The sequence below is a fragment of the Suncus etruscus genome, chromosome 2, assembly GCF_024139225.1.
Source record: "Suncus etruscus isolate mSunEtr1 chromosome 2, mSunEtr1.pri.cur, whole genome shotgun sequence".
Taxonomy (NCBI): domain Eukaryota; kingdom Metazoa; phylum Chordata; class Mammalia; order Eulipotyphla; family Soricidae; genus Suncus; species Suncus etruscus.
Genome location: NC_064849.1, coordinates 144,254,697 through 144,326,785, shown reverse-complemented (window position 1 = coordinate 144,326,785; position 72,089 = coordinate 144,254,697). Strand labels below are relative to the sequence as shown.

The following is a 72,089-nucleotide window of genomic DNA, read 5'->3' as shown; positions in this document are numbered from 1 at the left end:
TGGCTGGGAATCTGGACAGACAGCTGGCCAAAGGCCCCCAGGATCCTGGAGACCAAGAGCCCCCCACGCCAAGCTGGCTTTCAAGGCCAGGCCTGGCATCTGAGCTCTGGGGGCCCCCATGCTTTTTCATACTGGAGAGGGAGGCTGCAGCTGAAACAAGACAATCCCACATGCCAGGACTCCTGCTCCTCTCCTACTGGTATGGCTGGGAATCTGGGCAGACAGCTGGCCAATGGCCTCCTGGGCTGACTATCTAGTCCAGGAGACCGAGATCCCCCCATGCCAAACTGGTCTTCAGGGCCAGGTTTGGCAACTGGGCTCTGGGGAAAGGGGGAAGGAGGGAAGCTCCTCCCGTATTCATTCTGGACCCCCTGCAGCGGTGTCTTTTCTTACTAATACTCATTTTTATAACCGCGTGGGTGCAAATGCGCCCGCACGACAAATATACTTTTTAAGCATTATCTAAAAATGTCTTTATTCTAGACAGTTCCTAGGAAAGATTTGGATGATAACACTCAAATAGGTCTTTAAAGTCAGTCTTTATGGATGTGACTTTCCGTACTGACTCCAAGCCGAAATCACAAACAACTCATATATATATATATATATATATATAGTATATAGCCCCTGTCATGTATTGCCTCTCCCCTACCCCTGTGTCTCCTCTATCCCATCATTTTTCAATCCTGATCCTTTATCTTCCCCTAATTTAACCCTCTTTACCCTCAGTTCCTAAGTCGGTAGGCACCAAGTTTGACCTCCTGCCCCAACAGACCACCTTCTAGCTCCTCAGTGAAAGACACCCTCTGGGTCCCCGTTCTCATGCCTTGGCAAAGAACTACAACCAGCACTCCTGCTGACTCATGCTTGATGGCTCCTCTCACCTCCACCAAGTTGTGGACTGTTGTGCGATACAGGAATTGGCCTCAGCAAAACTCCCAGCTCAAAGACACTATATGGTCTTGAATTGTAGCAAAGCATCTCTCAAACTCAATTCCAAGGCCTGTGAATCTAAAAGTACCTTGGCTTTTACTCCCCACAAGAATATATCAAAAGACTTAATTGGGAGTCTTATAATGCCTATGGAAACTCAATACCTGTATAACAATACATCTTAAGATGTGTGATCCTAAATATACAAGTATTCTCCTCCACCACTTGTTTTATTTGAATACCTTTTCTTTTTAACTCAGTTTTATTTATTTGTTCTATTTTAATATATACATTTTTTCCTCTATCCTTACCATTTTTGATGCTGCTTGGTACAAAAAGCCTTGACAGGGATAAAAGCTCAGAACAAAACCAGACGACAGAGACTGTGTGTGCAGCCTGTCATCCTTACCCAGAATAGCACCAGCAACACAGTATTGCACCATACGTTTTTGTATGGGCACAGTAAAAAAAAAGGGGGGGGGGAAACCATAGACACAGAAACAAGATCTTATCTTCTAGGGATAAGAACTCACTTTTTATAGCAGAAGAGTGCCTCCCATCCTGAACATGTGTCATGCGGATACAACCAGTCCCCAGGAGATTGGACAGTGTGAGTCCAATCCGAAACCCCAGATCCCCGACGTAGAAATGATACAACTCTGGGCAACACCACCAGGAACTAAGCTCCATTGGGAAATTTATAACACTACTCTGGCACCAACTTGTGCCAGTTTGATATGACAACAAGGAGAGGAAAACTTGACCTAAGACCAGGCTGTCCTATCACATTACCTAACACTAAATGGAAATCAGAAGAGATATTGTCCTTTGAACTGTGAAAAATAAGAGCACCAACAACAGAAAACTGACTTTGACAACCGTGACTGAACAGAGCCTACCTTGGGACTAATAAGGAAAACCCTACCCTAGGCTGTAGTCCAGGACACATAAAAAACAACAACAACGACAAGATGTCTTATTGCAGAGGTCCAACTTGGACAACAGAGACTGAGCAGAACCTTTGGATCCATAATATCCTAGGCTTCGGCTTAGGGACTGAACGAAAACAGGGAGCAAGTGTTACAGAAGACTGAACACCACAACAATGATGGATAGAACCGTAAAGACTCTATCCTAGACCCTGACCTATAACCTGTGCAAATACCAAGATCGCTAGCTACAGTAGCTTGATTTTCTCACAAACAACCGAGAGGAAACTTTCCTGGCATCACAAAAAAAGCCTTTGGGATGGGGTAATGAGTATATATGGAGCCAGGGGTTGATCCCATGATTGTATGCTTCAAGGATGGAGAAACCCTGAATCTCTTAGGCCACGAGAATTCCCTTTCTTCCCCAATGCTTACTGTGCCTATGCAAAAAAAAAAAAAAAAAAAAAGTAGGGGGAACGCCAAACCCTACCACTCCAGCACCCATACTTTTTCTTGTTTTGTTTTGATTTGTTAGTTTTTTACTTTATTTTCCTTCTCTTTGTTCTTTCACTTTTCTCTTTCTTTTTCACACGTGTGATTATTATTTACAGATTTATTTTTATTTTTATTTGCCGGGTCCATTTTCTTTATTTTTTCTTCCATTTTTCTTTCTTTTCTTTTTTCTGTCTCTTCTTTCTTTTTTTGGTAGTTGTCACCAAATTTTTTCTCCCCTTTTTCTTATCCTTTTTATCTCCAATGACGGTGGAATGGATGCTCAATCTACAACAAGCCGTAAAGTGGAGACCAGTTGCACTAGCATACTGGGGGGTAGAGGAGGGAGATATGGGATGCATACTGGGAAAAGGGGCGGAGGGAGGATAGCACTGGTGGTGGGAATGCCCCTCATTCATTGTCACTATGTAGCATAAATGACGCAGTGAAAGATTTGTAATGCACTTTGGTCACAATAAAAATAAAAAAAATATATTGGACAAATAAATATATTATCTTCATCTGAAATCTTCTTTTGAAGTATCTTGTATTCTTAATGCTTTTCTTTTTCATAAAGACGTCAGTAATTGACTATCACATTTCTGGAACAACTTATTTAAAATATTTAAGGCAATTGCTATCATTTCTGGGAATAAAGAAATTATTCAATGGGCTAAAATAAATGGTTACTAGAGGTTCTAAATTTAAGCCCTACCACTGCTTGGCCTCCGAGCATTGTCTGGTATACCTCAGTAGTTCCAGCACCAGTGGCTCCACACAGCACATTGTAGGGCCTATCATTGTTTGCATAGGCACATAAGCATCTCTATGAGTGGTCCCTAAGTCTCTGAACAATGCTGTGGATGCCTCCCCAACACTAAATTAAGTTCCAACAGCTAATTTATTTTGTAAAAAAAAATGTATTTTACTTTCCTAATTTGATACTATAGCTAGGATTCTTGCAGCACTTTTATTATCCATAGAATGTTATTACATTTCCAATCTTAGGGGTCTCTAATAATAAACAAACTACTTTTAAACATTTATCTTGGGTCAGAGTGGGTACAAAGTACAGTGGGTACAAAGCTTTCCTAGTACATAATCCAGGTTCAATCTCCAACACTTCTTGTCCCCTAGGCACCACCAAGTTTAACTACTAAGTACAGAGTTAGGAATAAGACAGGTGTGGCCAAAATACAAAATACCTTAATCCTTAAATATGCTTATTTCTGGTTTTACTCACTTAAGTTAGTCTGCACAATATTTTTATGGCAAAAGTCTTTATGTACAGATTAATTTTTTCCAAAGTTATTCCTCCCAATCTATTCAGATAGTTAGGCTTTTTTCTCTTAGATCTTTAAACAAATCACCTATTTCATTATCTTTTACATGCAACTGCTTTTCCTACTTCTAAACATCTTTAGTTTAGTCTTCATATCATACATATAATTGGACTAACTTACTGTTCTTATCAAGTTTTAGTGTCAGTTATAGTAGTCCAGCACAAGGAAAAAAATGTTTCCTTTTTTCTGTACTTTGGAGTGGTTAGTGTAAGACCATTTGCTCTTTGAATGTTTGGCAAAATCTCTGGAAAATGTATTCCTTCTTTGGGAGAAATTCTTAGTGTCTTACATAATAAACTACTTTCATTTTTTTTCTTGACATAAAATTACATTTTTTTGAAATGACTACTTTCCTTTTATTATCCCATTCATTAAAATAAAGGTGTTCATGGTACTCTTAAAATCTTTATGGTATCATAATGCCACCCCAAATTCCTAGTATTACATTTACATTTGAGGAATCTTGCCAAAGGTTTGTCAATACTATTTAAAAAACTTTTCTACTTTGTTGTCTTCTGGACTTGGTATTTGTTGTTTTATTTTATTTTCATTATTCTCTCTCTAATCCTTTTGGCTAGTTTAATAAAACCCCCTTAATAAGTTTTTTATTTCCCTACAAGTATTATCCTAGTTGCATTTTCTAGGTGCTTATATGTAGCATTTTTGTGGTTGTTTAGTTTTGAATACATATTTCTATTTTTTTATTGAGAACCTTCATTTGAACCCATATTACAGTGAAATGTGTTATTTTCCAAGTAGATGGTTTTTTAAGTTTAGAAAATATGATCCAACTGGTCATGACTTTCAAAGCTATTAATTGATGAGACTTAGGCATAAAATATTCCAACACCAAACCCACCTCCTGTTCCCAATACATTCCTTCCCCCACCCCAACTTGACAGGCACATTTCAAAGTTCAGTGGTTGTAGTTTCATTTAAAGATGATTTTTTAGTTGTTGTTGTTGTTGTTGTTGTTGTTGTTGTTGTTTTTGGTTTGTAGACTACACCCATTTGATGTTCAGGGGTTACTCCTGGCTATGTGCTCAGAAATCGCCCCTGGCTTGGGGGACCATATGGGACACCGGGGGATCGAACCGCTGTCAGTCCTACGCTAGTGCTTGCAAGGCAGCACCTTACCTCTAGCGCTACCTTCCCGGCCCCAATTTTTTAGTTCTAATCATACAATGTTCCTACACAGTTTCCACAACCAGTGTTCCCAAATTCCTTCCTGCAACTTCCTACCCTTACCCCTACTACTATTGAAGACAATCTGCCCTCCTCTCCACACGTTTTCCTTTTAGGCACTGTGGTTTGCAATACTGTTTCTTAAAGGGTATCATGCATATTACTTTACCTCCTTTTTGTATCCTATTCTTGACCAGAGTGGCCACTTCTATTACTGTCACAATGGTCCCTCCTCTGTCCTAGTTGCACACCACCCCTCTTTGCCTCAAGCTTCCTGCTATGGATCAGTCTGTTAACCCTATTGTAATTTACATCTCGTTTTCAGTGTTGTTGAGTCTGTGCTTTGGTTATACAGCTATATTGTTCTCCGATGTTACTGATGTAACCAAAGCCCCTGACCTCTGTTCTCCCAGTACTTCTATTTTTCATCTTATTTTTTTGCTCTGTTTATTTTCTTTTGTTTTACTCCTCCCTATCGATACTCTGGAGTTATACTAAGTTTTTACTTGAGGCAATACTTGGAGAAAACATGGTTTCCTCAAACCCAGGGCTTTATACTAGTCTAAGGTCTTAGACATTTTAAAAAGTTTGTAGATATACACTATATTTAAATACTGATTCTTTTATTTCTAATGAATGATTTAGAGATTATTCCTTTTAAAATCTAGAGAGACAGACAGACATGAGGCATCTGGGGTCATCAAGTAAAGGCACCAGGAAAGTAGGAGGGATTAAAAAAAAAACCTGTTGAACACAGCAGTCATAATAGCTTTTACTCTTACATATCTGCTAATTTCTTAGAAAATGTCTTAAAAGATCTGCTTAAAAGACCGGCTTAAAAGACCTTCTACCTCACAAAGTAAAGAAATTAAAACTTGGAGTTGGGAGCCTCCTTTGGTGATCATCACTGGCTTCAAGTTAAGACCTCAAAGGGTTTTGGGCAAAGTAACAACTAAAAAACCTACTTAGATTCTAATGAACTCAATTACTGACTAGATTAAGATGATTTTAAATTTACTAGTGCTACAAACCCCTACCAGGAAACCTCAAATGGACAATTTTTTAAGACCTCAAAGTACAATTTTTCCTATACTAGTTCTGGCATTCAAATTAGTATTAAAAACATAATATAAAAATCCAAATAAAATTATAATATGGCATTAAAATGAGTATTTCAAACATAATATAAAAACCCAAATTAAAATATTCTTCAGCAAAAATTAAAAATTATGTCAATTCTTATATATAAAAAGAAAATAAAGTAAGCAAAAAAATCCAGAAAAGTTAAGGAACAAAACAAAGTAAGAATGATGGAGAATCAACTTAAGAAAATGAAGGGAAACATAAGAGGTAAAATGAAAGTTTATCCAGCATTACAGTGGAGTATTAGAAAAAAGAGTGAGAAGAGGGAGGAGATAAAGAACCATATCTCAAAATAAAAAAATATAGTATGGCTCATTGGAAAACTGTACATGGTACAAACATAAGGCCTGGGTTCAACCATAACCCAATGTCCTAAGAGGTCAGAAGATAAAGAACCGTATCTCAAAATAAAAAAAATATAGTATGGCTCATTGGAAAACTGTACATGGTACAAACATGAGGCCTGGGTTCAACCACAACCCAATGTCATAAGAGTTCAGAATTTTTCAAAGGAGAAAATAAAAGGCACACAAAGAAAACTTCAATAATCACAAAAATTATTTAAAATTTAAACTAGAGGAAAAAGAAAACATCTAAAAGAGCAAAAATTAAACTGACATTTCTCATAATACAATGTACCTATCAAATTATAAATTCGCTTCCCTTCTTTTGCTTGTTTTGGGCCAGGCTTGCTGTGCTGGAGACTTTCTTTTGGCTATGTGCTCAGGAAGCCAAGGTACCAAGGATTGAACCCAAGTCAACTACCAGCAAGATAAGTACTTTATTTGTTGCACTATCTCTCCAGAATAGCTGGAAATTTAATAAAAAAATTCGCTTGGAAGCAGGAGAGAATGCAAATATTGCAAAGTGATCTAGGCACTTGCCTTACAAACCTGGCCTACCTGAGCTCTAACCCTGGCATTTCATAGAGTACCCCAAGCATTGCTGTGTGATGCTTGAATCTAGAACCAGGAGTAGAACCAGGAGAAAGCCCTGAGCAGTGCTGTATGAGGTCCCTAAACCAAAATAAACCCCAAAAATTAGCTCTGAAAATGAAGGTAAAACAATTGGGGGGGAGTCACACCCAGTAGCACTCAGCGGTCACTCCTGGCTCTATGCTCAGAAATCGCTCCTGGCAGGCACGGGGGACCATATGGGATGCTGGGATTCGAACCACCGTCCTTCTGCATGAAAGGCTTACCTCCATGCTATCTCTTTGGCCCCCAGACAAATTGTCTTAAGAGAGAACCTGGTCATCTCCAGAGTGGCGAAAAGCAGAGAATTGCTTTTGGGAAGTTATATACAATTTCTCCAAATTGTCTTGGACTGGAGTTTTCTGCACACATAAAGTTAATCTGGGTGTTATCACAGGAAAATAAATAGCTTGGAATTTTGATGGTCCTGCAGTTTTTTTGTTTTGGCTACATCCTGAAAGGACTCTTGGAGAGCTTGGAGGACCATAAGGAGTGCTGGGGTTCAAACCAGGACAGCTGCATGGAAAGCAAATGTCCTATTGGTAGTACAATTGCTCAGGACCCAGCCTTTCATACTGTTAGCATGACCTTTAGATTCACCATTAGTTTCTCTATTACCTAGAGGTCCACCCTTCTCTGAGTTGGCTTTCAATCATTCTCTCTCCCAGTTCAGGATTTGCATCTCAAAGGGATGTGTTCTTCAGGCTTTTGGGCTACTTCAAAGCTAGGCAATTTCTTAATTTCTTCTAAGTTTTATTTCTCAAAAACTCATTACCAGGGCCTCTCAGCATCTATCAGTCTGCAACATTCTTCTTTTACTTTACTATGTGTAAGAGACTTTTTTCAGGTCAAAGCAATTATGCTGGTCACAACTTTGCATCTTGCTTTTTAAAAACATTTTGTATTAAAAATATGCACCAAATAGATATTCAGTTAAGTATATATGATAGAATTTGACCCATTTCTGATTTGGTAAGAGTTGCTTTTAATTTTGATAATTTTTATACCAAGTAATTCTTTTGTTCATGAACATCTTTTTTTGTTTGTTTGTTTTTTGGGTCACACCGGGCAGCACTCAGGGGTTACTCCTGACTCTCCGATCCAACCACCGTCCTTCTGCATGCAAGGCAAACACCTTGCCTCCATTGCTATCTTTCTATCCCCTGTTCATGAACATCTTTTTTTTTCCCTTTAAAAAATTTTATTGAAACATTATGGTTTACAAAACTGTTCATAATAAAGTTGTTTGGGCCATTCAATGTTCTAATACCAATCCCACCATCATTGTGGTCTTCCCTCCATCATTGTCCCCAGTGCCTCGCCTACCTCTTAGACACAAAAAAACAAAGATTTATTTTATATTGCTTGTTATAACAAGGTGGCAAGTGAAATTATCAAAAAATAGTTCTATAAAAGAAAATTTATAAAAATTGTTATATCTCACAATGAAATTATTAAAGTCATTGTTTACTGCACTGCTTGCTGCTAGTTGAGTTTTCATGAACATCGTAAGGGCAATTTAAGTAAAATAATTTTATCCATAACATTTAGATGTTATTATTAAGAAAATGGGTGGGTTGGGCAAATAACACACAAAGAAGGTTTTAGCTGTCTTGGTATGGGGGGTTGGGAGAATCTAAAAGTTGGTATATTTATTAAAAGCAAAAAAAAGTAGCAAACATTTATTAGAGGGAATGGCTAATCATTAAAACAAACAAAAAAGCAAAAAGCCAATATGGAACTTGATCTGAAATCAAAGTATGGAAGTTACAGATGTTACAGGTAGATATGACTGGCTAAAAGAGACTTTTTGATGGTGTTAAGGTCTCATTTTGGACATTTTAAACAAAATAAAGTTCTCAGGTAAGTAAACAAAGACTTTCCTCAAAGACTGGATTCACCTACTTCATATAAATCATATAGGTAAATCCCTAAATTTTAAGGAGTACAAACATTGCATTTATACTATGGCATGATTAAAGAGAAGGCTTTAAAGCATATATTGATTACTCGTTTGAGATTGGAGAGATAGTACAACAGCAGACCCTAGTTTAATAACTGTAACACATAGGTCTCCTGAACATCAAGCCAGGAGTAAGCCGAGTCCTACCCAGGTGTGACCCACAAATCAAAGAAACAAACAGCCCCCACCCCAGTCCAACAAACTTAAAACAACCCATATTGGTTGTATTTTAACCTTTAAAAAAATTACAGTAACACATTTTTTCACTTTGTTCTAGAACTACGAATAATGGAGGATTATTTTACACCAAATAAAAGCACAAAATCAAATGCATTAAAAAAAAAAAAAAAAAACCAAAGTGATAGTATAGTGGGTAGGGTGCTGGTCTTGCAAGCAGAGGCCCAGCCAGCTAGTTTCGTCTACTGCATCCCATATGATCCCGTGAAGCAGTCAGGAATAATTCCTTACTGCAGAGCCAGGTGTAACCCCTAAACACTGCTGGGTGTGACCCCCCCCAGAATACCCCAAAACATAACAAAGTATGTAAATAATAAATGTCTGAGGTTTCCTTTACTGCCACCAACTCTCCTTAGAAAAAGCTCCATACCCTGATGTTAATTCCAGTCCTACTGTTGGTGAACCTCAATAGTTTACCCTGGAAATAAACAGCAGTGTCAGACAGAAAATAAACAGCACAGGATGTTCGGGTACTGACAAAATCAAAGGTATTTAAACACTTAAAAATTCTACAGAGCTATTCTTATCTTTATTGTAATAACAATAATCAACAGGCAAGGCTATTTAGCTTCATTGCACTTTATTTTGCTTTATTACACAGGATGTGTGAGTACTGACAGACTCAAAGCTACTTTCCTTCAACCACCTTGTCTCCCTCAAGGGCAGTAGCTGCTCCTGATATCCCAGATCAGTATCCCAATTCCTCTCCATTCCAGGTCCCATCTATACAGCTGCCTAAAGACGTGTCCATTTATGTCCATTTGGCATCTTGAACGAAATTCTTGATTCAACCTCAGCTGGGCTCTGTTGGATATTCAAAAATAATTGTCCACTCCTTCCTACCTCCAGCAGATTCCAAAATCAGTCCAAGATTTCCATAATCCCTCACTGGCATGCCATCCCCACACCTTTAACAATCTAAACTAAATGTGAAGAAGTCCCAAGCTAAGGTATACGTCCAGCTCTTAAGCCTCTTTCTCACATCACACAGCTGTTTTACAGTGTGAAGATTTTTCCATGACTTAGAACCGAAACGATTCCCAGTTTTTAACACTCACATCTGGAAAAGCCTGCCCCCCATAAGAATTTGGATGGCTTTTGAGTCATCCCTCTCTGCTTAACCTTCTAGCTAGCTTTCTGATTTCCTAGTATTCCTCACTGTCTGAACGTTAGAACTAGACACTAGAGCAAAGAAGAGAGAGAGAGAGAGAGAGAGAGAGAGAGAGAGAGAGAGAGAGAGAGAGAGAGAGAGAGAGAGAGAGAGAGAGAGATCTCAGATGCAACTGCAACTTAAGACATGAATCACCAATAATAATAATTCGGAAACGGTGGCAATACACCAGGAAGGGAAAAAATGCCCTGGGTAATCCTTTGGGATTAATCCAACTCTGGGCACGGTCCAATGAAATGGCAGAAAGAGTTGACAAGGGTGGGAGAGAGAGGGAAGGGAAGAAACATCATCTTAAAATAGGGTCTTTGGAAGGTGAAATAAGGTAAAAAACTATATTATTTCATCTGAAATTTTTTTGGGAAAACGATCCGTTAAAAATAATAAAAATAAAATAAAATAAATCCGTTAATATATGTCCGTTAAATATATAATATATTAATATATAACACATATTAATAATATATTAATATATATCATTATGTAATATAATAATAATAAAAATAAATCCGTTAAAATAATAAAAGAAAGGCAGTCTTCTCTGCATCTTCTTGGAAGATGTCTTTCTGATTTCGGTCCTCATCTAATGCAGTAAAAAAAAAAAAAAAAAAAAAACCAAAATTTGACAGCTTCAAAAATCCCACGTAAGCCCCATAGGGAGACGCAGACGACAGAGGAACACGTGTGCTGTGCTGCGCGGCGCTCGGGGAGGGGCCGGAGCGGTGGCACCAGCGGGTGGGCGTCTGCCATGCCCGCGCTAGCCAAGGACGGACTGCGGTTCAATCCACCGGCATCCATAGGGTCCCCCCAAGACAGGAGCGATTTCTTGAACGCATAGCCGGGAGGAACCTCTGAGCATCCCGGATGTGGCCCAAAACCAAAAAAAAAAAAAGAGAGTACAAAGGGGGCGTGGCTGGTCCCCCTCTCTAAGTCCTCTGAAGGTCTGGAGCTGCTTCCACCTCAGTGACCAATCTCCGCTTCCGGAAGCGACCCATCTCGGGATGCTGCTGCAGGCGCAGCCAAAAGCGCGCTGTCGCCTCCCACTCCCCCCTCCCCGCCCGTTGCGCTTGCGCTTTGGCCTCCCTCGCGCACGCTCAAGGTCAGCACCACCCCTAACGCTTCCCCGAGCGAGACTTCGCGGAAGTGGCTGGCGAGGACAGACGTTCGGCGTCGCCTCACCTCGGCGTGATGACGTAATAGGTCGCGGCGCTTTCTCGGGGAGAGGGCGGGACTTCCTGTCCCGCGCGGAGAGAACTTCCGGCCGGACCGGAAGACCTTTTTTTTTTTTTTTTTAATTTTTTAACCTCAGTGTGTGTGGAGGTTCCTGACTGCTCAATTAAGGCCGGGCGAAAGCGGACGACCCGGGGAGTTCCAGGCTGTCGGGTGCGCGGCCTGTGTTCTTGGCGCCATGGTAAGTCCTTTGAGGGCTGGGGTGATAGTTGGGGAGGAAGGCGCCGGTGTGAATGGAGTCGGTCCTATAGACCATCAAGGGGTGAAGAGGATTGGAGCCGTGGAAGGAGCCGCAGGTAAGGACGCCGCTCCCCGAGCACCACCTCCACCCTCCCGGGAATCCCTCGAAGAAGCAACCTCCATGCTATGCTGCCCGGTTGCAGAATTTGCCCCCCTGGGGTACGGCCTAGCTGCCCGGCCTGTTCGTGCCCCCTTGAAGCTTCACGTCGGGTCTGAGGCACCAGGTGGTCGCGTTGACCTTGACCTTGACCATGACCATCTCCCCTTCATTCCCACTGTTGGACATCCCAACGTCAGCGTTGAGGAAAGCCCCCCCCCCCAGGCCTTTTCCTCCCTGCGGGTGAGTGCTGGTCGGGGACCAGCGACTGTCACTTCAGTGCATCCTTCCACCTCCGTCTTGGTGGCTTGAGGTGAGGAGAAAGCCCTGTGTCCAAAATGGGCACTGAGGAGAGACTGTTGCAAAGGAATATTGCCAAGGTGCAAGGTAACCAGGACTGTCTGGCCAATGCCCCGAGCTGGGATTGATGCAAGGGTTTCTTTCTTTTCCAGGATGGGCAGAAAAGGGATCTCCCTTGGAGAGAAGTGGTTATCAGTTTAAGGGCTAGAACACCCAGATTGCCCTGGGTAAGGTCAAAATGGACAGTGGTGTAGGAGAGCAGGACTGTTCTGATGAGGAGCTGTGTGCTGACAGAGTTAGGCAAGGTTTAAAGTTCTGGGATCATGGGGAAGGGGTCTTCATCAGACTTTGGGGAACAGCTTGTTTGGGGATCCGTGGAGAGCAGCCTTCTGGTTACTTCGTCATCAGCAGATTTGGGGAATTTGCAAATTCTGGGTCTAGGCTTGTCTGTCTTATTGGGGGGGGGGTCAGGGAAAGCATCCCTGAATCATTGCCCAGTCTTGTTAGGGACAGGTGCAATGCTGCTTGGCAGTAAGTGCGTGGTTTCCATAACACAAGAAGTTTGGAGGTGTCTAGTGGGGGCAGGGGGACAGGTTATTTCACCTTGAACTTTTCATGCTCTATTCCAGGGTCACAGGGTATTGACCTTGACATGTGATTCTATGAAGTTCACCATTGTCTGTTTCACTTCCTCACTGAGTTGAGAGCTCCACTGGAAGAAATTCTGTCTTGGAATTTAGCATCAGATCCTGCCTTTTCAGAGTCAAGTGTTGCAGTATTTGGTGATTTGTCTAGGATTTTTTTTTTTTTTATAATTTAGGAACTTAATTGAAAGTGAAACAGAAGTATATTTTAATATTGTGGTTCCTTTTCCACCCTACCTGTGACCTGTGTTTCATACTATCAGTCTGTATATGTTTAAACCTAAGTGAATTTTATAGTTTGTACTTAAGAGTCCTTCCACATAACCTCTCCCCCATCTTCACCCCTTTTTTCCTCATGATGTTTATAAAGATGAGTAAATCACAAGTGGAAATAATTGAAGTTAATAATTTGCTTATCAGTCTCCTCATCATCCCCCATTGAACAAAGGAACACTGTGGATGAGGTTTTATAAACAATAATTTGACATGTCTGGAATCACAACTCATACCTCCAATTCTTTTTTGGGGGGAGGGGGCTGGCATACCCAGAGGCGCTCAGGGTTAATTCTTGGTTCTGCATTCAGAAATCACTCCTGTCAGGTTCGGGGGACCATATAGGAGGACGGGAATTGAACTGGGTTCATCCAGGGTCGGTAGCATGCAAGGCAAAGGACCTACCACAGTGCTATCTTTTCAACCCCTTACCTCCAGTTCTTATATGTAAACTGAATCTCTGACCCCTTGGTCAGAAAAGTTGGAGGGAGAGGATAATTAAAATTCTTAATTTCTTGGAGCAGGAGAAATAGCACATGCTTCGCATGTGCTGTATCCTGGTAGTAATTGGCTCCCTGACCCTCACCCGCATTGACCCTGATGAATCTGCCTATCATCAGATGTAGACATAAAATATTGCTTACCAAATTATAGTTCGCGAGAAACTGAATATGAACTCGCATCCAGAGTTTTTTTTTTATTAGAAAATCTCTGCTGCTTTCAAGTGACAAAGTTGAGGCGAGGTCAGTGACTCAGCAGTAGGAGATATACCTTGTTGAGGTCTTAAATACCCTGGCACCAAAAAAAAAAAGAAAGAATAAAACTAAAACCAAACCAAAACAAAACAGTTAAGTGTCAAAAGTACTTTTGTATTAAACTAATGTAAGCTCAAACTGTTGCTTAGAATTTCAAGTAAGAAAATTAATCATTGTTTAGAGTTGTACTTTCTTTGTTCTGTTACTTATAGTCCTAAAGGCTTTGCTTAATATAATTTTTTTTGTGATCATAATTACTTTACAGGCCTAAAAGTTTCCCACCTTCTCAACTATGGTCCTCTGGGAACCTTTTCATGTGTCTCTCTTGGCAATCACAATTTTGAAGGCAATGGGTTTCTTTCTCTGAATCTCATTTATTTCTTACCTGAGTGAGGCTTTTTGGTATTTATTTTCCTCCACTGACTTATTTTTGCCCCCCTCCAGTTCTATGCTGTATCTAAAGATAAAGTTTCATCTTTTCTAATAGTAACTAGGTTTTTTTTGTGAATTCCATCGTGTGTATCTATCATGTCTTTAATTTACTCCTTTGTCTTTGGGTAGATTGGTTTTAGCTATTGAAACTGAGGATATAGCTCAAGGTGCTGAGCTCATATTTTGAGGGCAGGAGGCCTGTGTTTAATCTCAGACACCATTTGGTCTCCCCATTACCAGCAGTAACCCAGAGAATGGAGGCAGGAGTGAGCACCTATTAGTTACTGTGCTTATTGAAGGTTAGGCCCCTTTTTGTGGTGATTTTATGCATCGGGTTATGATGTGCCCAGAAATAACTTGTAATGCTAAGGAACAGACAGCCAGGATAGCCAGGATCTTATTTGTCACATGTAAGGACTCTGGGATTTGAACTAATAACCAAACACTTAGGGGCTTTGTAGGCCTCTGTTTTTGCTTTGATAACTATACCTTGTTAATACCTAATGTTTGATTCTAAAATCACCATTCATGGCTTTAGTATTTCTAACTCAGATTGCAAACAATCTGATGCTCTTGTATCTTAATATATGCCCTTTGCTTAACTTATTTTAGTTAAGACAGTCTTCTATATCAAGGCATATTGTTCTAGAGCTGAGGATGGGAGTCTAATACCAGTGATAAAGTGAAGAAGCAGTGATAAAGAGAACCTGGGATAGAGAACTGGAATTTCTTGTTTTCACTTGGGTTTGTTTTGGGCCCACATCTGGAAGTAATTAGATCTTACTCCTGGCTCCATGCTCAACAATCATTCTTAGTGGGATTTGGAGGACCATGCATAGTGCTGGAGAGCAAATCTAGATCAGCTATGTGCAAGGGAGTGCTGAATTATTTCTCCAACACTATTTCTGTCTGGAATTTCTTGTTCCATTAAGCACTTACTATGTAACCCGTATTCCAAGCTTGTTCAAACCCCATTTCTTTTCCTCCAGGATCTTAAGGATTAATTTGCCCCTTTTCCTTTCACTTAGACTATTTATTGCGTGCATTCATGACTTTGTTTCCTCCCAGAGTTTCAAACTGATAGTCTCATAGAACCTATCTGCTTCAACCGAGGGTTATGACCCTATATGGATTTGTGTAACTGAATGTGGGGGTCACTGAAAATTTGGTAACAGTGAAAAATTTCTGAACACAACTACCAAAAATTTATTCAGAATCAACCCTTAATGATTAGAAGATGTTTCTGTAAGCAGCTGTCCATGTTGTATTTCTTAGGTAAAAAGATGGCAAGAGGGAAAAGTTTAAGAAGCACTATTATTGACTATCTTGCTTTTCCTTCTCATAGGATCAGCACACATAATCCCTTTAAAGGTTTTTACTGTAGGAGAATAAGAAAATAATAGTCATCTCCACATATTACTTACAGCTCAGAATGATCTGTCTAGCTATCCAAATCTATCCTAAGGATATTTAGGAAAGCAATAGACAATATTGATGTTCTTGCTAGTAGAAAGGTTTAAATTATGAAGAAGAAATGAAGGGAGGGCCAGAGAGATAGTAGAGCAGTTAAGGCTGACCCTGGTTCAATCCCAGGCATTCCATATATTTCCCTGATCACTGCTATTGTGTACAAAGAAATAAATAGATCTTTAAAAGTTAAAAGAAAATGAGAGGGAAACTCTATGGGGCATTGTGGAGATGGGGCAACTATATTAATAAAAAGTACTTATAATGAAGGAATTTCAGCAAGCTTTTCTATTATGTGAATATAATTATATCGTACCATCAGCTTATGTAAAATCATGGCTAATTTTTTCTTAAAATAAGCTTTATGCTGTTTTCTTTTGTGATAATCAAGCCCTTTAAACATTTATTTGCATTGCTTTTTTTGTTTGTTTGTTTGTTTTTGTTTTTTGTTTTTGAGTCACATCCAGCAGCACTCAGAGGCCACTCCTGGCTCTATGCTCAGAAATTGCCCCTGGCAGGCTCGGGGGACATATGGGGATGCCGGGATTTGAACCACTGTCCTTCTTCATGCAAGGCAAATGCACTACTGCTGTGCTATCTCTCCGGATCCTGCATTGCTTATTTTTCATGGTAAAATTTCTGACCTTTACATAGACCTTGCTGATTTTTTTTTTTTTTTTTATCTTTTACCTGTTGATAGCTACTGTTTACCCCTGTGCAAAGGTTTACCTAAAAAATCAATGTCAGGAGCCTGAGAGATAGCATGGATGTAAGGCGTTTGTGCACTAGCCTAGGACAGACCACAGTTTGACACACCTCTCCGCCCCCCCCCCACCCCCATATGGTCCTCCCAAGCCAGGAGCGATTTCTGAGCTCATAGCCTGAGGGTCACCAGGTGGGGCCCAAAAACCAAAAAAAAAAAAAAGGATAAGTAGCCTGCTTTCTTTTTCTAAAAGAAAGGACATAATAAAGAATTAACTTGGCAACACCAAGGATATGGCCCTGTGTTAAAGTGCATGCCTTGTATTCATGAAACCTGGCATCAATTGCTGGCACTGCAAAAAGAAAAAATTTAAAAACATATTAAGTATTTTATTATTTCAGAAAATTTTGGGCATTTATATGAGTATGAATGATTGGAAAATAATTCCTTATGCGATATGGGATAATTTATTTAAGCGTTCATGACAAGTATCATTTGTTTATGGGTATACTGCTATTCAAAGAGAAGCCATGATTTTTGTCTATCAAGAATTTTGCTGATTCTTTTAGTTTGCAAATACATTAGAGGTTGTTCAAGTTTATGCTTGTACAGGATTGATCCTAAAATCAATTGACTTTTCTCAATTGATCATTTATACTGAAGAATTTAGAGTTATCAAAATTCTTTTGGAGGGACCACAGAAGCAGTGCTCAGGGATCACTTCTGTAGTGGTGATTGCAAGACCAAACTTGGGGTCAGCTGCATACAAAGCAAATACCTTTCCCATCTGGTTCCTTTTTTTGTGTGTGTGTGTGTGGTTTTTGGGTCACACCCGGCAGTGCTTAGGGGTTACTCCTGGCTCCATGCTCATAAATTGCTCCTGGCAGGCACGGGGGACCATATGGGACGCCGGGATTCGAACTGATGACCTTCTGCATGAAAGGCAAACGCCTTACCTCCATGCTATCTCTCCGGCCCTGGTTCCAGTTTTTAACCACTAAAAAATTTTTAGATATTAAGAGAGGATTGACTAAATATCTGAGACGTAAAAAAACGAATATGAAAAAGGTTGAACTATGAGTTTTCACAAGTCTCCAGAGAATTCCTGCAGACCACTGATTGAAATCAGAATGCTGTTCGGTGAGCTAAGCAGGGTATTCTGATTTCTTATTTCTTTTCCTATAAAGGTTATCTCAATGTATAGTTCTTGTGAGGAAGGAATATTTCCTTTAATAACATAAAACATTTCTTTAATAACATTAAACATACATCATATGTTTATATCCCACCCTCTCTTTTCTGATGTCCTGGGATTAACACACTTGTTTGCATTGTTGTATTTGTGTGCATTGCTTTTTTCAGTGTTCACTGAAGTTCACACACTAGTATCAGGGGTCCTCAAACTTTTTAAACAGGGGTTCAGTTCACTGTCCCTCAGACCATTGGAGGGTCTGACTATAGTAAAAACAAAACTTATGAACGAATTCTTATGCACACTGCATATATCTTATTTTGCAATGAAGAAACAAAACAGATACAAGTACAATATGTGGCCCGCAGGCCATAGTTTGAGGACCACTGCGACTAGTTGTTCATTTGTAGTGTTCATGCAATTGTCACAGTACATACAAAGGTTTCAGATGCTAGGTTTTTAGGCTTGCCGGACATTCAATAAATATTCAACACTTTATTGAAGCTCTGGGGATGACAAATACTGGACATATGGGATCAGAGTTGGCATGTGGGTTGGTGTAGCACTATATACTTCTGGGTATTTATTATTCCTGGTCCTCAACATCACAGGCTTTGATGGTGGTTTAGAAATGTTTCTGTGAATGCTGAGGAAATATGTAATTAAAATATTGCAGTCATTGAAAAATCTTTTGGGATTTCAGAACTTTTTCCTACACTAGTTTTTTTTTTATGTAAAATTAAACTAGTGACAGAACTCTTTCAGACCTAGTGTTTAATTATTCAATTAACTAAATAATTACAATGAATGCCTCTTCCAAACAGTTAATATTAGGAGTGTCCATTAAATTTTCTAGGCTCTTGTATATGGCTTAAGGTTTATAGTGAAGCTTAAATTTTTATTAGGTTAATAGAATTTTATTTGTACTGCTAGCAAAGTTGTAATTTTTATTCAAAGGAACATTTGTAACATATGCCTATTGTCTACTTTCTCTGCTATAGGTAAAAAGCAAAGTTTTGGGTAGTAATTATTTATACTAAAGATCAGTGCTTGGCACATAGCAGGACACTGAATTGGGTGGAAAACAGTGGACAGTGTTATGTTTTATCTTTTAATTTTATTGAAAAAGTAAATGCTCAATCTGTAGTGAGAAAACAGAACGCTGGACACCTGTCCCAGGACTCTGGTTGGGAAATAAGAAATGAGATAAATACTGTCTTTTGTTTGTTGGTTTTTGGGTCACACCAGCAGTGCTCAGGGGTTGCTCCTGGCTCTGTGCTCAGAAATCGCTCCTGGCAGGCTGGGGGGACCATATGGGATGCCAGGGATTCGAACCACCAACTTTCTGCATGCAAGGCGAATGCCTTACCTCTATGCTATCTCTTCGGCCCCAAATACTGTCCTAATTTAGAGAGACTTTTAAATTGGCAGTTACAGATGAGTCTGATAAATGCTGCTTTGGAGTTAATAGCACATGTGTTTTTCAGTAATGCTTTGAAAAATTAAAGATTTTATAGAGGGAATGAACATAGAGGGAAGGAAGAATTTCCTGGACTGGGTGATTAATAAATGTCAATTGTTTAATTGATTAAGTTTGAGTAATAGCTGTTTGAATATGAGTCTGTAGGAATATTTTCTACAATGTCAGAAAATGCTCTTACATTTAAAGAACAGTGGCTGGGGGGGGGGTGCCTGTGGTGTGATAGCACAGCAGTAGGGCACTTGCCCTGCATGCAGGTGATCTGAGACAGACCCAGGTTTGATCCCAGGCATCCCATATGGTCTCCTGAGCCTGAAAGGAATGATTTCTGAGCACAGAGCCAGAAGTAACTCCTGAGCACCATTGGGTGTGGCCCCCAAACCCAAAAACCAAAAACAAACAAACAAGCAAACAAAAAACAGAGGCTGAATTTATGATTGTTTCTTCCATTGATGCTTTGTTTCCTGTCAGTCCTATGATGAGACATTTATGCATGTCTTGGTTAGAGATGAAGTAGATTGTTAAGGTCTTTAAAAAATACTTTTAAATTTATCAACATTTTAGTAGCTGGTGTTGTTCAGGGAATCAAACCATGGTGAATCCTATTAAAAGGAACAAGCCCCATTTTCTGATTCTTAGTGATTGAATGCCCACAGTTAACTCCTTTCTAGAATATACAGCCACACATACTGTATATTGGTTCCATGCTTTTTGTTGTGAATATGTAGATTTTTTCTTTATAAATATAGGTTTATGTTTGTTATTATCAGCTTAGGTTTTCATTTTTTCATTTCATTGTTTCTCCAAGAACTATTATGCCTATTACTTCTATCGATTTTTGTTTTTTGTTTTAATTTTGTTTTGTTTTTGGGTCACAATTGGCAGCGCTCAGGGGTTACTACTGGCTCTGTGCTCAGAAATCGCCCCTGGCAGGCTCAGTGGACCATATGGGATGCAGGGATTTGAACCACCATCCGTCTGCATGCAAGGCAAATGCAGTACCCCTGTTCTGTCTATCTCTCCAGCCCTATTACTTCCATCTTATCTCCATATAATCACCTGTTTTTTCCATAACCTGATACTTCATAGAAATAATGACTAATTTTACATCTTTTTTGTTTGCTTCTCTAAATGCTCTAGTTTAAATGTTGCTGCTCTTGTTTTTGAAACTTAAGTTCAGGCTTTTAGGGTATTAATTGAAGTATTTTAGTAGATTTCTAATTTAGTTCTTTGCTTTCACTTACTTTTAAACATCTATTTTCCACTATTGTGGCAGATTGAAAGCTTTCAATATATATTTGATGTTGCTACTTCTAGGCTTAAGATTCTTAACTTGCTTCCAGGTACCTGCAGAAAAAAATATGTGCATCCCTACCAAAAACTATAGCAATGAGCTGCTTATGATTTCAGTTCTTATCATTTACTATTATGTTGGATTTCTAGTCCTATCCTAATCAGTATTCATACTCCACCCTACGGTGATCTGGAGATGGAATTGCTGGATTCCCCCTTCTTGGTATTCCTCCATCCTAGGGTGTGGCCTTGTTCTTGCTAATAAAAAGTCTGGGTTTCTGAAAGGAAGTTTCTCATTCTTTGGTCTTCTTCCACTTAAGCTGCTTTCCTTCTTGGGAGCAGAAGGCTGTGTGTTGGCATTCCTGGTCTGAGTGTTGGAATTTCTGAACCCGTACTTGCACCTTTCACTGTGTGGATTATTTCCTGTGTTGACGTTTCTTTCCATACTCACATCTTACCAGATCCTAGTTTTGGGAGCCTAGGGTTTTAACTTTTCTTCCTTATTTTTTTTTTTAATGTTAGCGGTTGTCTTGTTTATTTTATTTGGAACACCGTGGTTCAAAAACTTATTAGTAAGGTTTAATACATTAAGAATTCTCATAACACATTCACCACCCAGGTGACCTTACTCTTCTCCATTGTCCTAGTGTTCTCATATAGTAAGCTTTCTACTTCTTTACTTTAACCTTGTAAAACTAGTTTAGATGTCACCTTTGTGAGCCAGTCTTTCTCAGTTTTCTTGTGCAGATTTAATCATGATCCTTTCTTGGCCTGCTCCCATAACATTGGACTTGACCCCTACTGTACTACTTATCATACATTATTTGTAGTAGCAGTGAGAGATGATTAAAACTTTGAGTTTGGAAAAATCAATACATGATGAAAGAAAGAAGTTTCTTTCTCTCCTTGAATTTAGGTATGGACTAGTTTCAAAATTAAAAGAGAAGTCTGGAGTATAATTTAGTCAATGGTATTTACATATGAAAATATAGAATAATTTTTAGATAGGCTTAGTCTAAAGGGGGTATTTATCAGTAGGGAAGTATGTTTGTCAGATGAAAATCAGAAGCTTTTAAATAACAGAATTGAACTGATATCCAGAATTATTTAGAATTTTTTTTTCATTATAGAGCGGTGGCCCTCAAACTATGTCTCACGGGCCACATATTGTATTTGTTCCCATTATGTTTCCTCACTTCAAAATAAGATACATGCTGTTTGCATAGGAATTTGTTTATAATTTTTGTTTTTACTATAGCCCGGCCCTCCAACAGTCTGAGGGACAGTGAACTGGCCCCTTGTTTAAAAAGTTTGAGGACCACTGTTCTAGAGTTTAAAATTTTGTCAACCCTTTTATAATTCAACTTTCATTGTATATCATATGTATAATTAAAACAGTAATCTAATGGAACACTTAACTGAATATCTCATCTGCTTGGAAGTTTATATTTTTCTATAAAATGAGTTGACCAACTACATTACTATTTACTATTTAGCTTTGCGCTTCAATAGTGTAATTTATTTGTTACCTAGTTTTATAGTTTTGGATTTTAAGTTCTATTAAGATTCTTTTGTGGTAGTAATACAATCCATTTATTCGATAAGTGTGAAAGTGCCCTACATTGTTTCTTGAATTTTTCTTAATGTCATTAGTTTAAGTCTTTGGTATAACTGAAGACAAAAATCTTGTATCATTGATACAGCCAGGTGAAAATTGGAAGCACATATTAAGCAGACAGCCTCATTAATAAATTTTTATTTATATAGCTATTATAGTAAATATAAATATTTGTAATTAAAATTAACTTTAATATTTAATTTAAAAACTATCTAATTTAACTTCCCTCAGCATAGTTACTAACTCTTGTATACCTTAGCAGTTATTTTAGAACTACTAGCTTTCCATTATTTTTACATGATTCCAGGGTGATTTTCTAGAAACAGATCTGATATTAATACTTTAATGGTATTCTATTTCTTCATGTTAAATTCCAAACCCCTTAGTATTACCCTTCACTATCTATTTTTTGTTTTGTTTTTTTTTTTTTGTTTTTAATCATTGGTCTTAGGTTTTATGAACCAAAATGCCCTTTCACAGTCTCGTGCTTAATTTCTCTATTTTTTTCTTAAACTCTTTGGCCTTTTCTCATCATCTGTATCATAAGGGTTTGTTTAATGCCCTACTGGAATAGCTGCTCATTGATGACAGAGATTATATTTATTTTTCTAGTGTGAAGAAGATGGCGCATGTAATTTATTACTCAAATCGTTTTCTTAATGCAACAGAAGAAAAACTTAGGTCAGAAATTAGTAGGTTCTGAATAAGTTTGTAACTTTATAGTCTGTGATATTGGTTGTTGTCTCTATATGTGAAATTAAAAACATAGAGAAATCAATCATTGAAGTCAATCCCTCTTTCTTTTTTTCTTTATTGGGGAAAGAATAATTGATACTATTGGGGTAGCCTGAGTTCCAAGTATATTTGCAGTATATATCCAATTTTATTTTCTAACTATAAACAGTATATGCTTTATTTTAGTCTGTTTCTCAGCAGGAGAGATTATTTTATTAATAAAACAGCAGTATATGTCAGTTGAAGTTGATACAATATTTAAAGTTTGAATTTTCATTTTATAACATCTTCTAAGTTTTGAGACCTTTATTTTCCAGTTGTAATATATGCAATAAAGAAAGATTTTCAGAGTTTTTTTTTTTTTTCTTGTTAAGCTCAAGATAAGTTTTGAGAGTTTTATATTTCTTATTTCAAGATATAGGCAAGATAAAAAGCTTGTTTGACATTTTATTTCTTGGAGAATTGTTTAATTTTCCTTTGTAAGAATTTTTCTAACCTACCTAGAAACGATTACTGACAAAAATTGAAATGATCATTCTTCTAGAGACTAAAGGCAAATAACTTTTTCTTGCTCTTGATGGCCTCAGGTTAATAGATGTGGAAAGGTTGAAACCTAAGTTGCCCCAATGTTTCACCCCTCTTGGATGCTTATGAGCTATTTCATAAATGACTTTTCCTACTTCCAGTTATCGAGAGAATCAGGGCCCAGGGGCAATGAATCCAGACAGAAACCATCTCTTTGGTCAAGTTATTGTTCTGTAGCCTTAATAAAACCATTAAGGCTACTTGAGTCAATGACCCATATGGTTGTGTGTTTGAGACTTCAACCATGATGAACTTTTTAGTTTCACTGCATCTTTGCCCAGTTTAGCAGTGCTCTATTGTGAAATTGATTTTTGTAGATAAATTATTTAAGAATTCATTCCCTTAAAGATAATAAAAAACATAATTTTTAAATATTAAACAAGTGTTTTGTATGACATTAAATTGACTTTTAAATTAGACTGCGAAGCAGATTATTATAATGACTCTTAATTAATTCAGTTATTTAGGTTTTGTTAACTTGTGGGCTGGAGAAATAGCTCAACATACTTTGTATCTAGGAGGCCTATATTCAGTCTCTGTCACCAGTTGGTCCCCTGTGTATTGTGTACTGCCTGGTCCCTTGAGTACTGCCAGGAGCTACCCTTGAGCACTTCTTAGGAATGATTTTAAGAATCATGCTACTTTTATATATGTATATTTTATTTTTGTTACTTCGGCTTCGGGTTCATATTTGGTTGTGCTCAGGACTTACTCCTAGCTTTGTATGCAGGCATTATTCCTGGCTAGGCATGGAGGACTATTTGCAGTGTCAAAAATTGAACCTGTGCTATCTCTTGGGCCCCCAAAAGAAAATCCTTGACATTTAGTGTTGACTAAGCATTTAAGACCAAAGTATTTAACTGCTGAGGATCAACTTGGGCTGGCTGTGTGTTAGCACTTCATCTGCTGTGCTGTTTAGACTTTCAGCCCCTGTCTGTTAATCAAAAATTTTTTTCATGGATATAACTCTTTAGAGTAATAATTTAAGTTTAAACATATATTTTTGAATCTCTAACTGCTGAAATAATATATATTATTTAATCACTGTGAAATATAAAATGATTTATGATTTTGTTTCAAAAATACCAGTGCCTTCACTAGTGTCTACTTGCTTTTATAAACTTCTCCAGTTTTCTTCCCACAAGCCTGCCTGTTTGCCTTCTCTGCCTGTAGCCCCCCACCCCCCACCACCAAGTGGCAAGCTTCCTATTGAAGCCCCAGTTCTCATGCACTTAGTCTCTGTATGTAATTTAAATAGTAAATTAATTTTTCTTAAACTATAATTTAAAATGATAATAGAAAAGTTTCAAGCCATCCTTAATTCTAAGTTTATTCATTAAAAACATCTTTTTTTTAATGCAGGGCGTGATAGGTATTCAGCTGGTTGTTACCATGGTTATGGCCAGCCTCATGCAGAAGATTATACCTCACTATTCCCTTGCGCGATGGCTACTGTGTAATGGCAGGTAAGGCCAAGACAGGATGGATGTGACCATTGCTTTTCAAATCTCTTACTTAGTTTACCATGGTGGTAAGCTTCTAGAAATTCAGTACCGTTTCCTGTTTTCCAAAAATATGGCAAAAGAAAATGAAGTGAAAGAATTAAATTTTCTTATTTTATCTCTCTTGAGATAGTAGTTTTTCTGTTGAGCACACAAGTTTTGGTTCTTACTCATGAATTCAGTCCCCCTATGCCTCAGCCCATTCTGTTTATACCAGGGGTCTCAAACTCAATTTTGCTGGGGGCCGCAGGAGGCAAAGTCGGGGTGATCCTTGAGTGCAAAGTCAGTAGTAAGCCTTGAACATTGGGGGGTGTGACCCAAACAACTAAAACAAAACAAAAAAAGAATCCTCTAGGGCAGTGGTCGGCAACCATTTTTATCAACTGAGCCAAAGCCAAAACCACGATTGAAATTTGAGAGCCACACAGGGCGCGCACTGACAGGGGCTAGGAGTAGAGTCCTGATTCTGGAGCGGCCGCCCGGCACACAGAAGAGCCAAAATAAAAGTGTGAAGCCGCAGCTTGCCGACCACTGCTCTACGGCAGGGCCACAAAATGTTGTACGTGGGGCCGGGAGTTTGAGACCCCTGGTCTATCTATACCTTCAGGACAATGGTTTCAGTTATTTGTTTTATTTGTCTTTTGGTTTTCACCCGCCAGCACTCGGGGGTTACTCCTGGCTCTATGCTCAGAAATCGCTCCTGGCAGGCTCAGGGGACCATATGGATGCCAGGATTCAAACCACTGACTTTCTGCATGCAAGGCAAACGCCTTACCTCCATGCTATCTCTCCAGCCCCTTTTCAGTTAATTTAAAAAAAATTAATATGTGGTGGTGTATAAATTGAAGTACTTCAGTATTACTACAAATACTTTTAAATTGTAATTTAAAACAAAAACCAAAACAAAAGCCAAAGAAGGAAAAGTATGAAAACTCATGCTAAAATCATAGATATTTATGAAAAGAAAGTTGTTGAAAATTCAATTTCATGGCTTTCATAATTATCTCCAATAAGAAAACATTCTTTGGGGCTAGAAGAGTACACCAGTTAAGGTACTTACCTTGCACACAGCGAAACCTGGGTTTGGTCCTAGACGCCCCATATGATGAGATTATCACTCGAGAAATACCTGAGTGCATGACCGCCTTGAGCACAGCTGAATATGACCTCAAACAAAAAATAAAAATATTGATTTATGTTCATTATCTTTTGTTTCTACATTTCCTACATTATTACAAAATAATAGATTATATCTCCTAAATACTTCATATACTGCTAGACAAAAAAGAAACTTTTACTTCTAGATCACTTTATTTTTAAAGTTTATTTCATAGAATTTTTCTACTTATTAAAAAGTAATTAACATATTTCTATCAGCTTAAGTCATTTAGCATAATTTGATTTACATATTTTATGAAGTAATTATAAGAGGTTGTTTGTCTAACATATATCTTATAAGAAGGAAATAAAAGGGTGGTAAAGATTTCTTTGTGATTAGGATTTATAAGTAGTAAGAATACCTGGTATAAGAACTCTTGATTCTACCATAGAATTTAGTTGTTTTAATTATTCAAATTCTTTATGCTTTACTGTTTTGCATATCAGTGTTTAAATATGGAAAGTATTATTTACACTTTAATTTTTTAAACACATACATGTGTAGAATGTGAAATGGTTGTATAAAAATATGTACATATTCAAATGCATAGTTTTAGTAAAACTGAGAATTCTTATATCTTTAGTTGAAAAGCTATTTGGAACTAATTTTTAATAGGTTTATGCCCTCTTGTTTACCTTTCTTGCGTAACAAAATACCTTTTTTATAGTTTATGAAAGAATAAGCATAAGCTGGGCAAATTATCTTGAAAACCTAATAAATCAAATGATTAATAAACTAGATAAAATACAATAATATTTTCTACTAAAAAGAGAATCTTTTGCTACTGTTTGTGTTTGGTTATCAGATTCTCTTGGCTTTGGGGCCTGAGAGATAGCACAGTGATAGAGCATTTTGTTTGCCTTACAAGCAGTAGATCTAGGACAATGATGGTTCAAATCCTGGCATCCCATATGATCCCCCAAGCCTGCCAGGAGTGACTTCTGAGTGCAGAGCCAGGAGTAGCTCCTGAGGACCACCGGATGTGAAACAAAACAACAACAACAAAAAAAACAGGAAGAAGAAAGATTTTTTTTGGCTCTGAAGATCTCTTGTGCTATAGTAGTCTAGATAATTTTTCCATGATCTTATGCAATTTGCTTTCCATTTGTTTCTATATGTTTTGACCTATAAGTATTGAAACTTCAGATTTTGAAAACCTGATTTTCTTCTGCTCTTTACTGCTGTAATAATGTGGAATAATTAAATCTTTATCTTTTTTTGACAAGTATGTTTCCTTTTGTATACATACTGGTAATTTGAGGGTAAGCTCAGACTTTATATTTAGAATGAAAATTGATATATTTTTGTGATCTTGACTTGCATTTGTAGACATATTAGTTTTAGTGCTAATTAATGCTGTCTCTAATGTCAAGTTAGTTCCCAAAGATTTCAGTCAGGATTTTCTAGTAATAGTTATTCTTTTTTAATAGTTTCTTTTACACCTTTATGCTTTTGTGAGGGTGATGGTTTGGTTTGAGGGACAGGTAGGAAGGAGATTTGGACATACCTAGCAGTGCTCAAGGCTCAGTACTCAAGGAACACTTCTGAAAGGTGCTTGGGGGACCTATGTGTTGCCTGGGATCAAATCAGACAGCATAACCTCTTCTACCCCTTCCTCCTTGTTATTGTTATATAATCCTAAGGGTTTTTGTTTTTAAACATCTGGTTTTTAATGTTAGTTTTGAAATTTGACATCATTTCAGAAAGTCACTTGCCGAATATTATTGCTAGTTCAACTATCACTGGTTTTACTTTTGAGGATAATTATTTCATCAAACTTTTGTGACATTACACTGTTCTAATATTGAGAAAATATAAAATGTCCAGTGTCTCATTCATAATATTGCTGAGAAATGAGTTACATTTTAGACCATGTGATACTGGTGAATTGAATGAAAAAATTTAACAATATTATTATGATAGCTTGGTGTAGTGACTGTATTGAATAGAACTATGACAGTGAATAGACGCTTGCATACCACTATCAGCTAGTGAGGACAGCTGGAGGAATTTTATTATTTAATTTCTGTCTGTATTATCTTTATTACCCTATCAAATTGTAAAGAAATTGTGATTTTAAAAACTGGTTTCTTTTGTTATTATGTAAATTATTCTTTGTTAATATCTTGTTGACTTCATCTGACTTCTGTCCTATTTGGACTTAATTAATAAGTAAGCTTGCCATCTTTTGAATAAGTAAATTCCTGAAAGGAATAAGTAATTTTTGCTTATAGATAGCATCTTATTGATTTTTTTATATAAGAACATTGACTATTTTAAGTTCTGTTATAAAATATGTATTGCTATTAGTATTATTACCTCATTCTAAAAAAGAAAAATTACTCTAGGTCTTTTGTTACATTTTCTTTACTGTGTAATACATTATTACTGATAAAATTTTTATTTCTTATCTCACCTGGGTCATTTGAATTTCTAGTTTGAGCTTGGCATTAAAGGAAATGAATTGAGATATATTCTGACCTCATAAGGTTATATCTTAATTTTATAAGATTGTTATCTAGTTTCTTTAGATAGGGCTAAATGGGTTAATATAAAAAATGGTTGGACAATAGTCCAGGTAGATCCTATAAAAGTGTTGTTTCCAGGAATCAACTCACCTTGAAGAGTGGTAACTTGGGATTCTAAGCTTCTCTCTCCTATTTTTTCTGCCTCATTAGCATGCACTGTTAAGATGTTGTGCCAAATAGCCATAGAGATTGGACTATAGATCCTTCAGAAGATTCCAGGGATCAGGCTAAGAAGTAGATACATCATTTCTATGCACTAATCATTGTCAAAGGACTGGATAAAGTGATAAATATAGTTTTAATTGTAAAAGAACTTGTCTAATCTTTCTCTGGTAGCTGATTATTGTTTACATAGTCACAAATGAAAAACAAGTTTTAATTTTAATTTTATTCACGCACTGAGAAAATACTTAGGCTTAATCCTGCAAATGTGTACAATTTAGTGTTTGACTTCTAACTGGCTGCATCAGTTTGCACATCTTATCCTGCAACCAAGTTTTAAATATGGTGTAATAGACAAATAGAATTGCTGAGTTCTATTGGCAATTGACAGAGTAATTTTTTTCATGTTTTTTCTCAACTTTTTTTTTTTAGTTCCCCACATCTCCAAAGACATTTTAGAAGACGTTATTCAGAATGTATGCTGTATATCGTTTATTTTTATTTACTATGTTAATATGACTTATCTTTGACTATTTAGCCACCATTTATTTTAAACTGAAAGTTACATCAGTGTAATTTTGGTACTAAAAGCCTGCTATGTATGAAAAAACACCTATTTTTTCAAATCATACCTCTCACCACTTGAGATTAAATTTATCCCACAGTTTTACATTACCAAATTATATTCCATTTATTCTTTCTAAAGAAAATATTACTAGTTTTCCTTTTATATAAATAAGTTTTCCTTTGTAAAAAAAAAAATAAGATAGATTTTCTTGAAAGAACTACTTTAACAAAAACTTAATTACCAGGATCTCTTATGCACATAACCTATGAACATGTATTCCTGACCTTAGAAAATTCAACTCTGAGTCTAGTGTTTTGATTACTGTTGTAATCAAATTGGTTTCTCTGTCCATTAGTGTAAACTGTTTCCTATAACATATGGAAAATTTCTTCTAAGGGTTGCCCAAATCTTTGTCCAACATACCACTGTTTTGTAGCCAAGTACTCTATTCTTTCTATTGTAATTAAAGTTCCTTTTTGTTTTGAAGTTTGCTTGGCTCCTTTTCATGGAGAGGTAAGTGATAGGTTACATTCTTGTACATTTGAATAGTGGGTTTTGCATGATGAGTAGTATTTTGCTTTACTTCTGTAGTAGCTTCTTTGCTGGATCTGCTTTCCATTTCACTGATTGTTCAGTTCAAACATTAGGAATTTTTCTGTACCCTTTATCTCCCTAGGTTCTCTTTGGTTTTACTTTGGTCTGCTACTTTTCTTCATATGTCTCTCATTGAAAGCACATTATGGCCAATTCTGATTTGTTTCATCCTACTTCTGGTAAAGAGGGTATTACAGTATTTTTCATATTCAATTGTTTAATTCTTTTGCCTGCTCTCTTTTGCATGTTGCCTGATCTGCAAGTTCCCTTTGGTGAAAGAAACCTACTATTCAAATGCACAGTAGGTGGGACCTGTGACCTAAGGGAAAGAACCTTAAGCTACCTACTTCCCTTTTGGAATGCCTAAATCCTTGCTCTCCTTGCCTTAGTTTTCTTAACCTCCAGTTCCAGAAATCCTGATATTCTGTTAAAATTTCCAGTGAATAAGGAGGGAGTGATTATTTGTAACAATGGATATTTTAACTATATGCATTGAAAGGTTTTATGTGTTTTAAATGGTATTTGCGTTCTGTTTAGAATTTTATTTCAATTGTCAAATTTCAGATTTAGAATGAAACTGAAATTGTCTTTGGCCTGTGTTGTATACTTTGAAATGGGGTTTTGTATAATTATTTTTTATTAAAAGTTTTTAGTTTGCTTGTGAAACAATAAACTTTTCTGTATTTGTCCAGTGTTTAAGAGTTTCCATTATAAATTTTTGAAATTTTTATTTCAGCAATTTAATGATATATAATGCCATGTTGGCTTTATTACTTTAGATTGAATTGGCAAGTGGAACAAGGGAAAGTGGGGGGGGGGAAGGTAAATGTCATAAAATACATTGAATTAATATATTTAAAAGAGGTTCACTATTTTTATATCTTTTTAATAAATTTATTTTAAGCTAAATTTTATTACAAACGATACCTGACTATGACGTAGAAAAGATAGTAAGTTACTGAAGAGAAATAAAGAAATAATATACTTTATTTCTACCAGCAAGGACAGTCATTGTAAATGTTGTATTTTCTTATAATCTTTTCATCCCCTGCATTTTCTTTAGTAGCATGGTTGTGATTTATTTTGCATGTGCCTTTTGCCTAACTTGTTAACAATAAAATTTATCCTTTTATTTTTGTAGCCATCATTACTATTTACTATGTTTACTCTATTGCCTAATAAACATTTAGACGTTTTCCAAAACTATATTAGAAAGGCATGGTGTAGCAGTTGCAAGAAGACTGCAGAGTTTTCTTTGCTGAGATGATGTACCAATTAATAAAAAAGTTTTAAAATTTTAGAAATTGAGAGGCTGTTGCAGTGGCGCAAGCAGTAGGGCACATGCTAACCTGGGAAGGACCGAGGTTTGATCCCCTGGTGCCCTGTATGCGATTTCTGAGCGCATAGCCAGGAGTAATCCGTGAGCTGACATCACCGGGTATGGCCCAAAAACCAAAAAAATAAAATAAAAATTTTATAAATTGAGACTACAAAGTACAGTGGATCGACACCATCTGGAATGTGATCTTACTGTGCATGCAGCATTGGTTGTTGAAGAAATTGGTCCTGCTATATTTCCAGGCTTTGCTTTGAATTCATGGTCCCATAGCTTAGATGGTCATTCCTTAGATTTTTTTTTTCTTTCCTCAAGTGTGCTTTCCTAGAACTGGAGCAGTAGTGTAGCAGGTAGGTTGTTTGCTTTGCATGTGGCCAACCTGGGTTTTATCCCAGGCATACCATTTGGTCACCCAAGCCTGCCAGTTGTAATTTCTGAGAGCAGAGCCAAGAGTAACCTTTGAACATCACCAGCTATGACTCAAAAACAAAACAGAACAAAAAAATTGCTTTCCTCTCTTGGCCTCACTTTCAAGGTTATTGAAACCAGAGATTCTTACTCTTTCCTTCGTACAAGTAGACCACAATTATAGACATGAAATCCAAAATTTTGTAGTTAATTTTGAGCCATGAAGGAAGTGTTCTATAAGGGCCTCGTTCCTGCATTTGTGGCCCATACCCCCATCTCTTACAGCCATTATCTGGACTTTGTTTCATTGACCATTCCCTCTCTATTGTGAGTGACATTAATTACTTTTTTGGTGGGGGCACATCCAGCAATACTCAGGACCAACTCATCTCTTTGTATTTAGGAACACCTGGTCGTGAGTGGGAAACCATATAGGATGTTGGGGATCAAACCCAGGTCAGCCAAATGCAAGACAAATACCCTACCTATCTCCAGCCCTTAATTATTTTGAGGGATTATTCTTGTTAGCATATATTACATATATTTTACTAACTCCAAATAAAAGTAACCACAACAAGAATCACAGGCCCCTCTTCCCTCTTAACATAAAACATCCCATTACAATTTCTCATACCATATTTTCCAGCATATAAGACGACCGGGCGTATAAGACAACTCCCTAATTTTACAGTTAAAACATAGGTTTAGGCCTATATTTGCTGTATCAGACAGAATGTTCCTGTGCTGCAACTGTATCTTCCACAGTGAGCCAATCACAACAAGCAAAGGTCCAAAGGTTATACTGTATAGACTTCCTCTCTGATTCTGGCCAATCTGAGCAGACCTTTTACAGTGTAGATTTGGTACAGAACACTGTATAATTTGCATGCATAAAAAGCTTGCTTGGGTTGGCTGAGGTAGAGAGGTGGTCCGAACAGCCTGGCAGTGATTGGTGCAGGATCGAGTTGGAAAATTCCTTTTGTGGCAATATTCAGATAATTTTCATTCAGCGGCATATTGAAGCATTTTTCGGGATATATTCGACATAGAAGACGACCCCCGATTTTCGGTTGACTTTTTTTGTTTCAAAAATAGTCTTATACGCTGGAAAATACGGTACTTTGGGCTTATTTTCATGTTTTTGCTTATATCAGTTTGTTAGATTGCATTGTTTTACATTTATTTTTATTACCTTCTTCACTTTTTGCTGTACTTCAGTTTTTCTTTTTGTAATTTTAATTGCTAAGGACTTGAGTATTAGTTATGTAAGGTCCTCAAATCATCTGTGAACTTTAAATATTTTTACAGTTGACCTCTTTAAGTTTTACTTAATGTCTCCAAGATACCTAAAAAAAAAAGCATGTTTAAGTTCTTGATTTCTTTCTGTTCTGTTTTATGTCTATAAATATACCCTCTCCATTTCTTCAAGTCAGAAATGTTGATACCACTCCTTTCTTTTTTTTTCAACCCTACCCTTTTAATTCATTAGCAAGACCTATTGTTTTTATGTTCAAAATAAATTGCTGCTATTCATGCCTCTCTAATAACACAGAGCAGAAAAAAAAATACCTTTTTGTTTGTTTGTTTTGGTTTTTTGGCCATACATCAAAATCACTCCTGGCAGGCTAGAGAGACTGTATGGGATGCCGAGAATCAAACTTAGGTTTGTCTTGGGTTGGCCGCATACAAGGCAAACACCCTACTGCTCCAGCCCTTGGAAAAGACATCTTAAAATATAATTAAGATTAAATTTCTGCACCTGCTTTTAAACTATGATAAATTTACCATAATCCATGAAACTTTTCATGATTAATTCTGTTCTTATTTGTTTTGGGGGCACAGAGATGCTCAGGGCTTACTCCTGGTTCTTCATTAACTCCTGGTCATGCTTCAGTAACTGTATGTGGTGCTAGGAATTGAACATGAATGGATTAGCTGTATGCAAGGCAAATACCTTACCTGAAGTATTGTCTCTCTAGACTCCTCATATTATTTCAACCTTCCCCATTTTTTCTTTACTTGTAGTATTGCTGCTTCATAGACTTTTGAGTAGTGCTGCTTTTCTACTGTTACCCCCAAACTTTTTTCTTATTATTTGCTTCTAGATAGTCCTAGTCTCTGCCTGGAATGCCTTTTCTTTTATACCATACCATACCATACCATACCACACCACACCACACCACACCACACCACACCACACCACACCACACCACACCACACCACACCACACCACACCACACCACACCACACCACTCCACTCCACTCCACTCCACTCCACTCCACTCCACTCCACTCCACACCACTCCACACCACACCACACCACACCACACCACACCACACCACACCACACCACACCACACCACACCACACCACACCACACCGTTCATCTCTGAAACATTACCTCATTAATTCCTAAGACTTTTCTACCTTGTTCACCACTTGGTACTTTGTCCCTAACAATCTATGCTGTTCTAGTACTTGTTTAAATTCTGCACTAACTAGACTGTAAGTATAAAGAAAGCAGGAGCATTGATTGACTTTATTGTATATGATTGAATGTTCATTGAGTAGCAGAGTACCTAATCGTATTCTCCATAAAGATTGATGAATGAATAAATAGATGGGTAGGTGAGTAACAGACTCTAAAGTAAGTAGTTCTAAAAGCATCCAATACCTTTAAATTGCAGCTTTGAACTATAATTGTTAATAATGAATATAACTTAAACTGTCCAGTAAAAACTATAATAAAAGCAATCTATCTTAGAAAAATGGGTTTGCAAAATAAAATTAAACAATTTAGGTATGTTGCAAAAGAAAAAGATTTTTAAGTCTTAAAAGTATTTCATTACATGACTTTAAGTGTACTTTATTTTTTTCTGTATTAAAATCACTTTCACTGGTTTTTTCACTGAAAATCTTAAACAATAAAGCAATTTTTGTCTTTTTAGATCAGTTAAGTGTTCTAAATGTTGCGCTCTGACTCCTTAACATTCATGTAGTCTGTATTTGTGATTTACTTGCTAAAATGTATTTGTAAACCTCATATCTATATATATCAGTAATTTTAGATCATTTATAAACTTATGCAGATAGGCAAATATATTTAATGGTCAGACACCACATGTTCTGAGCCAAAGCTGCCTTGTTTCATCTCATAAACAAGTGTTTTTGTTATTCCTAGTCTGTTTAGTGTCAAGTCTTTCACATTTTTGTTTCTTGTTGGTGTTTTTACTTTTCAAAGTGACCCTGCATGTACTGTTCCTAAGTAATGAAAGCTATCTCTGATGTGCCTTTAGAGACGATTTCCAGAATGATGTAGTCAGGAAAATACTTGACTTAATACTGTAAATATTAGATAAACTTTGTTTAGGCATGAGTTATAGTACAGTTGCTTGTGAGTTTAATGTTCATGCATAAGCGATATACATTAAAATGTCTTTAGACAGAAACATAAAACAAAATTGAGTATTGATTAGTATTGGAAATATTGTGACCACAGGCTCTTGGGTGCTTAATAGTATTTTCTCTAGGTGCAGTAGCTCATTGTTTATGGAGACTATAGAATGTAATAATCATCAATAACAAAAAATGACTATAACTTTAAAGTCTAGATTTCAGTCAAGATTTCAATAAGTATTTTCTCACCCATGTTTAATTAAGGAATTGAGTCGGGAAGTTTGGGACATCTATTTTGAGATCTTGGAAACAAAAGGACACTATTGAATTTACCTTAGTTATTCATTTGAACACGTCTGTATGGCAGTAACTACTAGTTTTGAAGTAGACCAAAAAAAAAGTGATTCATAAAAGTTTTAACTCAAGGCACTCAAGTGGGTAGGGTGCTTGCCCTGGATGTGACCATTCTAGGTTTGATTATTGGGCATCCCATAAACATCACTAGAAGTGATTCCTGAGTGCCGAGCCAAGAGTAACCCCTGAGCATTGCCAGAGGTGGCTCCAAACATTTAAAACAATTTTTAAATAAAAGAATCTTTCAGTTAGGGAATGTTCCATTTTAACTTAACTAATCAGATACCTGCTATAGTTTAATTTTGACATTACCTAATTTTAACACAGATTTCACAAGTTTAAGATAAATCTTTCATTAGAATGTTCTGGCTACTCATGTTTCTGACTGATTGGTTTCTAGCAACCACTTCAGATTCTGTAATTTTTTAATGTAATGAATGGCAGGAATTCAATAAAGTGCTATTTTTAAGATTAGATTTCACTATAAATAATACATGTAAGGGAACACAGGAAAGAACTCATGGTGCCATGCTATATTGCTCTAAGTCAAGACAAGTTTGATGCCCAGAGATTTTAGGAAATTTTGTCACCTGGGTTTGATTTAAATTCAAAGGCCATATGATTATTACTCTCTATCCCTTCCCCTTTGTCTAGAAGTTCCAGTTCTACTCATTTTGATTTATACGACTAGTTTCCATTTCAATGATAATTGGATGACCACTAAAATTTTTCTAGTTGGCATAATAAAACTACCCTTATACAAGAAATTCCTAGAAATTTGAAGTTCTTTGCTAAGAAATAGGAACAAATATCCTAGAGAGATTGTTTTATATATAGTGAAAGTTAAATTAGGAGTTTGTTAAATAGGAACTTGATTTTTACAGTAGAGATCCGGAGGTATGCCAAGACACAAGAGTATGTGGAATAAAATGGCAGTAAAATTTGGAATGTTCAAAAAGGAGTAAAGATTTAGATCAGGGATCAGAATGGTTCTAAAGTTCTCTTATTTTAGAATTTAGAATTTTTTAATTCTAAATTTTCTATTCTGGTTTTGAACTCTTCAAACCATGTTTATTAAAAATAAAGTATCTGGTTGTGGTTGAAAACGACTGAAGAAATAGTGTTTAGTTCATAAAAGGCTGGGTATTAGGTCACAATTATGTATGCATTTAGATCTTGTCATATATATTTGAATTTTAATGAAAAATTGAAAACATAGAACAAACACATATAATGAATCTAATTATTATAAGAAAATTTTGTGTATTCATTACAGTTAATAGTAGATAGCCAAACTTTATGGTTCCCTTCATCCCTCTTTCCCTCCATTATTTTGTGGCAGACTATACGATTCTTAATATCACAGCTAGCTTTTTAAATAATTTGATCCTTGAAATAAGTTTTTATATCTGAATGAATACATTGCTAACATTTTAAAAGTATTTACGATAATTTGAGATTTGTTTTGTTTTGGTTTTTTATTTTGTTTTTGTTTTTGGTAACCAAAACAAAAACCAGGGGTTGCTCCTGGTTCTAGGCTCAGAAATTGCTCCTGGAAGGCTTGGGGGACCATGTGGAATGTAAGGAATCGAACTGGGGTCTGTCTTGTGTTGACCGTGTGCAAGACAAATGCCTTTCCACTGTGCTATAGCTCCGGCCCCAAATTTGAGATTTTTTATAGTTAACAAATGGAGGTCTGGCAGTTTTAGATCTGTTTCTCTTTTATAACAACAGGAATTTTGCCAAAGTACTACTGTTGCCTTTTTCATTGCTTTACCCTGTGAGAATCTTAGGAAGGTTTCAAATAGACATGCTACTTGAAAAACTTGTAGTATGGAATAGAGATGCTAATGAATGCTTTGAGGAGATTGCCCAAAAGAAGGAAAAGTTGTTAGAGATTTTGTCCTTATTAGAGGTAGGGAGGCAAAGTTTGTACTTTTTAAGATTTAAAGAACAGATTAATCATAATGTGGAGAGAGCATATTGTAAATAAGATCTGAATACTAAATTTAGATGGCTGGTACTTAAGTTTAAGTGACATAAGAAATTTAGATTGCAGTAGTGATCAGGAGATAAAAATTTGTCTGTTTGGATGTTTTGATTGCATAGTACAGGTGAATATATCCAGTTGTTGGAGCCCTAACTGAAGAAGGTTAAATATAGCCAGAGTAAGCTTTTCTTTAATTTTCAACACAAGGTTTTGAATTCTCAAACTAAATTAAAGGACGTTAAGATAGCAAAATGAAACAAAATCTGCTTATAATTTTGAGAACATCATAAGACCTTGTTTTTTGGCTTGAACTTTTGGGGTTGGTTTTAGAGCCTTGAGCCCTGACAATGCTCAGGGGCTACTTTTACTCTGTGATTAGGAATCATTCGTAGTGCTGCTTGGGTGATGGACTATTTGGATGCTGAGGATTGAACTGGAGCTGGCTATGTAGCTCCCAAAGACCTCTTTTTTTTGTTTGTTTTTGAGCCACACCCGGTAATGCTCAGGGGTTACTCCTGGCTATGCGCTCAGAAATTGCTTCTGGCTTGGGGGACCATATAGGACGCTGGGGGATCGAGCTGCGGTTAGTCCTTGTCTAGCGCTGGCAAGGCAGATGCATTACCGCTCTGAGACACCGCTTGGCACCCCAAAGACCTCTTTTTAAGACAACTTAGTTCCTTCTCTATAAAAGAAGGATGTATAGAGAATTCTAATATATATTAGAATATATCTAATAATATCTAATATATTTGTTTGTTTACCTGTAGAGTTCATTCATTGTGTGTGTGTGTGTATGTGTGTGTATGCATGCGCACGCACGCGTGTCGCGCGCGCTCAAAGCAAGCAACAGGTGAGGGGAAAGATTGCCTAAGTAGTAGTCAATGGATGCAGGGGCCATTCTTGATGGCACTCGGTTAATTCGACCTGATGGGTCACTGTTAGGACCAGAGAATGCAGCAGGACCTGCTGTACCAGGGGCAACCAGTACCATACCATATTGCTGTGGGGGCCTTGTATTGTGGGAGATCCAACCAGGTCCTGTGCATGCGAAGCATGTGTCCCCAATCCTGTGCTTTCTCCCTGGCCTATTTAATTTACTTTTAATAGAAAACTTGCATTATTTTAATATGTATAATACAGTGCCAGTTATAAGATATGACTCATAAATAAATAGCTTTATAAGATCATTAAGATTTACTAAATCTTAAATTGGTATGTTTCAGATTGGAACTTTCCCACTCATTTTTCTCTTCAGTGTCACCCTGAATAGGAATTCAGTAAATAATTTTAGAATAAATTAATAATTAAATACTTTAATGTCAGCTGCTGTATTTTAATGGATTTTTTTTCCTATTAGTTTAAGGTGGTATCAACATCCTACAGAAGAAGAATTAAGAATTCTTGCTGGAAAGCAGCAAAAGGGGAAAGGCAAAAAAGACAGGTAAGTCACTTTATGTATTAAACAAAATTATTACATAGAAATATTTTTGTTAAGCATAAATGGAAAATTTGCCATTATTTTATAAGTAGTTGATAAATTTTGTGAAGTATAAAATGGTATTAATGGTCCTTTAAAGAAAAATTTTAAGGGACCAGAAAGTGAGTACAGAGGGTGGGTTGCTCACTGAGTTCCATCTTGGGTATCCCATGGTCCCCCAGGCACCATCAGGTGCAATTTCTGAATGAAAAACCTGGAGTAAGACCTTTGAATGTGACTCTAAAACAAAAGAAAACTTAAGATGTGATAATCCAATAGGAAAGTTATTCTCTCACTTAAAGGATAGTTAACTTTATTCTTTGTCTTTAAATCAGGAAATGTTAAAAAAAATTTAACACTGGGCTACTTGGAGACAGATCCATTAATGTGTATACCCCATAACTCATATACAGGTATTGGCTGGGGATCTTCAGGTTTTTGTCTACTATTCATTACTATGATACTGAGCAAATTCACCTACTTTTGGCCTCGTTTTCTTCATTATTTACTCTTTCTTATTTAGCTGCTGGATATTATTAAATTGATATTTTTAAATTATGGAAAAAGTGCTGGCCTCATTGATTTTTCAGAACATCATCTATGTGTTGGCCTTAGTTTTCTCAGGGGGCTGACTTGTTAAGACCTCAAACTATAGTTTTAATGTATTAAATATTGAAGACAATAGATGAAAACCAAATCCCATCTATGCCATAAAAGTTTTGTCAATCTAGGCTAATAAATTTCTTTAATAAAATATTATCTGGCATAAAGCTAAAAAATTGAAATTCTCACTTCTAACATTATTACTGTTCTATTTTCCTTGTCATTCATTACAAGCACTGAAGTACATTGGAATATTAAGTGTAAGCCATCCTTTCTATTCTAAAGTTACTTTTTTAAATAAAAGTACAGCTACCAAATACAGTGGTCAAAGCAATTTTACATCTGATTTTCCTTATTTTATACAACAATCCTAGGTATTGACTATTCATTGACATTTTGCTAATGAGGAAACTAGAGAAGAACTGTTAAATTGTTAGAGTTCACATAGCTAGTCAGGGTTTTAATTCAGGTTAGGTTTTTGTTTCTGCTTTTTGGCTATTTACCTATTCATGGCTACTGTATTCACCATTTGTAGAATTTAGTCATGCATAGTATTTTATGAATATTTAAAATCATCTGTTAAAGGTGGGTGGTCTGTGCTCATGGCTTACTTATAGCGGCTCACAAGAAAACATATAGTGCAAGGGATTGAAACTGAATCAGCAGAGTTCAAGGCAAGCGCCTTGACTCCTTTATTCTCTTTGGCCCCAAACATTTGAATTTTTACGTGAAAATGTAGTCAGCGGTCTTTACTATAATAATTTTTATATTGAAATGCTTTATGTTTACAAAATAGTATACTAGCAGCACTTTTGTTACTAATACAATCTGTAATTTTACATTTATTGATGTAAAATATTTTTACCAAGGCTTTTACTTTATTCAAGAATGTATACAAAATTGTTTCTTTATTGTATTAGTATCCAACCTTAGTTTTATTCAATTTGTCTCTAAAAATCAAGTTTGGAAGTAATTAAATCTAAATAGAAAAGTTTCTTTGTTTCATCTTTATTCTTAGTAAAAAGAACTTCAGATTCAGGTTAACCTTTCACATTTCTGACTTTTATGCACATTAATTTTAATATTTCTTTTTTAATTTTTTTATCTTTATTTAAACATCGTGATTACAAATATGATTGTAGTTGTATGATTACAGTCATGTAGTTTTTAATATTTCTTAAACTGATTGCACATAATACAGGTCTTTTTAAGGTCTCTATGTGTGTCCATATGCATTTCAAGGAAAATGTGCATTTTTTAAATCTACTTTTTCTATTGTGCTAAAAGTTAGGTCATCTTTAAATCTTTCAAAATGGAATAAGAGAAATGGCATGAAATGCCAAGCAAGCAGTCAAAATTTATATTTCTGTCAAAAACTTAGGTAACTCCCATATATATATATTTGCATTTTTAAATATATTTACCTCATTTTATGAAAATATTAAATTCTGCTTTTACACTGTGAAATTTAAACTCTGCTTTGTAATTAGTTTGATATAAACACTTTTTTGTGTGCCACTTGTTTAATTTTTTTTATAGGAAATATAATGGTCACATAGAAAATAAGCCCCTGACTATTCCAAAGGATATTGATCTTCATCTAGAAACAAAATCAGTTACAGAAGTGGATGCTTTAGGTAAGGGAAATTTTTGGTAATGTGTTTTGTAAATCGCAACTTTACTTTGTGCTAGTAAAAGTGCTCCTGTTAATTATGGCTTGAATTTTTTGTTTGTTTTTTTAATCATTTGTTCAAATTATGTAGACACTGAATCTAAGAATTTAGATACTCAAAATATTTTTATTTTAATTGAGTTTCTTTTTCCATTCACCTTATTTGTAGTAAGCATTATAATTTTTTGTTTTCAAAAGAGACCAAAATATTTTAAGCTTATTAAATACAACTTCTGTTAGTGTTGAAATCTTGGTTAGTTTTTCAAATTTTATACTTTTGGCAATGTATATGCTCTGTTACATTTTATTGTGTGACATTCAGATATAAATGCCCTTGTATGTTTGTATAAAGTAAAACTTTATGCTTAATTTTAGTAGAAAGCAAAGTGGTTCTAGAATGGTGAACTAACTAGATCAGGAGTCAGAAAACTTATTTTCCTCTCTATTTTTTTAATTGTGTAATTATAAATTGTGTAAATTATAAATTTTAAGATTTAGATTGCCTAAAATTATCTTAAGCTTATGGAAAAAAGGTAATATTTAAAATTCTGGGTTGAAACCTGGCTTTTTATTAGAATCATTTGAGTAACTTTAAAAATAAAGATTCCCATACATATTCTTAGAGATTCGGTAAATTTAGAATGGGTTCCGGAAATTTATATTTTTACAAAAGATACAAGTGGTTCTGTTTTTTTTTTTGTTTTATATATATTTATGATCTTGTTATGAAGTGCTTTTCTTATATTAACTTTCAGAATTATATGAGTTGTGTAAGTAATCATCACCTCCTCCTTCACCCTTCCAAACACACACACACACACACACACACACACACACACACACACACACACACACACACACACACACACTAGAAGTTAAATAGCTTGTTTAGGGTTACGTAACAAATATGTTCATTAGCCAGTGAATGAGGACTTGGTATGTTGTAATGACCTTTAAAAAATGAAATTAAGGCTTTAGCATATAGCTTTTTATTTTTGTTTCATTTTACAACTTTAATTTAAAATGTTTGGTACCTGGAATTAAATCCAGGTTCTCATACATGCAAAACATGGGCCTTTAATTGAACTACCCCCAACTCACAATATTATAGTTTTAATAGATAATTTGCAGATAGTGTTGATTTTTTTTCAGCTGACCACATAATAAGTGGTACATTCATTTAATCACAATAGCATGGAGATACTTATTTCTGTTTTTGTAGTCATTTGTGAGTAGTGAGAAAGAGCTTGTATGTTACTGACAGGACTACTATTATTGTATCATATTTATCTTATTGAAAAAAATATACTTGGGACCCGGAGAGATAGCACAGTGGCGTTTGCCTTGCAAGCAGCCGATCCAGGACCAAAGGTGGTTGGTTCGAATCCCGGTGTCCCATATGGTCCCCCGTGCCTGCCAGGAGCTGTTTCTGAGCAGACAGCCAGGAATAACCCCTGAGCACTGCCGGGTGTGGCCCAAAATCCAAAAAAAAAAAAATATATATATATACTTGGAATGAAGTTATAGCTAAGTGTAATTTATATTTTGCTGATTCTGTTAGTAATACCTATATAGCTGTCCTGAAAGTTTTACCACTTTGTATCGTCTGTTGTGAGAACCTCTTAAAGAACACAAAAATATGTAGGTATCATTTCTTTGTCTGGCTTCCCTGAAGGAAGCCTGTGTGAGTGAAACAGGCATAAAGAATTAAGGCATTTACTTTGTTATTAATAAAAAGCAGATGTGTACAGATAGTATCTTGTTATTTCTTTGTTCTTTTTCAAAACCATCAATCCAAGAAATCTGTTTTCCTAGGAAGTTTCCTCCATTTCTCTCTTCCTTCTACAAAGTTATTAGATCATATAGATGATTTTGAAAGAAGGCGAGAGACTGAGGACTAATCACTCTAGAATAAATCTTTCAGATGCTATTATGTGACTCATCACAACAAAGAAAAAGAAATGGTTTGAATCTTTCTATTATTACACATCATAAACAGAATTTGGAATTTTTTATAGTTAATGTTTGATTAATTTGTTTTGATATTTCAAGCAAATCTTTCAGTTGTTTTCTTTTGTTTGTTTAGTTTTCAAAGTACCTTATTCCAGGGGCCTGAGTGATAGTTATACAGGTAGGGCACTTGATTTTTACACAGCTGACCAGGGTTGGATCCCCAGTTCCCTATATGGTTCCTAGAGCCTGCCAGGAGTGTTTCTTGAATGAAGAGTTTAATAAACCCTGAGGTAACATTGGATGTGTCCATCCCTATCCCAACCCCAAATAAAGTACGTTTTTTATAAACATGTGTTATTTAAAGTATCCTCAGGTATTGATTGCATTTTACAACTAAAATTTTTACATAATATGGTAGGTAATTTTGTTGTGTTGCTGGTTAAAACATAGGAATAGATCTTTATGTACATGTTTATTTCAACATTTTTAGAAGGCTGTCTATAAAAATGATGTTGCTATTTTGGACTACAACTGGCAAAAAAGATAAAAAAGAGAGAAGTCATTTATTTTTAGAGAATTTTAATTTTAATGTAAATCCTTAGAGATGGAATAGTTTGAAGGCATGATATTTTTTTTCCTTTTTTTACTATTTATTTTTATTTTTTAAATTACTTTATTTAAACACTGTAGTTACAATATCCTTCACCAATGAACATTTCCTCCCAAATTATGGTACTATCTCAACTTGTTATATTTAAATGATTGTCAATTTTAAAGTAAGGAATTTTTTGAAAACAAAGTATCCTAATATAACTTCCATTATTTATAATTATTGTACAGATTGAAAATTTTTTAATAGACATCAGGCATTTCATCAGCATTTTTATAAGAAGAAATAAAAAATTGCTTATTTATTATTATATTCTATAATCACAAAATCACTAATCCTCCAATAATGTAGTTAATAATAGTAATAGCTTAACTCTCCACGAGAAATGTAGAATGAAAGTAAATGTTTACTATTCTACAGTATGCTATAGTCCTAATGGTAAACTATCCTGGCTTAGATGGTTTTATTATAATATCTCTGTGAATTATCTAAGAAGATTCAGTTCACTTAGCAGTCATTTTAAATATCAACTTAAATAATTTTTTGGAATCATTTCAGGTTTGATTAATTTATGAGGTACTAAAATTGGTTTGGGGGTGCTAAAATTCTCATTCTACTCCCTGCATTTTTTGGATTTTCATGTCTGCAAACTTTAGTGCATCAACAAATACAATCTACCTTGTTTCAATTATCAGAAAATACTTCTAAGCTGTTTCTGAGAGTTTAAATAAAATCTTTTAAACATTTATTTTTCAGCATTACATTACTTTCCAGAATACCAGTGGTTAGTGGACTTCACCGTGGCTGCTACAGTTGTTTATCTAGTAACTGAAGTCTACTACAGTTTTATGAAGCCCACACAAGAAATGAATATCAGCTTAGTCTGGTGCCTGCTTGTTTTGTCTTTTGCAGTGTATCCTTCAAATATTATTAATAATAATGTATGAGTTTGTTTATTTACAGCTAATACCATTATATCTAATCTCTGATTACAAAAAAGATCTTAGATTGTTAAGGGAATTTTTGTTGCTGTTGATGTCCTCTTTATCGAAAACATTTTTTATAAAAAGTGGTAAATACTTTTTAAAATGAAATACAAGGAAAGATCCCAGTTTCTCGTGGCATTGGAGTCATAATTACCACAATTGAGTATTTCTTTATTAGTTACATCAGTTATTTAAATAGTATGTAGTTAGATGAGAGAGTGTGCAGCAGGTAAGGCACTTACCTAGCACGTGTTTGACCCAGATTATGCTGGTCTTAACCATATTAGAGACAGGTCATTATTTATGGAAATTTTCTATAATTATTTTTTGTGTGATTTGCTTTTCTCTTTTTTCTACTTCTGGAGTGGTTGTTCAGATATTCAGATATTGGTTTACTTTAGCTTGATTCTCAGAATCTGTCATGTATGTTTGTAGTTTTAAAGTTTTTCTATAAAATTATCTACCAACCTTTCTCACTTCCTGGGATTTATATACATGGCACATTATCTACACTGCTGATCCACACACCTGACCCTCTTCTACCTTTCAAGCTCTTTGAATTTCTATTCTTAATTCATTAAAATTTCTAATAGCTCCCTCTTAGAACCTTTCTCTTAATCACAAAACCTAAGCTATGTTATCATTATATTGCCTTTTTTTATGATTTCTTGGTCTTCTGTGTTAGTTGATGTTTTAAGATTTTTTTCCTGCCAAAAATATATTGTTGCTCTGAGTTGCTTTTAGTTGGTTTGTCCATCTTTCTTGCCAAAGGTCTTTCCTTAAAGAGTTCTTAATTTTCTTCTGTTTTCTTCTATATAGCCATTTATTTACTTGCTTTCTCTTTCCAAATTTTACAGCTGTTAATTTTCTCATTTGCTCTATTTATTATTAAATATAAAAATACCTTTACTGTTAATTTGGTGGTGATTAAGATGTGATCAACAGCAAACTAACGAACTGTTTGCTGTTGTTATGCCAGCATTTTGTGCGGGATTTTTTTGGGTGTAGGAAACTGGGTTTTGGCAATGCCCAGGTATTACTCCTGGCTCTGCGCTTCGAAATTACACCTGGCAGGCTCAGGGAACCATATGGGTTGTTCGGGATCGAACCCTGGCCTGCTGTGTGCAAGGTAAAAGCCCTATACACTATGCTATCACTCTGGCACCAGAAGTTTTGTTTTTATTTTTTGTCACATTCTGTTTTGTGTCTTGTTACAGAAAATATTTTTAGTGAAATGTCTAATTTCTTTGCTACTTTAATTACTTTCTTTTATTCATATATATTATACTGTCTTAATTTTTCTCTTAGTTTTTTTTATTTAATTATTCTGTTTGTTTCTTTACAGGGGCACATCCAATGTTACTCAGGAAACACTCTGGCTCGAGTCAGCTGTGTTCAAGGCAGATGCCTAATCCCTTTACTCATTCTCTCCAGCCCCTTTCTCATGAGATTTTTTGTAACAAATGGTTTTTATTTTTAAGTTTTTACTCCTGCGTACATTTGAGTCCTTACTAAATTTTAAATCTTTAGTCCTTTGAATAGTCCATTTTCATGGCACACTTTGTCATGTATAATATCTTGTTATTCCTTTTGGGTGAAGGAGGGTAGTTGCTCCACATCTGGTCGTGCTTATGGCTTACTCCTGTAGTCCCTCCTGGCACACTTCAGGGAATCAAACTAGGATACTACACTATCTCTTTATCTTCAGTATCTTTATTTCTAAGGGTATGTGAATACTTTCTTTAATTTGGGGTGGGGACTTTTTGGCATTCTGAGCCACACCTAGCAGCGCTCAGGGTTACTCCTGACTCCCTCAGAAATTGCTCCTGGCTTTCTTGGGGGACCATATGGGATGCTGGAAATGGAACCTGGATCAGTCCAGAGTCAGCTGAGTGCAAAGCAAACACCCTGTAGCTGTGCTATCTCTCCGGCTCCATTGAGCACTCTTTTTAGCTGTTTATTTTTGGAATGCTGGGAGCAAACCCAATGCCTTATACTCAGTTAGCTATGTGCTCTACCACAAAGATACATCTAAGCCCTAATTTTTAAGTTGTTTGTATCTGTATTGTTTTCTGAATCTCCACGTGTCACTCCCACCACCTCCTTTTTTTTTTTAATCACTGTCATGTTGAGATTTGTCTCTTAACATGTTATAAACTTAGAGCATCTCTCTTTTTAATTTAAGAATACTCTTAAAAATTGGAAGATTTTTGGGGGCCTGAGAGATAACATGGAGTTAAGGCGTTTGCTTTGCATCCCATATGGTCCCCTGAGCCTGCCAGGAGCCATTTCTGACCATAGAGCCAGGAGTGGCCCCCGAGCGCTGCTGGGTGTGACCCAAAAACCAAAAAAAAAAAAAAAAAATCGTAGATTTTTTGCAAATGACTACCTGTTATGAATTTATGACAGTTTTTGTGGATGTTTTAGTAAGGACTTGGAAGTACCCTTGGGGAACAGATATCAGTGAATTCATGTGGTTAGACTGAGCATTCTTTCCAGACTACTGTCTTTTCTTCCATCTGTGAGGTGCAGTTCTGATGGCCAGTATTATGGAAATCAAGGAGGCTCAAGCACAGCATCTAGTATTGAGGCATACACTTAAATGTATATATTCTTTTTTTTTTTTTTTTTTTGGTTTTTGGGCCACACCCGGTGACGCTCAGGGGTTACTCCTGGCTATGTGCTCAGAAGTCGCTCCTGGCTTGGGGGACCATATGGGACGCCGGGGGATCGAACCGCGGTCCTTCCTAGGCTAGCGCAGGTAAGGCAGGCACCTTACCTTTAGCGCCACCGCCCGGCCCCAAATGTATATATTCTTATTCTATCCCTTATTTCTAATTCTTTATTGCCTAAAAAGATAGAAAAAAATTACATAGTATCACATGTAATCATAGTCTTCAGTTTCTTGCCTTCATATTGTAATAATTCAAGATTTTACTAGAGTTGGTGAAGGTCCATGATGAGGCAAGGAAAATCCAAGCTTATAATTATTAATATAAAGATATATAAAAAAATCATCTATTTTATACAAATTGAAGTCTTTTATTTTATTATCTGCTGTGTTCAGTTTCTCAATATTTCCACAAGTTTTTATAAATGAATTTGCTTTCTTACTGAGTTCCTCCTCTTCTAGTGCTAGTACATTAGTGAAGTCTGAAAATGAAGTCAGTTATTGCTTGTTCCTCTCTTTACTCAATTCAAACATTGGCAATTCTTTTCTGTTCTCTTGTTAAGAATTTTCACTTTATGTGAGGTTTATTTAGTCAGATTTGGGATGAATCACAATAAATACATGTCCTTTATATTTTATTTTCAGAGGCTGGGTATTAATTAAAACTGTAGAATATGAAGATTGGGTATTATTTCACTTGTAAGATATTCCTGCATAGTAGGTGTGGAATATAAAGTAAAAGTAAAAGTCAAGTTCTTAAAATGCTGGTTTAGGAGCCAAATAGTAATGTAATCACTAGGATGATTGCTTACCTTGTCATAGGGCAACCCAGGAGTGATCATTGGCACCACTTATGGTAGAAACCCTGAAAACTGCCAGGAGTGATCTAGACAGAGAGCCAGAAATTAGTCCAGAGCACAGATGAGTGTGGCCCTAAATTCCAAAAGCAATTTTTTATTATTATTTAGCATTAAATATGCAAAAATGCCACTGAGCGAGAATTAAAACCCATTACTAGAAAAAAGTTGAATGAAACAGAAAATATTATACCTGGATATTAGTACTATGTCATATTTCTTTTTCGTACTCTGGAATTCTAATCATTTATAGATGCATCCAAATTTTATTTGTGAATGCATATTCTTGAAATTCTGTTCTATTTAATTTAATGCTGCTGTTTACTTACCAGAGAAATTAGAAAAATGTGCTTAATAGGTACTCTTTATTGTTTTTGTGAATACATTTTATCTTTCATTTCACTATTAGTGTTCAATAGTGTGAGAGTAAAAGTCTCACACAGTCTTAGTACTGAACTGGCTCTGCTTAGTTTAAAGTAGTGCACTCATGAAAGGCATCAAACAATAGCATCCCTGCAGGAATCCCATAGCTAGCCGTCTCCCCATCCAGTAAAGACTGAAAGTTCTGAAGGACATTAGACTCTCAGCTATTTTCAGCCAACTTTGACCCTCCACAACAGGGAAAGAGAAGGAAGAGAAAAGTAGACTCTTGTGTAAGCTTGGGTTATTTTCTTTTAAAAACTTGTAGAATGTGAAAAATGACACAATGCTTTCATGGCATACAAGAAGACTATTAAATGCCAGGTGTTCATATTAACACCAACAAGAAATCTGTTTATAGCATATCTTTTATCTTAGTTATAACATATCTGGTATGCTTTTAATACCCCATGAACAGAGTCTAGTTGCAGCAACCTTTGTCTGGCTTCTCTTTATAATTCTTATTGTATGTGCCTACTTATTAGTCAAACACATGTCTCCATTGATTACATAGGACAATAGCTTTTTCTACTTAAGTCCAGAGTTACACATAAACCAGTAGACTTAGGAATTATTTGCAGTTTTTTTTTTTTTATTGATAAAATGTTCTTTGTTAAACTGGTCTCAAATTTAGACACATGAAACCTAAATAATTTATTTTGAAATGAGGGAAAATTGTTTTAAGGACATTTTCTCCTGTCATCTTACTCTATCACTTTTTAAATTTTATACAATTATGTTGATTAGAAAAATTGAAAACATGAGAATCACACTTCTTAAGTGTGTGACACAGAAGTCCTGAATCTGGAACTTGAAGCTGAACCACCTCTTCCCATCAGCTCAGTTTTCTGCATTAAGTTGTGTTTTCATCTCAGGTATCGCATCATCTTCCAATCTTACTTCTAAACACAAACTAATTCTCAATTGTACCATCTTGCCTAATGTAATTTTAAGGACCAAATGACCAAGTCTGTGTTTCAGGTCCCTTTTCAGCCGAGTTACATAGTATGGAGGAGATAGAATTAAGAGAAACCATACAGTGAGATCAAAGCAAATCTCGTCTTTTTTTTAGACCGTGGCCTATGATATCTTAGTCACTGGAAAATGTTGCTGATTTTATTACATGAAGCATTTAATTTTCATGTGTGATGAAAAGTAAAAATGCTGAGTGCAAAAATTTTGTAAATCTGACCTTAAAAGTAAAATTTTGAAAAACTGAAAGTCTGACAAAACGAGTCTTTTCTTAGGAATAAGCTGTATGACAGAGAGTAATATTGAGTCAGTTACATGAATTTGAGTGAGAAGAAAGCTATTCTACAAAGAATGATAAAAGCTTCTCAGTAGTCCTATTATATTTGGTCAAAAGACTGAATCATTAGTCACATGTCCACAGTGCTTGTATTTTACTGTGTGGATGGTTTAAGGTACAAAAAGCCCTATTATGTATATATTTAAATCTGTGTCTTAAAATTTTAATTTACTTTGGTTGCCAGACATGCAATTATACAAAGCAAAAAGTTGTAAAGTGGTTAAAATTGGAATATATTGTAAGATTTTCTGGTTAAGTAATCAGTTCTGTCTGCTATTTATAAATTGAAAAATCTACAAATTAACTACTATATATATTTCTTTGCTATAAGAAATAGACAACTACAGCAAAGAAACAAACCTAGGTCAGTTTTGGAGCTATTGAAGGGTTCTAAATTTCTCATTCTTGATAAAACGAAGTTATATTAATAAGAGCAATGAAGCCCTAAATCCTGAAGTAAACTGTAAATTTGCTGAGAAAGGACCAGAGTAAAACCTGGATTATAAACCAAAATACTTTGTCTTGAATTTTTTATATACCATTATATGTTGAAGCTCTCTTTTGGTAAACTTTTATTATATTTGATTATATTAATGGTGCCAGAAATACTTTAAGTCAATAAAGGAGTTATGTAGGGATTTTAAATGGAAAATAAGGACTTTATTTCTGGTTATAAATTTATAGTAATTATGACTTTGAAATTTTATTTAGAAAATGATATATTTACAAATATAATTTATGGATTGCTTTCATTGCCTTGCCATATTTTGAATCAGAATATTACATGATAGATTTCCCCTCCTAATTTGCATTTTTTTTCTTTTTTTCTTTTTGTGGGCAAGATGAATTACAAATCTTTCACAGTAATATTTAAGGCACACAATAGTAATGAATGAGGGGCATTCCCACCACCAGTGTTGTGCTCCCTCCACTCCTGTTCCCAGCATGCACACCTCTTCCGCCTCTTCTACCCCCCCCTATAATGCTAGTACAGCTGTTCCCCCCATGTACAGCTTGATGTAGAATGGGTATCATTTCTGTTGTTGTTGACTTTGGATTTTGTGTTCAAGTCTGATCATTTTTTATTTCCACCAAATGGACATACAACTGTCCGGTCTTGGTACCATCCATTTTTCTCCCTCCAAATATGATGCTGATCAAGGGGATTCTAGTAATGTGGCTCTATTGGAGATATAACAAGGGATATGGGAGGAGTGTGTCTAGGTGCTGTAAGTATCCCTTTGGAAGAAGAAAGGGGAAAGAAGGAAAAAGTAACAAAACAAAATAAAATGAAACAAGACAAAAACAAACCAAAAGGAAACAAACAAACAAACAAAAAATCCAGTAAGGAAGTAACCAAAAAAAGTACAAAAAAGATTAAGAAAAAAAAAAAGTAAACCTTATTTGCATTTTTAAAAATCAGCCTGTTTTATGTTTTCATGAGTCTTTGACTATTTTGAAAATCTTTATAGATTAAGGCTTATTGAAATTTGTTTTTATGGGATATAAAGTAAGCATTCATAATACTTTTTGTCATGTCTAAGGAATTTAGACTTTTTATTAATGAGTCAGTTATTTCCAGCAGGCACTTATCTTACATACAGCCAGCCTGGATTTGACTCCTCATACTGCATAAGATCTTCCAAGCTATGCCAGGAGTGATCTCAGAGCCCAGGTTTAAGCCCTGAGCATAATAGTCCCAAAATATGACAACCCCCTAAAAAAAGAATTGAACTTTTTATCTGTAAAAGACAAATAGTTCTACATTATTCAAATTGTTTTGTTTTTATTAATGTTAAAACAGGATCATATTTTTGTTGTTGTCCTGATGTCTGTACCCAGTGGTGGCAGGAAGTGTAGGGGGTTGATCCTTGGTGCTGGAGATTGAACTCAGAACTTCACACTGCATGGTATTTTGCTATGTATTTGAATGAGTTCTGAGGCACAGGATCAGGTAATTTAAGAAGGATTTTATTAATAGATCAATGTACTTGTTATTCCAATTTGTGTATAGCAATTTCTTGGGATGATACCAAGATTTCACAATAAAGATTAATGTATTTTATCTTAAAATGAGAATATTGACTCTGTTAGAAAATAGTACGAACAATGGTTAAGTTACCGTTAGTAAGTGAACTCTTATAGTACAAATCTCTAAATATAAAAAACCACAAATCTGCTAGATTTTTTAATCTAATACAGTGCAATCGTAAGTGCCATGAATAAAGTGCTATGCTTCCTATGGAACCTATTGATCTTTGAAGAGTCTAAGATCTTGCCTAGGGTATAGACTGCTGTACGAGTCTCAAAGGTTAAGATACCTTTGAGTACAGACTTTGACTTAATGATCCTATTTCACTATAGTTGCTTTCACATCTAAATTCTGTATCTTAGATTCATTTTCTGCAGAGGTTAAATCTTAGTCTTCTGCTGAATTCAAAGTATGCATGGGTATCTGGCTATCAGTAAATAATGGCATTGGGGAATTGGTAGCCGGGTTTCATAGCTCTAATTTTAGCTTATGCCACACTTTTCTGTAGACACTGTATCTCTTCAATTTTCATGAAAAACTTAAAAGATTTAAATACAACAAGGAATAGTAAACAGTAAAACTAATTTTGATTTTTGTTTTTAATCATTATCTGTCCTTGTGTACATTCCCATATTATTTTGGGTGTAATGGAAGGTTATATTTTCTTAATTCATGTAGAAGTCATCAAGTTGTTACTGAGTACTAAACAGAAATCTTTAATTTTCATAAGTTTCCTGAGTTGATTACTGAATTAGTCATGATTTACTATGGAATGGCTGGAGAGCCAGAGGTTAATTAACTTCACATGGAAAATTATAGTTAGTTAAAAGTAAACCTAATTCAGCCAGGATTTCAAGACCTAGAGTGCTTTTGCATTTACATCTTTATCAAGAGGAGTTCATGATTGTGTATCATTTACTTAATGATTGAGAATATTGAGTACTAAATACTGTGAGTTAGAAGAGGAAGAAAGTGGTCTGGATGGGAAGTAATCTAAGCTTCATGAAAGATGATGGATTAAAGGACTTATTTCCTGGGGGCCGAGTAATCATACTGCAGGTAGTGTTTACCTTGCTTTTGACTGACCTAGGTTCAATCCTTGGCACTGCATATGGTTCCCCAGGACTGCCAGGAGTAATCTCTGACCATAGAAGGAGTAAGCCACAAGCATCATCAGAAGTGACCACCATTCTCAGATTTTCTTTCTTTCTCTATCATATTCTCTCTGTTGTTTTTTTTCAATAAAGGAACTTTTTTTTTTTACCCCAGTTCTCTATTTCCTGGTATAATGATAAGTGTTCAGTATGGCTGATTATGAGCAAATGACAAATAGGGCAAGATGTGAGCTAAGTGGTAAAATGGAGCCAGAGTCTGATAGTCTAGATACTATTAAAGATAATTGTATTTTAATTGGGTATGTTAATCCAATGTAAACCTGTACTATGTTAATTACCTTTGTAGAATAGCTATAAACTACAAAAATCAAGTAAATTTAAAGCTAAGACTAAAAGCCATTGGAGTACATAGAAATGCAGATAGATTTATTTATGAAGGATGTTAAGGGTTGGAACTAGAGTGTGATATAAGGTGCATTTTCTATTAGATAGTTTCTGGCCTATGGACAGGTCTTTGGACAGTGGCCAAAATTTTAAGTGAAAACTTGACATCTCCTGGGCTTTAAAAATTCCAAGGGTTGGGGTTGGAGAAATAGCATAGCAGCTGACCCTGTTTTGATCCCTGTGCATTCCAGATGGTCTCCCTAGCCAGCCAGGAGTAACTTCTGAGCAACTCCAGGTGTGGCCCACAAGCCAAAGAAAAGAAAAAGAAAAATCCCAAGGGTTACAACTGCAGTAGTGCTCGTTTTGGCAGCACATACTAAAATTGGAACGATACAGAGATTAGCATGACACCTGCGCAAGGATGACACACAAATTCGTGAAGTGTTCCATAGTTTTTTGTTGGAAAGTTAAAAGACAACTGCAATAACTAAAAACTCAAGGCAGTTATAGGGCTAGGAAATGAATTGGTTGGAAGATTATAACATTTTATATATAAAATAAGTCCTCATAAACATCTACAGATATCACAATAAGACATAACCAATAAGGTTAAAAACCAAGCAGAAATTCAGCTCTGACCCATAGGCATACTTTGCAGTATGACAAACCAAACAAAATAAAATGTTTTGAGAAAAATAAAATAGAATCCATGGACATGATCCATTTTCAAAAAACCAATGAGGGCCCGGAGCCATAGCGCAACTGTAGGCTGTTTGCCTTGCACGCTGCTGACCAAGGACGGACCGTGATTTGATCCCCTGGCTTCCCATATGGTTCCCCCAAGCCAGGAGCGATTTCTGAGTGCATAGCCAGGAGTAACCCCTGAGCATCACTGGGTGTGGCCCAAGAAAAACAAAAAGAAAAACCCAGCCATGAATTGTGACAAGTAATCATTAGTATATATCACTGTATCATCTATTATAACTAGGTGCTTAGTGAAAGGATAGTAAATTAATATACCTGAAATCTTAGATATTCAGATAAACATTTTTAAGCAGTCAAGTGCAATTTTAGATCTGAGAAATACAATATCTAAAATTCTCTATAAAAGAGATAACAAGAATTATTGTACTTGAAAAGTACCTTTTTCATATTTTATATTTTTTATGTATGTTACTTCTCGTGGTAGGACTTGTTATTCTTGTATAGAAGTACTTTAAGGATTTCTTGAAGATACAGTTTAGTACAATGTACCACACCTGCCTCCATTATCTTCAGGTTCTTTCTGCTCTTCCCTCCTCTGCTACTTGGCTTCCTCAGCTCTTTGTTAAGTTGGCAATATCTTAGTTTATTTACTTGCTTTGTTTTGTATACTCTATGAGTGAGATCATCTGGTATCTCATCTTCTACTGACTAACTTCAGTTAGCGTAATGTCTTCCAGTTTCATCCATTCATGCAAGATAATCATCTTTTATTAATAGTTGAGTGATATTCATTGTGTATATATATATACCACTATTTCTTAAACTATAATCATGTTGGTCACATGGATTATTTTTAGTACTTGTCTATTATAGGTAGTGCTGCAGTGAACATTTGTGTGCATCTATCTATGAATTAATATGTTTTGTATCACTGGTTCGTATGGTTTTTCTACTTTTAATTTTTTGAGAAATCTCTATCCTAATATCTATAAATACTGAACCTATGCAGTAGTTATACCAACAGTGAATAGTGGTTTATTTTTCACTGTACCCACATATGAACCTTTTGATATAGACCATTATCATTGATAGATGTGATGATAGGTCCTCATCTGTCATTTTGATTTGCATTTTCTTTTTTTTTATATATATATGGGAGTTTTTATTTTTTTAATATTTTTGTAGTGGAATAATTTTATATTTGTCTATATGTCAAATATTCTTTTTTTTAAATAATTTTTATTTTGACCAAAGTGGATTACAAATCTTTCTAATTTTTTTAAATTTAAATATTTAAACACCATGATTACAAACATGTTTGTAGTTGGGTATTTGCATTTTTCTGATGATGATAATGAACACTGTCATATGCCTCTTATCTATTTGTAGGTTTTTGAAGAAGTGTCTAAGCAATTCTACCCATTTCTCAATAGGGTTTATTTTGTTGAGCTTTTTTTTTCAAAAAATCATCCTGTGACTTGATGGTTCCCAATACTTAGTTTCTATGCTATAGATGGTCTATTAGGGATGTAATTTCAAATTGTTGAGTAATTTGCTGATGATTTTTGGGGTGTACTTAATCCTAAATGTAAAATAAAAATTTCAGTGAAGGTTTTTTTTTTTAAGTTGGAAATGAATCGACATCTCTCAGGAAGACCAGTAGATGGCCAAAGGCACATGAAAAAATGTTCATCATCACTTATCATTAGGGCAATCCAATCTGTGTAACAGTGAGATTACTTCTTAACCAGTTAGGATGGCTCATTGGTTTATATAAAAAGTACTAGCATCAATTTGTGTTGGTGGGATGTGGTGAAAAAGGAAACTCCCATCTACTATTGGACCAGGAATACTATCTGTTCCAGCCCCTCTGGAAAAAAACATGTAGGATTCTCAGTAAACTCAGAATAGAATTGCCATATGACCCAGCATTCCTGCTGTTGGGTATTTATCCCCAGGGGGGGGAAAATAAACACCCAAAAGGATGTATGCATACCACTGTTTGTTACAGCATTTGGTACACAATAGGTAAGAGTTGAATCAACCTAGATGTCCCAACAACGGATGTAATTTTTAAATAGGCACTGTCAAGAACACAGTAGGCACCAGAGTACAGTGAGAAGGAAAGAAATTAAATGGAGGAGGAGAAAGACAAATATGAAAGGACAGAGGTCTCAGGTGCATTGGTGTTGTTTGTTTTTGTTTGGGGGCCATAACCAATGGTGCTTAGGGGTTACTTCTGGCTATGCACTCAGAAATCACTCCTGGCAGGTTTGGGGACCATATAGCATGCTGGGAATCGAACCTGGGTCTGTCCCAGGTTGGCAGCATGCAAGGCGAACGCCCTACCTATTCTGTGCTATTGCTCTGGTCCCTGCATTCATGTTGTTAAGAAAGGGCAGAACTAAATATTCAAGCTAGAGTCAACAACAGTGGAATTCTGAGACTCAAACAACCAAAATTAAAAATGGTCCTGTTATGTTTTCAGGCTGGGGTGGTTAGTGATGGCATGGGTGTTACACTTTGGGAACAATGGTAGAGGGAGTGACACTGGTGGTGGAACTGGGCCTAAAAAATTGTATGCCTAATGATTTTGTAAATCACAATGGTTTAAGTAAAAGTTTTTTGAAATCTGTTTTAGTATTCTAAATAGCCTTTAAGGGGCTGGAGAGATAGTGCAGCAGATAGGTTTTGCCTGACATACAACAGACACAAGTTTAATCTGTAGCATCTCATGGTTCCCATATGATTACCACAAAGACTGATTCCTGAGTGCAGAGCCAGGAGTAATCCCTGAACATCTATGTCCCCAAAGCTTTCACTAAATAAAAAGTCTCAAGCTTTTCTAAATTAGTAAAAAATTATTTCATAAAATTACTGTAATCTAAATTTTAAACCTAAAAATTAAATTTACTAGCTGTGATATATTTTTATATCTACTTCCTAGATTTTCAGATTTTCATTAGTTTTTTTTTTTCTGAATGACCTTATAGATAAGCATGTTCTAGAATCAAAGTTAAAAAAATAATATTGAAGGAGCCGGAGCAGTGGCACAAGTGGTAAAGCATCTGCCTTGTGCGCGCTAGTTTAGGACGGACCATGGTTTGATCCCCCGGCATCCCATATGGTCCCCCAACCAGGAGCTATTTCTGAGCGCCTAGCCAGTTGCTGGTCCTAGCCAGGAGTTGCCAGGAGTGTCACCGGTTGTGGCCAAAAAAAAAAAAAAAAAAAAAAAAAACATTTTTTTTTATTTTTTACAGCATTTATGGTACATAGTGACAACGAATGAGGGGCACTCCCATCCCAGTGCTGTCCTCCCTCCACCCCCGTTTCCAGCATGAATCTCATATGGCCTTCCCTTTCCCCCCAGAATACTAGTGCAACTGGTCTCCACTTTATAGCTTGTTGTAGATTGTCTATTTTGTTGTCATTTGCGATAAAAAGGATAAGAAGAAAAAGGAAAGAAAAAAAAGGAAGAGAGAAAAAAAATTGGCCGCAACTACCAAAAAAAAGAAAGAGAAAAAGAAGGAAAAAAATGCACCCGGCTAATGAGAAAAGAAAAAAAAATCACCAAATAATAACCACAGGAGTGATAAGGGAAGAGAAAAGTGGAGGAAAGAAGGAAAATAAAGTCAGAAACTAACAAATCAAAACAAGAAAAAGAAGGGGTGCTGCAGTGGTAGGGTTTGGTGATCCCTCCACTTTTTTTTTTTTTTTTTTTTTTTTTTGGTATAAGCACAGTAAGCATTGGGGAAGAATGGGAATTCCCGTGGCCTAGGAGATTCAGGGCTTCTCCATCCTTGAAGCATACCATCATGGAATCAACCCCTGGCTCCATAGGTGTTCATTACCTCATCCCAAGGGCTTTGTACGTGGTGCCAGAAAACTTTCCTCTTAGTTGTGGGTGAGACAAAAAAAAAAAATTTTTTTTTTGGAGTTCAGGATCATTAAAGATTATAACTTCCTGGGACCGGAGAGATAGCATGGAGGTACAGCATTTGCCTTGCATGCAGAAGGAGATCGAATCCTGGCATCCCCTCTGGTCCCCTGAGCCTGCCAGGAGAGATTTCTGAGCATAGAGCCAGGAGTAACCCTTGAGCACTACCGGGTGTGACCCAAAAACCAAAAAAAAAAAAAGATTAACTTCCAATTATTTGTATTTTTTCCTAAACTACTTTTTCTGCAGCAAAGTTCTGTTTTCATTAACTACACATTATTTTAAAGTAGAAGATGGTGGTGAAAGATCACTGTGTGTCACTTTTGGATTTTTTTTTTTCGTCAAAGCAATGGCAGTTTTGATTGTAACAGAAAATTATCTTGAATTTGGACTCGAAAAAGGTAATTTTATAACTTTTCTTTTTTTTAATAAAGTGTGGGTGTAGGCACCCGGGGGAAATAGGCCTGAGGAATAATGCAGTAGGTACCTTGCATGTGACCAACCCAGATCCATTCCTGGCATCCCATATTGTTCCCATAGTTTAGAGCCAGGAGTTAACCCTTAGTCCTGCCCAGTCTTCTCAAAATGGCATGAGGAGGAAAGAAATAGAGGAGTTAAGAAGAAGTAGATAGTAGATAATGGCTAGGACTGCGCAGTACTTGAATCATGGTGTCTTGATATTAATTTTTTTTCTTTGAACTTAAAATGAAGGGAGGGTGGAGTTCTGTCTAGCAGTTCTCAGAGTCTATTGTTGGCTCTGTGCTTAGGAATGATCCTTGGGTACTCAGGACCATATGCAGTAATAGGCATTGAATCAGGGTCAGTTGGCCACATGCAAAGCAAGCTTCCCCTCTGCAGTGTCTTTCCAGCCTAAAATGTACAACTTTTTAAGTTGGTTTTGCTTTAGCTAGTTTTACTATTTTTTTAATTCAGTATTTTGAGTTTAATATGAAAATTTGATTTTTGGACTATCCCTGACTATTCTCAGTGCTTACTCTTGGCTCTAATCTCAGAGACCACTCCTGGCTGGATAGGCGGACTATACAGGGTGTCAGGTTTTGAACCTGGGTCAGTTGCATGCAAGGCAAGTAAGTGCCTTACCCATTGTGTTCTCTCCAGCTATGAATTTTTAGTGGGGAGAAGGTGCTGCTAATTTGTTTTTGTTTGAGGAGTTATGCCTGTTTATGCAAGGTGAGCCATATTGATGTTGAGGATTTGAACCATCAACAGTGACATGCAAGGCAAGTGCCTTACCTCCTAGAGTATTTCTCTGGCACTAATAAAATAAGCTTTGAACATTTGGTGTGAAATCTTTATTTTTCTTTCACTGTTTTGGGTTATTTTATTAAAAATGTGTCTGGGGCCGGAATAATAACACAGCTGGTAGGCATTTGCTTTGCCATGCAGCTAACCCTGGTTTGATTCCTAGCATTTCATATGGTCCCTTGAGCACTGTCAAGAATGACCCCTTAGTGCAAACCCAGGAGTAACCCTGAGTACCTCTGGGTGTTGTCTCTAAAACAAATAAAAATAAACAAAAAAAAGTGTCTTTCCTTACATTTAGATAAGTTTCTGTAATACTGATAAAGAGGCATGTGTTAATGCAAATTTTATGCAGAAATTTTATGGAATGAACAAATATCAAAGCTCCTTTTGAAACTTGTTTCTGCTAAAATCTCAATGAGTCAATTCAAAATTTAAAATGCTGTGTTTTCTGCCTTTTATTTCCAAAGATTCTACATTTACCTCTGTGATAAGAGTAATTTTTTTCCCTACAGGCTTTACAAATTTTTCAGACAGTGCGATGCAGTTTCTTGAAAAGCAAGGTTTAGAATCTCAGTAAGTTTTTTTTTTAATTCAGCAGTATTTAAAAGTTTTTAAAAGTTTGATAAAACAATATTTACTCTTAAGTACTTACTTTCAGTCTGTGAAGAGTTCTTTTTCAAGTAGGGCTCCACTATTAGAAATAGCTTTACTCATAATTTTCCCATTTGTACAAAGTTAAGATCTTTCAGAGAATTCTTATATGGATTTATTCTTTAATTCCTGATCACCAGCAGCTTAATTAAAATTCTAAGTTAACTCAATTTTATGTTTAAGGTATAGGTGGATTGTTAGAAATTGTCTAAATTTGTAGTGCTTGATATAGTTTCTTAATTCACCAAGATCCATTTAGGTAATTGAAAAACAAAGCAGTCTTTTTATATAAATTTATCTTGCACTGCTATTATATTTACGGATTATAGAATTATATAAAATGACTACAGAAAAAATTTCTTAGATCTTAAAATATTTATCAGTTTTCTTAAACATTGTTTTTTAGGGGTCCTGTTTCGAAACTTACTTTCAAATTTTTCCTGGCTATTTTCTGTTCACTCATTGGGGCTTTTTTGACATTTCCTGGATTACGGCTGGCTCAAATGCATCTGGATGCCCTGAATTTGACAACAGAAAAAATTACACAGTAAGCGGAAAATGTACATAAGCACATGCAGATAAATATATGTTTTCCATCTTATGAAGGTATATTATTGTAATGAAATCATAAATTACTGTATTGAAAATAACCATTCTGTTACACATTTTCTCTTTTCACTATAAGCAAGTTCCTTCTAAATTTTTGTCCTATATTTAAAAGAACTGCTTTTATTTGCTTTCTCATTAACTATCAAAATAGACTCATCATTAATTACCTTAGAGGTTTTTTATTTTTGTTTTTTTTTCCATACACAGTGTTGGGGCCTACTTCCAGCATTGTTCTAATCACCCTGTGGTGCTAGAGATAAAACTCAGGATTCCTCTATGCAAAACATGCTCCAAACCCATTGAACTTTATCTCTCCAGCACCATGTTAGTTCTTTTTAATCGGAACATCATTGTGTAATTATAATTTCTACTATTGAACTGAGATTTTTATGAACTTTTCCTTAAGTCAACATTTTATTTAAGATATCTGAATTTTATATGAATATTTTCATTTAGATTTTAAAAGGTTTGGAAATTAAATATTAGACATATGGAAGATTTCTCTATTAATTAATTATAGATCTGTTTATAACATTCTTGTTAAAATACAGTTTGGGGATTGAGAATATATTATTCTGTTAAATATCATCTTCACCCTTATTTACCAAATTCTGCTTAATTTTTTTTAAGTTTTATTGATTGGATGGTTTTGGGGCCACACCCAGTGGCACTCAGGGTTCACTCCTGGTTTCTGCACTAAGAAATTGCCCCTGGCAGGCTGGAGGATTATATGGGATGCCAGGAATCTGTCTGCAAGGCAAATGCCCTAGTGCTGTGCAATTATCCCTCTGGCCTAAATTCTGCTTAGTTTTTAAGTGGAGAAATCATATTGGATTTCTGCATATTATTCAAATCCTGTTTATTGTATTCATTGTGGTTCTAAGAAAATGTTTGTTAGAATAGACAACTTGACCAAATAGTGCATTTATGTCTCAGTTCATCCAGATTCAGTTTCCTATCTTGACTTTTAGTTTTACAGTAGAAGTCTATTTTGGGAAGTTTCATAGGTTTTTTTTTCTGTTTTTGAGTGATAGTTCCTATTTTTGCTCTTTAGAGTCTCATGTTTAGTGATGTCAGTTCTCTGTTCTTTTCAAGTTTTTACTTCTTTTACCTATGTCATTCTTTTTCTGTTTTTTTTTTTAATACCTCCATTTTCTACATTGGCTTTGTATATGTTTACTTATTCTCACGTTTTACTACCCACTTTTCATTTTTATTTTTTTTTTCTTTTACTCAGCATGCTTTTGGCTGTGTCCTGTCCTACCTTTTACCTACCATCCATTTCTCTAATGGTTTTTCTTTTTTAAAACCTGGTTCTCTTCCTTTCTACCACATATTCACTTCAATACACTAACCCTAGTGTTATGATTTTAAATAAACTAAAAGGGTGGGTGGAGAGAAGTCCTTCACTGATTACTGAAGCTATGGTAGACCTCTCCTTTAAACCACATTGTTCACTATATATCTAATATTGCTGCTATTTTCACCCTTATCCAGTGGTTTACCCATGCAGTGGGATAAAAGTTACTTTAAAGGAAAACTTAAAGCATTTTGTGGTTTGGGGGTGGAAGTCTTTTTTGTTTTATTCTTAGAGAAAGTAGATTCTTTTTTTTTCCTCCAAAGATTTTTTTTGTTCTCCCTTTTGGGATTTAGTGTTTTATTGTATTTTTATTTTATTTTAAGTTCCCATTGTATTGTTGCACACTGCCATGGTACAAGGCTATAAATTGCATATAGTTTTGCTATAAGAGTAGATCATTGTTATTTGCACCCTAGTTGTTTTGTGTTTTTTGTGTGTGTGTGTGTGTGTGTCTGAGAGAGAGAGAGAGAGAGTGAGAGAGAGAGAGAGAGAGAGAGAGAGAGAGAGAGAGAGAGAGAGAGGGAGGGAGAGAGGGAGAGAGGGAAAGAGAGGGAGGGAGGGTGGGAGGGAGGGAGAGAGAGAGAGAGAAGAAGAGAGAGAGTGAGAATGAGAATTTAGCTCATCATCATCATGGTACACAGCAGTAAGAGTCTGAAGAATTGGCCTCTGTTTTAAAGTAAGGCAAACCTTTATGAGGTATGATTTATCTCTTGAGGATACTACCTTGGGACTTTAATACAGTTACAACTTAGACCTAAACTTCGCTAATTTTGTGTATTGCCTTGTCAGGAGTAATAAAAAAATTTTTCTTGATTTGTATAGAAGAAGGAAACATAACTTCAGATATGTTCATAAGACTCCCAATAAGAAATAAAAATATGCAAATCATTTGTGATATGAATGGTACAATTATAACATTAATTTTAAGACATGTCAATATAACATTACAAGATTCCTTATACGTTGTAGAAGGTATCCTCCATAGGTCTTACGATAAATACGTATCTTTTTTTTCAGCCATACTAAAATATATTCTCCTCTAACATGACTTCTATACTGAAAGTTGGTTGGACTCATTCACTGTATAGAGCTAGGGAATCATAAATGCCTGTTAGTTAAATACATTATATAGTAGGTAGTTATTGAAAAATGCTAGGAGTGTATGGAATTTTAAATTTCAGTTTTCTCTCCACCTCTAACCTGTTGTCTTGCTATGAGGTAACTTTCCTGAGTTTGAATATTCTTATCTGAAAAACTAAGATAATGACATAGTTTTGCAAAAATTCATTAGTTTGAAGTGATAATGATAAATATAAAATCGTGACAATATAGGATTTTAATTTAGACTCCTGAAATACGTTTCTGCCTTAATTTATACTGAACGTCTGTAATTTATTGATGTAATTTTTTTCTGTATTTTTACATTTGTTTCTTACCTACTTTCAGAACATTACTTCATATTAACTTCTTGGCACCATTATTTATGGTTTTGCTCTGGGTAAAACCAATCACCAAAGACTACATTATGAACCCACCATTGGGCAAAGAAAGCGTACCTTTGTAAGTCTGAATATTTGTGGTCTAATTTAGTTTTTCCATAATGTTTTATTTGTATATCTCATGATAATATTGGATCACTTTATTTTTAATAGAATAATACCAGTAGTAATGGATGCCTTTAAAAATTGAAGTTACAGGACATCATTTAATCTTTTTGACCCTGATTAATATTTATAATTATTTCTATCAATTAATATTACCTTTATACTCATATAAATTTTTCTGTTCTCTTACCTAATGTCAATTATAATGTGATTTTTATTCCCAAAATCTGTTACTGAAATGATATTTGACTTTTTTTGTTTTACTTTTATAATACATTTATCTGGTTCGACTTTGTCTTTGGCATATAGGTCTTTGACATACTGTTTTATATATCTCCAGTTTTAATTAAAGACATATAACAAGTACGGTAGTATATATTGGTCTTTGAGAGTACCTTGTCAACTTTTTGATCTGTAGAATGACAGAAGCTACATTCGATACACTGCGACTTTGGTTCATAATCCTGCTTTGTGTTCTGCGGTTGGCCATGATGCGTAGTCACCTGCAAGCTTACTTAAACTTAGCTCAGAAATGTGTGGATCAGATGAAAAAAGAAGCAGGGCGAATAAGTACAATTGAACTACAGAAAATGGTAAGTTTATATACTGTGGTCAGATAAAAAATAATACTTTATTTGATAATTTGGTTCGTTTTTATTATTTTTTAGACAGGTAGAATATTATCCCATGATATTCTTATTGTAACTAAATAGGATGATCTTTATGTATACTTTGGGAGGGTTTTTGGCCACAGCATTGTTGAGCTATTCCTGGCTCCATATTCAGTTATCATTTCTACTGGTTTTGGGGGAACCATATGTAGTGTCAGTTGAGTTATATAAAGCTCTGATATGCCAAATTAGGGAGCCTCAAGTTAAAGGTTAGGAAAAAATTTTCAGTGACAAGATTTACTTCTTATATTATTCTACTTACATGAATGTGAACTAATAGTGGATTAAAAAGAAATGGTAGACTGGTTCTATATCTCATGTGTCTTTTTTTTTTAGATTTTCTGTTGACCTTCTGATTTTTACTCTTATAATCAGAAACATTTATCACAATTACATTTTGTTTTATCTTTTTTTTATTTATTTTGTTTTTGGGCCATACTCGACAGTGCCAAGGATTACTTCTAACTTTGAATGTGGGAATTACGCCTGGCGGGCTTGGGGATTCAGAAGTGTACAGGGGATTGAACCCTGGTTAGCTGTATGTAAGGCAAATGCCCTACCACTATGCTATCACTCTGGACCCTTGTTTTACCTTTTATGTATATTTATAATCTTTACTATTTGACTTCAGTAAAATTTTACTTAAAATTTTCACTTTAAAATTTTATTTATTAGAGGTTTATATTCATTTGTGACTTAACTGTTACTTAATGTATTAGCAGTCTGCATTAAGAATTTCAGCACTTTGTTGTATATTTTAAATGTAAAGTGAACTTGCATCACTTAAATTTTAGTGCTTTTTTCACTTATCTACTTAATTCTTTTAATATTTCACATAAAGTACATAGTAATTTTATATTTCAGATAAACTTTTTCAGTATGGGACCATTTATAAATAGTTGTTATAAGAAATTATACTCATTAACTTCCTTTTCAGAAACAGAAGCAATTTAGTTTGAATATTATATGAAATTTTATTATACTCCTAACCAGATCAGCCATACAGAACACTTAAGAACATTGTTGGTTGCAGGTTGCCCGAGTGTTTTATTACCTTTGTGTCATTGCACTACAGTATGTGGCGCCTCTGGTAATGCTTCTTCACACGACTTTGCTTTTGAAAACTTTAGGTAAGCATATCCTGGACATTGGGAGTCATGTTTTGCTTTCTGTCCATAATTAATAATTTTTTGTTACCTGTAAAGAAATATGCCCCTAAACATATTTGTCTTTGAACATTGTACAAGAATTGGTAAGTTATAGCTATAAAAGTTGATTTCTAGATTTTTAAAAATATGACATAATGACATTATTCTTTATTTTTTTATGAATTGTTTACTAAGGTTAAGGATGTGGTCTAATACTTGTTTTTTATGTATAAGATCCTAGATTTGATTTCCAGGGATGTGTTTACTAAAGTATAAGCACCTTCTGAGTTGATGTGTGGAGTTACCTGATTTTATCCCTATTAATATTACTTTATTTTATATCACAAGTAGTTTTGTTAATTCTAAAATTTACCTTACTTAAAGGTATCTGTAGACTTATCTGAATTATAGACTTTGGGGGGAGTAATGCTATGGATAACTTAGATTGAGAAACGAATGATTTCTTAGTCATAGAGCAGAGTGCTCATTTAATTTTTTTCACTTATCAGGTTCTTGGATAGGGCTATTTAAAAACTGGCCATTATTGTATTGATCATTTTGCTATTTTTATTACATCAGGCACTCTGCCAAATATGAAAGTTTATAAAGAAGCCCCAGGAACTAAAAGTGCTGTTTGTGTGGGCTAAGATTCAATACCGTGAAGCTAATGATCAGAATAAAATGTCCCTTAGGAACGTAGGAAACATAAAGGAGCAGCTTGGTTGTAAATTATGTGACTCATATCCTACCCAACATAGAAAAATATATGATAAAAACTTCAGAAAGCTATTAATAGTTTCTCACATGGAAATCATAGTTTCTGAGAAAGAAATTTAATTTGATATTCTAGAGGTAGAAAAGATTTCTAAGAAGTTATTGAGTCTGTCCTTGTCACGCTAGTAGATGTAGTTGATTCATGTATTATACAAGGAAAATTTGTTTTATGTTAGTAGATTTTAGTACACATTATTAGAAGTGGACTTTTAGGTCTTTCCCTCATGCTTTTACTGATGAAGCCTGTTCTAGTCTAGTCATAATTTAAGTGGATTTTTTAACTAGCTATGTAGAAAGGTAATTGTTTCCCTTTGTGTTTCTTAGATCTCATTCAACTCACTCACTCTGTCACTTTCCTCACTCACTCTCACTCTCTCTCTCTCTCTTAGTCTCTTGCTATTTGGGCCATACCCAGCGATGCTCAAGGATTACCCCTGGCTCTGTACTCAGAAATTATTTCTGGTAGGGTGCAGGCATCCATATGGGATGCTGGGAATCACTCAGGTCTGCCACATTCAAGGCAAATATCCTACCTGCTAAGTGCTCTAGCCTCTATTTCATTTTTGTTTCTTTTTCTTTGAAACACCCTGGTTTATAATGTTTTAGTGATATGGCCATGTATCCAACAGTCCAATACCACACCCTCCATCAGGCAGTCCACTTCCCTCTTTGGGAGGTCCTGGGTGTTGCTTAATCTTACAGTGCTTGCCTGCGTTTAAAATGCCTGTGCCATTACAAAGAACAACAATAAAACTTTGGGATTAGTTATACTTCAAGATTTATTTGTGTCTTGAATTTTCTAGGTAATCATTCCTGGGGGATTTATCCAGAATCTGTCTCTGCATTGCCAGTGGATAAGAGCCCACCTTCCCATTCTGTTTACTCTGAATTGCCAACCAGTGATGGAAAGATGAAGGTAACTGTTACACAGATAACAGTAGCACTGAGCAGCTTAAAAACCATTTTCACTCCTCTGCTTTTTCGAGGAATTCTCTCTTTTCTGACTTGGTGGATTGCTGCTTGTCTTTTTTCTACAAGCCTTTTTGGACTTTTCTATCACCAGTATTTGACTGTGGCATGAACCACAGTTAACAGAAAAAGGATACCCAAGTCATACTTTGAATTCAAATACCTGTGCCCTTGAAGGACTGATGGAAACCAGAAGAAAGCAAATACAAAGGATAAAAGAACATATCAGAATATCTTATTGTAAATGTTTCCTCTGTATTCTCAGGGTGAATTAATGGCATATTTAAAATTACAGAGTAAATTGTTAACTATTATACTGTGGCATTGGAATTTTAACTCCTTGAATTAATTGATAGGAGAGGGCTTTATCTACAAGGGTAATACTTCTGATTACCTTGGTTTACAGAAACGTCCATCAGCCTGAAATTTCTCCTATGACTCCAGTTATTGATTGATTGCTCTTAAAGGTTTTAAGGTACTGTTGATATTCATTGTGGGTGCCTATAGCACAGTCTTCAAACTGAGCCATGCTTTAGAGAAAAGAAAGGAGCTGAAGTTGCTTCTGTTGGTAATATATTAGTCATTCTTGAAACAAAAAATCCAACAGAAAGGAAGAAATAGCTACTGTATATTACAGTAAAGAAAGCTGCATAGTGATTTAAGTTTAAAAGATGTATGTGCTTAATATCTATAAGCACCGCTGCTTGAGAGTAGCAGGAGTATTGTTTTAAAGTGTATTCTATCTAACTTGAGGGATATTTTTAAATGTTTTGCCATATGAACATTTACGTCCTTGATGGTGATAGGTTTGGGCCTTCCATCTTTTATTTTACTCTGATCTTAGGTAGTTCTTTTTTAATAGTCTAAACATATTTATCTATATTGATCAGTCTTTCAAAAATTACTTTGTAATCCTGCTGACTACTTGTATGTATTGTACATATTATATATTAAATATATAATATATTGAGATTATTAAAGATGAAAATATTGGATCCTATAATATTTTAAGTTGCTGAATGTATGTTAAAATGTGATTGGTTGAGTTGTATTTGTATCTAGAAGTTTTCTTTTTTGAATGAGAATTAAATATGTTTTGAAAATTCATCATCAAGCAGTTTGTGTTACCACTGTTTGAGAAAGTATTAAGTTTTATGTTCATAAATGATTTCTCCCAAATTGTCATTGTTTTTCTGCTATTTTTGAAAATCAGAATCTTTACAACTCCAAACCTGTTGGCTACTATTTAAATTCTGTTAAGAATTTGATTTGTATTTGTAGAATTTGAAATAATTGAGATTTTATTTTACAAGCCCAAAATTGAGATGAAATGAATGAAAATGCAAGTGAAATTAATAAAGGAGGAAATAAACTTTTTGTTTTAAACCTAAAGTTTAAAAGTTCCTAACAGAATAAACATGTTATCCATGCATTTTGAGGCTGTACTCAAGGCTTATTATTATTGGCTCTGTGCTTGGGGATCATTCCTGGCAGACCATATGTTCTTGGGAACCAAACTGATACAGCAATGGGAGACGAAGAGAGATTCCAGCACTCTGATACTGTGTGATCTTTTTTAAACAAAACAAACAGTACAATTTATAAGTGTATATACTGTTATGAAAGAGCATAATTGTGTCTCAGCTATTTTCACACTCTTTTTTTGGAATTAGTTTTTAGTTTTGTGGTTTACATTTATTTGACCTCTAAACAAAAACTTAGGAGAGGTATAGGGGTTGGGTGTGACTGCTTTGAGCTATGGTCAAGGCTTATTCCTAGCTCAGGGATTATATTTGTGGCAGTGCTCAGGGATCATTTTGCAGAACTGGTATCAAACTGGCATAAAGCAAGTACTTTATGGCAAATATCTTAACCTCTGTACTAACTTTCCTACAGTCCCAATAGCAAATTCTTTTGGTTGGAGGTTAAATTTTTTTGGAAATAGTGCATAATTTGGATAATAAAACTCTTTGGTTGAAATAAATCATAAATGTAGCTCATGAATATTTCTCAGAAAAGCATATTAGTTACATTTTGAGCTGTTACTAACATTCCAACAAAATTTAGCATTCATTTCATGTATAAAATTTTTACATGAATTGAGGACTTTATCTGGTATTATCACCATTCTTATTAAAGGACTATGATTTAAAAACTATAATTAACTTTAAACTTTATATTTTAAATATTTTACAGTGAAGTGGAACACGTTTTTCTTAAATATTCTTTAAACTTTTTACCTTCAATATTTAGATATAGCATAAAGCTACATAGTCTCCTCGTTAATTTTAAATTTTTAAAATTTTAATTTTTAATTCTTTGGTGTTTTTGTTCTGTTTTTTTTTTCTTACACAGAAAATGCTGACAAGAATGATGGTTTTAGCTACCAAGATATTTATTTAAGCATAATGTCTTTGTATCAAAAGCTGCATTTTAATTGTAAAAGAACCAAATAATAGTTTTGAGATTCCTTTGCATTAGGTTTTAAAACATAATGCTCTGATAGTAATATATAGGGTGCAAAATGATTCTAGATGCTGTCTTAATATTCTAAATTAGGTCAGTAGTTTTAACAGTTTCTATATTGAGCATATGGAAAAATTACATTGTCACTACAAAATGATTTTGGGGTAATATTTTAAAATTACATATTTGCCAAATTAAGTTGGAGCTCTTTTAGGTGTCCTTTTTAGTCTGGCTGTATGTGACTGTGGGAGTTTGAGTTTGTTGAGTTCTTTCCATTGCACTATTAAAAGCAGCTCTATTGCTTCTTCCCCTGTTGATTTGTATGGAATGAAGAGCAGAGAATTTTATCTTAATACCCATATATATTTTGATTATTTGTCCCCAGAATTCTAGTTGCAATATATAAATGACCAATGCATCAAAACAGAATGTCTCATTGTCTTACTGTTTCTGATATAAACATCATAGGTAAAATAGTGACATTTCTTCTTGAGTTATGATTCAGAAAAGATAATTTATCCATTAATGGAATTGATGAGTCCAGGAAGCAATAAGTAGAATTCATTATGAAATCTATAATTGGAACTTCACTAGATGGATTTTATTCTTTCAAATGAAAGATTAAATTCTCAGTACTGCAAAGCATAGAGTTGCTACATTCTCTGAATTCATACATACTATCTGAGCCATCTCATAATTCACAATAGTCTATCATGGGTATATGGATCTGTTCAGCAAAATAAAACTAAATGGGCTTTGCACTTGAATTATCCTATGTCTTCATAGAGCTTTCGGTGAATTAAAGAATGAAATGTAAACACATTACTAATCCAGAGCTGGAACCCATTGTTTCCAGTAGTCATAGCATCTCTTTTGAAGTTCTGTTCATCTCTTTGTGCTTATACATTGGTTTTATAATTGAAGCTGGTATAAGCCATGTAAACTATGACATAGACACTTGGTATATCAATACCTTTTTCTCTATTTAAAATGTTAGGCGTGAAAATATTATCAATTTAAACAAAACCACTCTTGTTTTTCTTCTGTTACTACAAATTACTGTGATTTACAAATTAGCTACAAATTAGCTAGATTACTTTGGTTGTGCCTATCTCTAATGATGCAAAGTGTATATTTTTCTATATCAGTCTGAATTTTTTATTCTTTTGTCTTTTTTTTTTTTCATAATTCCCAGTATATGGTGGTTATCATTTTCTTGATTTGGCAAGTCTTTATTTTCATAAATGAAACAGCAGCATAGCTTTTAGGTAGAATATGTGTCTATGACTAGAATATTTCAGTAGACTAATAGTGTTAATATATATTTTACTTGTCATTTTAAGAATTCTCTTGAGCATACAATTTACACATATTTAAATTTTTATTACTGTTGTTCACCAAAGTACCTCATTAGGTTTGGGGGAGGGGAGGGTATTGTGAGGGTCTTTACCAGCCGTGCTTAAGGGTACTCCTGGATCAGAGCTTAGGAATTAGTCCTGGTTGGTTTTACGAGGTTATCAGTGCTGGGATCAAACTGGGTCTGTGCGTGTAGTGTAGACATATGCCTCACCCTCCATGCCTTCTCTCCAGTCCCGTTGACTTACCTTGGTAGATAAGTGGCTGAAGACAAAGGTGTGGGAAAATTTTTTTCTCCTTTTTATTTTTCATTACTGTACATGAAATACTGTACATAATTTCTAGGTCATCCTCTAGAATGTTATGTTCACATTTTTCTTCTTTTTTTTTTTTTTTTTTTGAGTGGGTTACTACATCCAATGGTACTTTGGCTATTCCCAGTTTAGTGCTCTGGAGTTGCTCTTGGTCATGCTCCCACATGCAAAGCATGTACTTCGTCAATTGTGGTATCATCCCAGTGTCCATACTGAAAAAGAAAAATATACTCTTAAGTACAGAATTCCTTTATAGGATTCATGGGCTCTATGGAATTTATAAAAATTGTTAATGCATGAATTGTGGTACTTGAATGATACATGAATAATTCATGAATGATTCCATGTCATGCTATGGCCCTTCTCATTTAACTTTATACTCCCAAAGAGAACTAATTGTTTCTTTTGGTGGGGGGAGTTAATGGCCCCCAGATGTTGCTCAGGGGACCAAGATTCACTCTAATTCTTTGCCAACTGGGTTAGATTATTTAATGTTAAAGCCTGAGGATGAGGTGTTGCCCAGGTCCTATTAGGATGGATGTGGCTCAGGCCAGTATCAGCAGTGCTGAGAGACTTTAGGTATATTCACTAAATCCTGTTCCAGTATTGTTTCATAAAGTTTTCTGCTCTTGTAATTCAGATTTATAATGACTGCTATTCACTATCGAAAATCATTAAGTTTTCTTATATTTGTGCATATAATTAACTTTTCACCATTCAGACTTCCTGTAGTACCTTAATCTTTCAACATTTGAAGCACAG

At 35.4% G+C, this 72,089-nt stretch overlaps 1 protein-coding gene and 1 pseudogene across 1 annotated transcript; both read left to right on the top strand.

Moving 5' to 3' along the window:
* The first annotated feature begins 24,778 nt into the window (after positions 1-24,778).
* Positions 24,779-68,298, top strand: TMEM161B (transmembrane protein 161B). Its single transcript, XM_049769134.1, has 11 exons — positions 24,779-24,877; positions 38,766-38,849; positions 41,028-41,125; positions 44,480-44,636; positions 58,389-58,540; positions 59,918-59,978; positions 60,463-60,603; positions 63,472-63,585; positions 64,048-64,222; positions 65,334-65,430; positions 67,026-68,298. The coding sequence occupies exons 1-11, from the start codon at positions 24,804-24,806 to the stop codon at positions 67,301-67,303; spliced, it is 1,431 nt and encodes a 476-aa protein (XP_049625091.1). The 5' UTR covers positions 24,779-24,803; the 3' UTR covers positions 67,304-68,298.
* LOC126002245 (uncharacterized) lies at positions 53,854-53,953 on the top strand (annotated as a pseudogene).
* Positions 68,299-72,089: the final 3,791 nt, after the last annotated feature.

Excerpts from the sequence above, each read along its gene's own strand:
- TMEM161B (XM_049769134.1), top strand. The coding sequence starts at position 24,804 with ATGGTTATGGCCAGCCTCATGCAGAAGATTATACCTCACTATTCCCTT. Across the intron at positions 24,878-38,765 it reads TGGCTACTGTGTAATGGCAG|TTTAAGGTGGTATCAACATC; the intron begins GTAAGGCCAAGA and ends TTTTCCTATTAG. Across the intron at positions 64,223-65,333 it reads CAATTGAACTACAGAAAATG|GTTGCCCGAGTGTTTTATTA; the intron begins GTAAGTTTATAT and ends TGTTGGTTGCAG.